This window comes from Equus quagga, chromosome 11 (assembly GCF_021613505.1).
Source record: "Equus quagga isolate Etosha38 chromosome 11, UCLA_HA_Equagga_1.0, whole genome shotgun sequence".
NCBI lineage: Eukaryota > Metazoa > Chordata > Mammalia > Perissodactyla > Equidae > Equus > Equus quagga.
This window is the reverse complement of record NC_060277.1, coordinates 83,401,290-83,461,471: the sequence shown is the minus strand read 5'-3', so window position 1 is coordinate 83,461,471 and position 60,182 is coordinate 83,401,290. Positions and strand designations below refer to the sequence as shown.

The window sequence follows — 60,182 nt, the reverse complement described above, 5'->3', positions numbered from 1 at the left end:
GTGCACACGTTCCACTCTGGTGGCCCAGGGTTTGGATCCCGGGTGTAGACATGGCACTGTTTGTCAAGCCACACTGTGGTAGGTGTCCCACATATAAAGTAGAGGAAGATGGGCATGGATGTTAGCTCAGGGCCAGTCTTCCTCAGCAAAAAAAGGAGGATTGGCAGTGGATGTTAGCTCAGGGCTAATCTTCCTCAAATAAAAAGTGCATAAAACATAAATATGTTTTTAATAATAACTTAATTAATAAATTAATTATAATAATAAATAAATTAGTAAATTAATAAATCATAAAGCAAACACTCATGTAACCACTAAGAAAGAGACATTATAACTGTCTTAGAATCCCTGCCTGTCTTCCTCCCCCATCATAATGCCTTTTCTCAAGAAGTAACTACTGATCTGCTTGTTACAATAAATATTTCTTTGCTTTTACCCTCTAAGTATGCATCCCCAAATGCAATGATTTATTTTGCTTGCTTTTGAACTCTCTATATAAACAGAATCATACATTATATATTCTTTTGTTTCTGGCTTCTTTCAATCAATACTTATTTTTAAGATTCAACCATGTTATTGTGTAGAGGTATAGATTATTTATTTTTGGTGTGTGAATATAGTTATTACTTCCTTATTGTTGATGATGTTTGTTAATGAACATTAGGATTATTTCTAGTTTTTGGCTATTATGAACCATGCATGGCATTATGAACATTCTTGAGCATGTACATATATATAAGAATTACTCTAGTGTGTATACCCAGGAGTGGAACTGCTAGGTTATAAAGTATACCTATTTTCCTTTCTTTTTTTTATTAAAGTATAATTGACATACAATATCCTATTAGTTTCAGGCGTACATCATAGTGATTCAATATTTATATACATTACAAAATGATCACCATGATAAGTCTAATTACCACCTGTCACCATACAAAGTTATTATAATATTATTGACTATATTCCCTATGCTGTACCTTACATCCCCATGACTTACTAATTTTATGACTGGGCGTTTTTACCTCTTAACGTGCCTATTTTCTAGATACTGTCAAACTTGTTTTCCAAGTAGTTGTACCAGTCCATGATTCCTTCAGCATAGTATGAGAGTTCTTGTTGCTCCTGTTTTCTTCAAAAGAGTCTTTTCTATTTGGTTTTTCCACATTTTGTTTACTTGGGAAATCTGTACAACATATGTGGTTAATATACACTATTTTTCCTGGATTTATAAGTCAAGGAATTGTTAAAATGATCTTATATCAGCAAAGTCACATACTGAACATAGCAAATAATCTACATGATGAGGATCACAATATAATTTATGTGAATAAACATGTAGAATTTCTCATTTTAGTTGGCTTTCTAAAGAAAGACGGGATCTGGACATGTAGAAGTAGAGAAGGGAACAAGTAAAGAACATATAGACAGATAAAATTTTAAAAAATACATTTAGAATCCCACACTACTCCTTTCTAAATTCTTGTTGGTAAATAAGAGTTGGTTGAGAAGAATTGATGGAAGCCCAATTTGGCTTAATATATTAAAAACACCACCACCATGACTTAGGGCCCCACCCTTCCTTTGAGGATTAAATGAGGTAGTTCTTTTTTTCCTCCCGTTTTATTGAGATGTAATTGACATATTACATTGTATTAATTTAAGTATACAACATGATTTGATATATGTATATATTGCAAAATGATTACCACCGCAATACGTTTGGTTAACATTTATCACCTCATATAGTTACAGATTTTTTTTCTTGTGATGAGAACTTTTAAGATCTACTCTTGGGCCGACCCTGTGGCCGAGTGGTTAAGTTCGTGTACTCTGCTTCGGCAGCCCAGGGTTTTGCCGGTTCAGATCCTGGTTGTGCATATGGCACCACTCATCAGGCCGTGCTGAGGTGGCATCCCACATGCCACAACTAGAGGGACCCACAACTAAAATTACACATCTATGTACGGGGGGGCTTTGGGGAGAAAAAGGAAACATAAAACTAAGAGAAAAGAAAAAGATCTACTCTCAGCAATTTTCAAGCATACAATACCATATTGTTAACTATAGTTAGACCATGCTGTACGTTACATCTCCAGAAACTTATTTATGTAGTAACTGGATCTTTGTACCTTTTGACTACATTCACCCATTTTGCCCCCCACACACACACTCCTAGCAACCATTGACATGTTCTCTATTTCTGAGAGTTAGGTTTTCTTAGATTCTCTATATAAGTGAGATCATACATAAATGAGATAATTCTCGATAAAGATTTAGCACAGAGCCACACTCAGAGTAAGCAATCTGTGCTTTATTATTTTATTGTCATTATTTGACATTCCAAGAACCTTAAACACAAATTATCTAACTCCATTTCTACTTTAAAACCAAGAGTATTTCAAAAAATAAATCTAACCATTCAAACTTCCAAGCAACTGAGTCAAATATTGAGTTAAGGCTTTCCACATTTCTTCAAGGAAGAATTTTTTTAACATTACAAATTGAAAAAAGTGTTCATTGTAAAAAGAAATTAGAAAATAGAGATATAAAAATAAAAGATGTCCACTCAAAACCCTGCACACAAATGTCTGTAGCAGCTTTATTCATAATTGCCAAAACTTAGAAGCGACAAAGATGTCCTTTAGTAGGTGAGTGGATAAATAAACTGTGATACATCCAGATAATGGAATACTATTCAGGACTTTAAAAAAATGAGCTACCAAATCATGAAAAAACACAGAGGAACCTTAAATGCATATTACTCAGTGAAAAAAGCCAATCCAAAAAGACTGTACTGTATGACTCCAACTATATGACATTCTGGAAAAGACAACACTATGGAGACAGTAAAAAGATCAGTGGTTACCAGGTGTTATGAGAAAGCGAGGGATGAATAGGCAGATCACAGAGGATTTTTAGGGCAGTGAAACTATTCTATATGATACTATAATGGTGGTATATGTCATTACACTTTTGTCCAAACCCATAGAACGTACAACACCAAGAATTAACCGAAATGTAAATTACGGATTTTTGGGCGATAATGATGTGTCAATCCAGGTTCATCAGTTGCAACAAATGTACCACTCTGGAGGAGGGTGTTGATAGCTGAGGAGGCTGTGCCTGTGGGAGGAGAGGGCATATGGGAACTGTCTGCACTTTCTGCTCGATTTTGATATGAACCTAAAACTGCTCTTAAAAAATAAAGTCTGTTTAAAAAAAACAGAAAAAAAGGAGTAAATAAAAGTAAACAAATCCCACTACACTTTAAATATTTTGATATATGCTTTGTTTAACATTTTGGTATATAATCTTCTGAGCCTGAGAAATTATTTTTTTAAAGCTTCTACTCCATAAACGTGTCAAAATCATTGTCTTCCTTTCCCTTGATGTGAGTGAATATTTCTTTATGAATAGGTTTGAAGAAGGAAATCTGTTCCTTGCTTTGCAAGACGTTTCTAAAGCGGTTTTTCTCAAACTGCAAAGCGTGTACCTATCACTAGGATTTCACTGAATGCATCTTCTGATTCGGCAGGTCTGGGTTGGGGCCTGAAATTCTGCATTTCTAACAAGTTCCCTCCTCTTCGGTCTGCATATTACGCCTTGTGCACCCAAGTTCTAGAGCTTAAATTAAACCATTTTCCTGCTTTTGGAAGAGTCACTTGACACTCTCCCTGTGCAGTGTTTTTGTATTCCCTGATATGCAACCTGCTTCCGGTGGTCGTTTCGATATCTCAAGTCTTACAGTCTCAGGCGGAGGAAAATCAAACCTGCTGCGGCGTAGGACTAGGGAGGAAAACTAGGACAGGAGGCGCAGGAGGCGCAGGAGGCGGAACCTAAAGTGAGAGGGCAACAGGAACTGAAGACGCGGGGGAGGGATTTCAAAACTGGACGAAAGCCGGTTAGGTTTACAGGGCGGACCGGAAGGACTCTAGAGAAGTCTCCGCACCATGGCGGGCCCTGTTAGCTTGCGAGAGCTTCTAATGGGAGCTTCGGCCTGGAGCGGCCCTGAAAGTCCAGAGGGGTCCTCTACAGAGGGCGGAGGGAGCGCGGCTGGCGGACCGGAGCCTCCTTGGCGAGAGGATGAGATTTGCGTGGTGGGAATCTTCGGCAAGACGGCTCTGCGACTGAATTCCGAGAAGTTCTCACTTGTGAACACCGTGTGCGACCGACAGGTCTTTCCCCTCTTTCGCCACCAAGATCCTGGGGACCCAGGACCTGGAGTCAGGAACGAGGCTGGCGCCGTTGGGGAAGCTGGTGGAGCCGGGGACCCTGGGGCTGGGGCCGAGGATCCAGTTAGGGGAGGTGTAGCCGCTGCGGAAGATAGCCGAAGTGAGCCAGGCTCCCAGGACTACAGCCTTCTGCAGGCCTATTACAGTCAGGAAAGCAAAGTTCTATATCTTCTTCTCACTTCTATCTGTGACAATTCCCAACTTCTGCGGGCTTGTCGGGCTCTTCAGAGCGGGGAAGCTGGAGGTGGCCTCTCCTTACCTCATGCAGAAGCGCACGAGTTCTGGAAGCATCAAGAGAAGCTGCAGTGCCTCAGTCTCCTTTACCTGTTCTCCGTCTGTCACATCCTGCTTCTGGTCCATCCCACTTGTTCCTTTGACATCACTTATGACCGAGTATTCAGAGCCTTGGATGGACTGAGACAGAAAGTACTGCCCCTCCTCAAAACAGCCATTAAGGATTGTCCAGTTGGCAAAGACTGGAAACTTAACTGTCGACCTTGCCCACCTAGACTCCTTTTTCTCTTCCAACTCAATGGAGCCCTCAAAGTGGAACCTCCTCGGAACCAAGACCCAGCTCATCCAGACAAGCCCAAGAAGCATTCTCCCAAAAGGAGACTGCAGCATGCCCTAGAGGACCAGATCTATAGAATCTTTCGGAAGAGTCGTGTCTTGACTAATCAGAGTATCAACTGCCTCTTTACTGTGCCTGCCAACCAGGCTTTTGTGTACATAGTTCCTGGAAGCCAGGAGGAGGACCCAGTAGGCATGTTGCTGGACCAACTTAGGAGTCATTGTACTGTGAAGGACTCGGAATCTTTGCTAGTGCCTGCTCCCCTTTCTGGGCCCAGGCGATACCAAGTGATGAGGCAGCACAGTCGACAACAGCTTTCCTTCCACAGTGACAGCAGCACTTCCAGTTCTTCAGGACAGCTAGTGGATTTCACTCTTCGGGAATTCCTATGGCAGCATGTGGAGCTAGTCCTAAGCAAGAAAGGTTTTGATGACAGTGTGGGCAGGAACCCACAGCCTTCCCATTTTGAACTTCCCACTTATCAGAAGTGGATCTCAGCAGCTTCAAAACTGTATGAAGTAGCTATTGATGGGAAAGAGGAGGACCTGAGTTCTCCCACTGGGGAGCTAACATCTAAGATTTTAAGCAGTATTAAAGTCTTGGAAGGGTTTTTGGATATTGACACCAAATTCTCAGAAAACCGATGCCAAAAAGCTTTACCCATGGCCCATAGTGCCTATCAGTCAAATTTGCCTCATAATTACACAATGACTGTACATAAGAATCAGCTTGCCCAGGCTCTTCGAGTGTACAGTCAACATGCTAGGGGTCCAGCCTTTCACAAATACGCCATGCAGTTACACGAGGACTGCTACAAGTTTTGGAGCAATGGTCATCAGCTCTGTGAGGAGAGGAGTTTAACTGATCAACACTGTGTACATAAATTTCATTCATTACCTAAATCAGGTAGCTAAGATTTTTCATCATTTTGAAATCAAAACTTTGAGCTGTTTTCACTCTTGTTTTAAGAGAGTTTGTTTACTATGTATTGGTATTTTAAAAAGAGAGCCTTACAGAAATGTACGTGCATCAGATTTAAATTTTCTCTCTTTCTACTGTAAAAAGAAAATACCAGTTATGACTACTAATTATTTTCTTTTATTTAAAGAATGAACCTTAGGCGATTAGTAAATGAGAACTATTAAATAATACAAAGTTTCAGAAATTTCACATTAAAATTTATATCTTGGAGTTTTTGTTGAACTAAAATGAATATAATGAAATGTAAGTCCACCGTGATGATGATAAAATCTACTTAGAAACCCTAAAACTTTAGATTAAAAATGTATTATTTATGTATTTCTACTCATTTTTTCTGTTATGTGTGTTTAGTCAAGGTTTTTGTGTTTCTGGTGGATTTTTTTCCTTCTTATTTCCAAAGAACTCTTTGGAGAAATTTGGGCGTTAGATGCTCTAGAATGCAGAATAAACTTGACTCTGTATTGTGTGTGTGAAATTAATAATAACTGTTATATTTTCCAGGAGAGAAGCCAGAGGCTGATAGAAATCCTCCTGTGCTATATCATAATAGCCGAGCTCGATCCACTGGGGCCTGTAACTGTGGAAGGAAACAAGCACCTCGAGATGATCCCTTTGATATCAAGGCAGCTAACTATGACTTTTATCAGGTAGACTCTGAATTTTTACTTCTTCCTCTTCTTTTTTTTTTGCTAACTACCATTTGAGTAAAAATACATATTTTCAGCAGGAAAATATCTGGAAAAGTAAAGGACTGTAGTGTGATATGTAAGCAAGGGAAAGTCCTTTATCTGTACTTACTTGCTTGGCCATTAATTGTTGATCTTGCTTTTTAGAGTGAAGAATGTGTTATTTTAAATGAAAAGCTCACAAGATTATTTACTTATTTATTTTTCTTCCTGTATAGCTTCTGGAAGAAAAATGTTGTGGAAAATTGGATCATATCAATTTCCCTGTATTTGAACCAAGTACTCCAGATCCTGCTCCTGCCAAAAATGAACCCTCTCCTGCCCCTGCAGATGCAGATGCTGATAAACTTAAAGAAAAAGAACCTCAAACCCAAGGAGAGAGCACAAGCCTCAGTTTAGCTTTGAGTTTAGGTCAGTCCACAGATAGTTTAGGTACCTATCCAGCTGACCCACAAGCAGGAGGAGATAATCCAGAAGTTCATGGTCAGGGAGAAGTAAAAACTGAGAAGAGACCAAACTTGGTTGATCGACAGGCATCTACAGTTGAGTATCTCCCAGGCATGCTCCATTCAAATTGCCCTAAAGGTCTCCTACCCAAATTCTCCAGCTGGTCTTTGGTTAAACTAGGTCCTGCTAAGTCTTATAACTTTCATACAGGTTTGGACCAACAGGGCTTCATTCCAGGAACAAACTATCTTATGCCTTGGGACATTGTCATCAGGACTAGAGCTGAGGATGAAGGAGACTTGGACACAAATTCTTGGCCTGCTCCAAATAAAGCTGTCCCTGGAAAGAGAAGTGCAGTTGTAATGGGAAGAGGAAGACGGCGAGATGACATAGCCCGAGCGTTTGTGGGCTTTGAATATGAAGACTCTCGAGGTCGGAGATTTATGTGCTCCGGACCTGACAAAGTAATGAAAGTAATGGGAAGTGGGCCAAAGGAATCAGCTTTAAAAGCCCTGAATAGTGATATGCCCTTATATATTCTGTCATCATCTCAGGGTAGAGGGCTGAAACCACATTATGCTCAACTTATGAGGCTTTTTGTTGTGGTTCCTGATGCTCCTTTGCAGATAATACTCATGCCTCAGGTAAGAAATACAACCCTTTCCATTCTCAAACAAACAAAAAATGCTGATGCTTGTTTTGATTGTTTTTTAAAAGTACAGGATAATATCAAGCTAATTATTTCATTAAACAGGTCTTAATTTTATACTTTTTATACCTAATATTCTGTTTCTTGAAAAATAAATTGTGGATGCCTTAATCAGTTCACATCATAATTGACATCATTGGTTCAGAGGCAGAACTTGAAGTCAAAAATCTGTAGAAAAGCAAGATATTTGAGACTAAAGAATGTAATATTGGATATAAGAATTAGGAGTGTACCCATTACGTACTTAATCTTTTGTGCTCTTCAAACCTACTGTTTGTTTGGGTATTTATCTTTCATGTGTTTCTTATTGAAAAATGTAAAAATAATTCTATTACCTGTGTTTTTTCAGGTTCAACCAGGCCCACCACCATGTCCAGTATTCTACCCAGAAAAACAGGAAATCACTCTCCCACCAGATGGCCTCTGGGTTTTGAGATTTCCGTATGCATATGTGACTGAAAGAGGACCTTGTTTCCCTCCGAAGGAAAACGTGCAGTTAATGAGTTACAAGGTGCTCCGTGGGGTTCTTAAAGCAGTAACACAATAAGTGTTTTCCAGCCAGTTCAGTCTTAAACTTGAGCTGGTTTTTGTTTTTGGTGTATATAGGGTATTTTTTTGGTATGTGTATACTGTGTTTTCTTGAACCCAAAATGTGTTTTGGTTACAGGAGTTCAGTATTTGGACAATAATTGTTCCACTATTTCGTGATATTGTTGATATTTACTGTAAGTGGGGCTACAACTTCCTAATAAACGTTGGTTATTCTAGAAAATGACAAAATACATGGTTATACTTCTATTTTCTTTTGTTTCTGTTTCACTGTCCATAATAAACCATGTTTCTGTCATAGCGGGAACATTGCTTAATCATGTGAACCAAAACTGTTTTTGCTAAAATGATGTTTTAGCTGGGATTTTCCTTAAGATGCTGCTCCTGAAATTATCTTCAAAATAAGATGATCCAGTAGGTTATCTGGTAATAGTATAAGGACTTAATTGCAAAAAAATCCCTGTTATTTACCTCACAATTATGGTATCTGAGTTAGATTGTTTTGTTCTTACCATTTTATTCTTGGACTGATGAGATACCATATTTTGAGTGAATGCTCTGAACTAAAACTTTTTAATCCAAAATATTAATACACACTTTATTCTTTAAAAATTCCTATACTGTGAAGCAATCTGTCAAGTAATACAAATCTTTCCAATCTATAACTTTCACCAGCATCAACCTGGTGACACTGTTATATTATCAATTAGATAAATGTGCAAAATAACATCCAAAATTCTAGTGTAATTGATTATATTTTCCTATACACGTTGATTTTGAAATGCTGGCCAAAAAGAATTGGAAAGTTTAGTTTCTGTATATATAAAAAATAGTATTTGTTTAATATGTCTTGCTATCAGCTTAAAGCAGTTATTTAGATTTAGATTTTAAAATGTATAGGAAGATGGGGCCAGCCCAGTGGCGCAGCGGTTAAGTTTGCACATTCTGCTTTGGTGGCCTGGAGTTTGCCGGTTTGGATCCCAGCTGTGGACCTATGCACTGCTTGTCAAGCCATGCTGTGGCAGGCGTCCCACATATAAAGTAGAGGAAGATGGGCATGGATGTTAGAAAACATAAAATGTATAGGGAGAAATGGCAGCCAATTTGGAATTGTAGTTTAATTAGATGTATTTTTATGCCCACTTTACTATAGTTTGATTAGGAAAAGGAGAATGTGAGCCAATATGAAAATGAGTCTACATTCTTCTTACATCTCATCCTTATTTTTCATCCTTTCTTTTATATCTTTTGTTCTTTTTATATCAGTTTTAAAAAGCACAATTGCTTTTGTACCAAACATGGTTCTTGGTTGGTTTTATTGATCAGCACACTGCTTTTGGGAAATACAGCTAGATTGCTCTGTAGGATATGTACTAATAGTTGTTTTGTTTTTTGAATAGCCTCTAAGACTTGAATAACAGGTTACGTAAACTTGTAGATCAAAGGAACTATAAGAAAGTAGTTTGTAAGAACCAATAGGTGTCAGAAGAGCAAACCTGTGTCTTTTTTCTTTGTTTCCCTTTTAATGGCATTCTATATGGAACAACTTTCATTCCTGCTTAAATTAGTAAGTAATATTACTTGATTATTTTTGGTTATAGAAGCCACCCTACTTTGAATTTCTGTAGAGTTTTGAAATAAAAAATCTTTATGCTATTTGTACTTATAGCCTGCTTAAAAGACAAGTGCAGCACTTGTTTGTTTTTATCCTTAAATAGGTTTACACAGTGTTGCGTTAGAGAAATGTGGACCATGCAATTTGTATTGCTTACTACCTTTCTCTTTAGGCATATAAACCTTCAGCAAATTTCAAAAGTGATGACTTTCTTAAAGAAATTGTATTTCGGGGCCGGCCCCATGGCACAGCGGTTAAGTGCATACATTCCTCTTTGGTGGCCCGGGGTTCGCCGGTTCGGATCCCAGGTGCAGACATGGCACCGCTTGGCACGCCATGCTGTGGTAGGCATCCCACATATAAAGCAGAGGAAGATGGGCACGGATGTTAGCTCAGGGCCAGGCTTCCTCAGCAAAAAGAGGAGGACTGGCAGCAGTTAGCTCAGGGCTAATCTTCCTCAAAAAAAAAAAAAAGAAAGAAAAGAAATTATATTTCTCCTATGGCAGCACTTGCAGTGTCCTTTGCTTAGCAGATTTTTCTTATTATTATTGAGATATAAGCAGATGTTTCAAATTGATTCTTTTTTAAGTGTCACCAGGTCAGAAGACTTCACAGGACATCTTTGGCCTACTGGTAACTCTTGATGTGTCCATGAAACGTTGTATAGAATTAAAATTTTTAGGAAGTAAATAAATCTTATTCAAGGAGTGCTTACTATTTAAAGGACTAATATGATACATCATTTTGTAAAGTAAATTACATTGTTCTAATTTTAAAATTAGCTTCACATGTTGGTTTACTTAAAATTAGGTTCCATTGTACAACTTAAACAGTGAATCAATACTAAAACAACAACAAAAAAGACTTCCAAGAAACAGAAAACAGAAGAAAATTAGAAAAATAGGAGTAGGGAAACCTGATTCATAAAAATAACAATAGCTAGGCTTTATTGAATGGCAGGCAGTATTAATAGCTATTTCATGAATATCCACTTGTTAGGTACTTTACTAAGCATTTTGCATGCATTGCCTCTAATCCTCAAAACACTGCAAGTTAGGTATTATCCCTGTTTTATAGATCAGGAAATTAAAGCGTGAAGTGGTTAAATAATCTGTCCAAGATCACATAGCTAGGGAGTAGCAAAGTCAGAGGTTAAATTGAGAACACTGATTTCAAAGCTGTGCTCTTCCTGTGTTCTGCTCTCTTAGAAAATATAAGAACAGAAACTGCATGTCAATTCCTCCAACTGAATATTTTGACTCTAGTCTGAATTGCTGAGTTTTTAATGTCAGAAAAATTAGGTAGGCTATCCCCAAAACCTCTTAGTTTCCCTTAAGACTATGAATCTTGATTCTAAAACTGTATTGAATCTTTATATTCTTATACCCCATCTTGTTCCGTATTTTCTCCTCTATAAAATAGTGCTGTAGTAGATTGAAGCTAAAGAAAATTGACTTCACCACTTAAGAAACCTGAATAATTTACTTAATCCTTCAGTATTATTTTCTCTAAAATGGTAATGAGAATTCCTGTTTATCACTAAGGGTGGTTGTAAGGATTAAAGGAGTTACATATAAAGCTAATAGAGGGGCACATAGATAAATTCTTGATAATAATTATGATTTATCTTAAATGTACTTTTTAAAGTTATCCTATAATTCTAATCATTTGGGAGATGGTGAAAAAGTCTTGGTTAGTTTTAACCCTCCTTTTATAACCAGGTAAGCAGTGCCTAGTACATGTAAAACACTGTGGTAAGCCCCATGACATACAGCAGTTTTGTAGACAGTTTGTACCTTTTTTCTTGTATCTTTCTTTAGTCTTTCAAACTGGCTTTAGCTTTTGTTAGTTTGTTTATGCTTCATATAAAGCATCTTCTCAAATCCCTTGGCCATTTAATTGCCCTTTTTCTGTTCTGTCTCCCATGACTTTGTGCCTGTCCTAAGATGTGGCAAATAAAACCGCGCTAAGTTTTTGGAAGGCTGCATAATTTTGCACAAAAGCCAACTAATAGTTTATGTTTAATTTTCAGTACTGTTAATAATGTTTATTGGCCGAAGTTGACACAGCAGCTCATTGGGTTGGTGCCTTGAGGAAATAGTCTGCTGCATCTCCTAACGCTGGATCCCCTCTAAAGCTTCAGCTTATTGATCTGTAAGATGGGGATAATAACTCCCTTATCTACCTCAAAAGATAACCATGGTGCAAACACTTAAAGATCATATTAGTTGAAGTCCTTTACAGACTCTAAACTGTTTTATAAATATAAGGGATAGTTATTTCTTGTTAGTTTGTAACTGATAGCTCAGATCTGATCATCTTCTAAATACAATTTAAATATTTTACCAAAAGCTTTCCATACTAAAAATAATCCTGCCTATAGGTATAGCTATAAAAAAATTTCTATTTAAATAGGTATAGCAAAAATTTCTATAGTATAAATTATATCCCATGGTTCCTTTTTATTCCAAACACTCTTAGAGGACTATATTACATCACTTGATTATTACTTCCTTTCTCCTACTAAATTATATGTAATTGAGTATCAATTTTTTTTTTTGAGGAAGATTAGCCCTGAGCTAACATCTACCGCTGTTCCTGCTCTTTTTGCTGAGGAAGACTGGCCCTGAGCTAACATCTGTGCCCATCTTCCTCTACTTTATATGTGGGATGCCTGCCACAGCATGGCTTGACAAGTGGTGCATATGTTTGTACCTGGGATCCAAACCGGCAAACCCCAGGCCACTGAAGGGGAATGTATGAACTTAACTGCTGTGCCACCGGGCTGGCCCCTCACATGATTTTTACCCTTTATTTTATCCTAGCTGTTTTCTCAATATAAAATACCTAGTTTAGAATCTCATTTAAAACAATTGTTTTTGGTTTTGAACATACTTTTGTTGTTTTTGTAAAACTAATATGTAGTCGTATCCATCATTAAGAATTTTTTTAAACAAAGATAAGAGTAAGTTACTTGTAATTCCACTGCTCTGCTAGTGCTCTGCTAACCACTCTCAACATTTTAGTGAATATCCTTCTAAACATCTCTATGCGTACATGCACATGTAGATAGGTATTCAATTTTACATAGTAATTGCAATCATAGAAAACATCTTTTTCTGTAATCTACTTTTTTCACTCAGCTTTTTTTCACTCAATGTCTACTATTCGTTGGACATTTTTCCTGTCAATAAATGGAAGTCTATTATTAATGGCTGCATCATTTTCCCTTATCATGATGTACATAGTCTGTCCTTTGTTGTTTGATATTTAGGTTTCTTCCAACTTAGGGCTCCTACAAACATTGATAGGACATCATGGTGCATACATCTTTTATTAATACTTGTGAAATTTTTCTTTGCAGAATAAACTCTTAGACCTGGGATTGATGGACTAAAGGATATACACATTTTACATTTTGATACATATTGCTAAATTGCCCTATAGAAAGTTGAACCGTGTTCTAACTTAGTATCAGATTCCCATTGTCATAGTTGGGAAACCTCATGGCAGTCTGCCAATCCATCAGCATACTAATAACAGCGCTTTTTTTTTTTTTTTGAGGAAGACCAGCCCTAAGCTAACATGTGCCGCCAGTCCTCCATTTTTTTGCTGAGGAAGGCGGGCCCTAAGTTAACATTCCATGCCCATCTTCTTCCACTTTATATGTGGGACGCCTGCCACAGCATGGCTTGCCAAGCGGTGCCATATCCACACCTGGGATCCCAACCGGCAAACCCCAGGCGGCCAAAGCGGAATGTGTACATTTAACTGCTGCACCACGGGCCCGGCCCCCAGCAGTTTTCTTATTTTGAATAGTATCATAATTTAATTTATGGATTGCTTCAGAACTCTTGGGTAAATGCCTTCTAGTCTCAATGACATATGTACTTAGTCAGTTACGTCTGCTATCTAGAGTACTAATGACTTGGGCAATGCAATTGTAGATGCGGTTGAAATAACAAGTTGAGGAATTATTGGACCCACCGTACTGCTTCCCAGGTCTGCCACCTCTGATATGCTTCTAAGGATAGTTTTTAAGTGGGAATTTCCTTAACGGTGTCTTCTATAAAGAGCAAGACTGTTTTTTCAAGTATTTTATTTTTCGGAAGATCAGTACTATCTTCACCCCCTTGAACTGATTTAAGATTGGTGACTTTGTTAATATAACATCAGCCACTAGCTATGTAGTCTCGGGAAAACTACTTAACTGCTCCAGACATCAGTATTCTATTTATAATGAAAAAGCCCAGTGATTTCTGATACCCATTCTTTTTCAATATTTTTTTCCCTGTGATAATTCATTGCTTGCATTAATTTCCTTTCTTGGTTTAAATAATGTCTTGTTAACTTTAGAGCCTCTTGTAAATTTCCCTCAAAATATGACCTTCTTCATCTTGGAAGACATTTTTGTTCATGTTGGTGCAATTTTTAAAAGATGCTTTTCTACTATTATAGCTTGCCTCTTCTTTCATTAGTGTTCATTTTCTTGGGCCTCCAATTATGTATATGTGCTCCTGCTTGGTTATTTATTTTGAGTAGTTCCGTATGCTTTTCCAAAATTTGTTGGTAATATTTTAGAGAAAGAAACAATTTTATCTTCTGACATAATCCTTTACTTATATAGGATACTTTTAATGCTTTCATTTTACTTAATTAGATCCTCAGAACAACCTTATGACATTAGATACAATTGTCCCCATTTTACAGATGTGGAAACTGAGGCTTAAACTAAGTGATAGGCCCAAAGTCACTCAGCTTATAAATGTATAGCTGTGTCGGTGTGTTCTAACTTCAGGGCTTTATCTGCTAAGCCACAGGTGCCTCTATATGTGAAGGTTAAGTATTCATACGTAGATTTTTTTTCTGGTAACATTTATCTATATATGTGTCTATACTCATCATAAATAGTAGTCATCAAATTTAAAGAAAAGGGGCTATCAGGTGAGATTTTGGAAAAGGGAAACAGAACCATGCACATCAACTGATTTGTAGGATATAATGTGACAGCCGTAAATAGACGCTTTCCTTAATTCCTAACAAGGCAATACTTTTTTTTTTTGAGGAAGATTAGCCCTGAGCTAACTACTGCCAATCCTCCTCTTTTTGCTGAGGAAGACTTGCCCTGAGCTAACATCCATGCCCATCTTCCTCTACTTTATATGTGGGACGCCTACCACAGCATGGCTTTTGCCATGTGGTGCTATGTCCAAACCTGGGATCTGAACCGGCGAAGCCCGGGCCCCCGAGAAGCGGAATGTACGAACTTAACCGCTTCGTCATCAGGCCAGCCCCCAAGGCAATATTTTTTAACTCATGAGTTTCTTTAAAATGTGTTGATTTTAAAAGTTTGGTTGTATTTGGAAATTTTTATACTTAGTTCTTTTTCTTCTACAAAGGCTTCACCATTTCTTTGGGTATTTTGGTATTAGATCAGGAAAAAGACTACTCCTGGTGGTAAACTGACGCAAAAGTCTTTTTCAGCTACTTTAAAAAATCTAATAAAGGCCCCTGTTTTCAAGAATCTTCTAAATCTTATTTACTCCTCTTAAAAGAAGCTAGAATCTTTGGGAACCAAGCTCATTAGTAGAATGTGAGAGTTGGAAGTTATCACTTAGCAAAAAATTCCTCATTTTACATATAAATAAACAGGATAAAGAGTAATTTGCTTAAAACCAGAGTCAAGAATCACAAGATTTTATTTTACTTTTTTGGTGAGGAAGATTGACCCTGAGCTAACATCTGATGCCAATCTTACTCTTTTTGCTTGAGGAAGATTGCTGCTAAGCTAACATCTGTGCCACTCTTCCTCTATTTTTTTTTTTTTTTTTTGTATGTGGCAGCCATAGCATGGCTAGAGGAGCGCCATGTATGTCCCTACCGGGATCGAACCTGGGCCGCAGAAGCACAGCGCATGAAAGTAACCGCTACAGCACCTGCCGGCCCAAAGAATCACAAGATTTTAAATAATCAGTATGCATTCTGCTTCTGTGGGAGACAAGCTCTTCTTGCTGAATCTTCTCCCTCAGCCCTAGGTTAATTCTTTTGCATTTAAATATGGCTCTTAGAGTTTTAGTAGTTTAGAATGTGTGAAATGAAAGGGAAACTAATTGGGCCTTCTGGAATTTAGTTTCCAGTCTTCCTAAGACTTTTAGGTGATACCCCATAACTTTGTTAACTTTTCCTTATTTTACATGGACTTGTAAGTCAACAAATATTTCTATACTGCCTATCGTGTACAAGGCATGGGGGTTGTATTTTCTCAGTGAAATGAGAGAGGAGTGCGTCCCTCAAATATTTGACTGATAAACTAGTACATCTTATAGAATGTGTGACAATAGGGAAAGTTCTCTCTTGGTTGGACAAATGGATGGGTTTATTATTTGTTTCAGCAGGCTTTAACTCCTCCATCGGCCACAGTTCTTCGCATTCCCTGGAGGAGGGGCTAAGACGCGCCCGAAAGCTTTCCTTTCTGATGTGTATTTTCCAATCACGTCAGGCCTTCCTGAAGGCTATCGTTGAACAGCCTTCCTACCTGAGTGACGGCGAAGGCCTGGCAGGTTTCCAAGTTTTCGCTTCAGTCTGAAGCTTCCTGGAAGCACCGCGGGTGCGATCACAAAGCCAGGTGACAATCGCTCCCCACGACACCTCCGCAGGTTCCCCCCCAGCCGCTGCAGCGCGCCTGCGTGCCGGAGCCCCTTTGTTGCTCGGACGCCCGGGTCCGGATGCGCCTGCGTAGTGGGCCGGCGCGGACAAGTGCGCTGTGCCGCTGGCACCGGCGGGGGGCGAGCAGACATCCAGCCGCCGCCGCAGCCGTTGGGACCGCCGCAGCGGAGTTCGGAGGGCCCGGAGGTGGGAGACTTCCCACACGGGGGCTGAGATGTCGTCCACCGCGGCCTTTTACCTTCTCTCCACCCTCGGAGGGTACTTGGTGACCTCGTTTTTGCTGCTCAAATATCCAACCTTGCTGCACCAGAGAAAGAAACAGCGATTCCTCAGTAAACACATCTCTCACCGCGGAGGTGAGAGGGGTCCCCAGAACCGGATGGCGGAGATGGGGGAGGCATTTTTCTGCGACTAGAGCTCAGGGTCATTTGGAGCTTTGCAAAAGGCAGGCGGGTGGAAATACGTGAGAGTTTGAGGAAGGATGGGGGTGTGTAAATCGTGGGCTCCCCAAGAGGGGAAGGTGATGTGAAGGGGAGGTCTCCTGAGGGAAGGAAGAGAATCTTGAGACAGAGCCAAGTTGCGGATCTCTGGAGTGCAGCGGTGTCGGGGGTTCTCTGAAGGAGGAAGGACCAGAGTGAGAAGAAAGGGTAGATGGAGCGTTTCTCGGCGGGTGGAAGGATGATCGCAAGGTCCCTTCCTAGCAGCGAGGCACAATGGGGGAGCGCCGGGCAGAGCCGGAGGTACCCCGCCGCGGGTCACCGGGGACAGACTGCTCCGAGCGAGCCGGTGGCTGCGCTTGTGAGAGCACCTGGGCGACGAGTTCCAGGGTTGAGGAACTGCGTGAACCTGGAGCGTGCTGCCCCCAGAGTGTCTGCAGTCTCTATGGGCCGCCCCCGAGCACTGATAATTGACAGGAGAGGGAAACCGAGTCCTTAAGCCGAGACACTTACCAAGGTCACAGTTAGAGCTTGGGCTGGACTGGGATAGAAACTGGAGCGTCCTGGTTCCCAAGGCTGCAAACCTTGCACCTGTTTTTTTTTGTTTTTTTTTTTTTTCGCCCCACCCTGCACCCCAGCAATGACGTGTGGATTTCCAAAAGACAAAAAGGTGATTTAGTTTACGACAGGACAGTATTGTTTAAAGAACACAAAGAAGTTTCTTTTGGAAAAGTGTCTTGGTGAAAGGAACATAGATAGTCCACCCTCTAATTTCTCAGACAGCAGGCCAAATCTTTGCCCCTTCGTTATTGTGTAATAATCTGTCTTTATTTCGTTTCAATCATAACCTATAAATGGTGTCAAATTGGATTATTTTAATCAATTTTTACTGTTCTTGCAATGAATGTTAAACTAGTTTAAAATTTCTTGGAATTTACAGTCTAATATTTGAAATGGTAAATTTCTGGGAGTTTACAGTCTAAAACTTGATTTAGTACCATAACTCCTTTTCTAACAAGCATTGGCCAGGAATAAGGTTTTAAATATCACAGAAATATGTTAGGGTTCTTCTGTATAATCTTATCGGTTAAACATAGTTCTAAAGGGTGACTTCAGTAGTTACGCTAGTCCCGCACTCATGAAAAGCATCAAAGGTTTTAAGGGGTCACCAGCTAAATGCCATGTTATTGCTTATTTGGTTTATCTGTGTTTTAAACTGTAGATAACATATGACTACTAATCTGCCTTCGACCATTAGAGCCAAAAACCAACTTTTAGTGTTTACGTTGTTGCTGTAGAAACAATTTTCAATGGGAGTAATCCTATTTTGGGGATAGGTAGTACACACTGTACTTATGTTTACTAATTTTAAAAAAAGAAAGTGTGCTTACTAAAAACCCAAAACAAAACAAAAGTAGATCCTCTAAAAAGCTATCTAAACTGTCACTATGGATAATCTAAATTTTATTTTAGAAGAAATACATGTGAATCTTTGAAATTTTGTAACGCTCTACAGGTGAAAAACCAGCAGTCCATAGAGGTTAAAACATGGGTGCTAGATCAACGCAACGAGTATCAAAGCCACGATAAGATAGATCTACAATTCTCATTTACTTTTGGAAATAACCTTAAAAATATTTTCTCCCTACGTATTAAGTCATTTCAGTTGTTTCAATTTCACCCCTGTAAAAATTTCCCTGCATTATTTGTAAATATGGCATCAGTATTTGTGTATTCAAAGATGCAACAACCTTTCATGAGAATCTAGTTAAACAGTATCTGCAGACTCAAAATCTCTTCACTCTACTTGTCTGATGGTCTTAGAGAACTGCAGTAAGTTCCTGTGTGTTAGTGCTTAATACACTTTTGTTGAGTGTGTGCACCAAATAATACAGTTGAATCCAGAGGGGAGAGGAGATATTTACTAAAAAACACTTTGTAACTCAAGATACTAAGTTTCTGGAAAATGATAGACTGGGAAGGAGTCACCTTCTTGCTTGCTTTTCAATCACTGGTCTTTCTGGGCATATCACTAACATTTGGGCTAATTCTCTGTTGCTCTAACTGCAAATACCTGATATTTCACGTAAACCAGGTGTATGACCATTCCAAGATTGAAACATTGATCATTATATGTGTATAAAGTATATACACCTGAGTTGTTATAACTTGAAACTCTTGTTAATGTTTACTGTATGTGTCTGCTCTAAAAGCATTATCGCCTGAGTCAGATTCTGGACCTACCACTAGCTAGCCTTGGGAATAAGCCTTAGTTTCCTTACCTATAAATGGGGGCTGTTTGCCTTGCTTCTGCTTTGGGTTGTTATGAGGATTAGGTATATAAAAAGCACTTTGAAAACTGTAAAATTGTGGAGAAATATAAGCATGAGTACAGGGGATGCACATTTGTATTTTGCAATTGAACTTTGAGTTGATTGAGAAGGAATGAGATCACTCTATACTTATTTTTCAGAGTTTTAATGAACACTTTCACCTTTTACTACAATTGATTGTCCTTGAGAGTAGAAAATACTCTAATGTTTCAAAAATTAGATACCATAGGCTTGCTTTGTTATCTCTTTAAAGCATATATTGTACTGCATTATGTAGTAATAGGATATGTTAATCCATCTGCTTCCCTTGCCAGACTGTAAGTTCCTCAAGGGCGGGTTTCAGATTTTATTAATGCTTGTGTCTCTAGCCTCGAGTACAGATTTTAACATATAGTTAAAGTAATAGCTTATTGTCCACTAATTCTCTGCTGCACGCTAGATACTTTCCATGTGTTTCCTAAATTTATTTGGCTCAGAAAAGACTTTTTTAACTACACTGTATTGACGAAACACCAATAGGACCAAAGATAAATCCTTTGGATTAAATGGAGAGCAAGCAATATTCTCAAAGGCCATTTTCTTAATTTCTGCATGAAATACGGAATATTACCTTATTAGCAGTGGAGTCACTTATCATTTATTTAATAGTACTTTCCTGCTTAATAAAGCCACCTAAAATGTACTTATTTTCAGCAATGGAGACATATACATATATATATATATATATATATATATACACACACACATATATGTATATACATTAAACTGTATACAAATTTAGAAAAATTAAATGCTGTTATAGAAAAATTATTGAAATGATGACAAGATACAAAACAAGAACCATTTGTCATTGAAGAGAGCATGCAGTTGGTGGTTAGTTGGTGCATTCTTCTGTGCTGTTGATGTGTTTAATTTTTTTCTTATATCTGCAAGTATAAATTTCACTAGTTTTTTTCCCCTTGAAATATAGAAACAATTCTGCAGTGTTCCTGGGAACCCATATTGAGAAATGCTCTTTTGTAGAGCTTTTTATGCTCTTACATAAATCATATATACTCTTTCGAAGGCACACAATAATTGTTGAATGAACAAATGAATTTAGAAATGAAGAAGAAACTTACCTTGTTGCTTGAGTTACTGAATAACTCCATTTTGAGTTGATAGGATCATATCTTCAAATGCATTAAGGTATGTTTTATTTGCACTAAATATATCATGTATGCAAAGATGTTAATAGCGATGGTTGAAACATAAGTCTAAAACAAGTCTACAATGTTTGTTGAATGTTTATTGGTGTATAAAACATTTGGGAGGTAAAAGGAAAACTGAAGAGATATTTCTTTCCTTCAAAGCATTTAAATCTAATTAAAAATTCAAAAGAGAATGTTTCCTTTACTTTCCTATCCTATCAGAGATTGACCAGTCACAAAGTAATTATGAAGCATTATATAAAAGAGGAAAAGTTAGTATAGAATGAAAACTTGGGGAATTTATTGAGAAGCTATAAATAAAGTGAATTGGGAATTTTCAGAGAAAGTTTTCTCAAAGAAATGAAAAATGTGAACTGATGAAAAGGGAGGCAGGATGACGTAAGCAGAGGAATTATGAGCAAATTATATTAGGACAGCATGTAAAATCCGTTATTCTCTTCCACATTTCATAATTAACTTCATAACTAATTAAAAATTAAACTTTTGTTTACAGGTAGAATGGTTATTTGCAAAGCCAGGCATTGTTTAAGTTGCTTACTGAGGGAAAAAAAGCTAATGGCAAGCATGCTTCTATGAATGATGTGATGATAGTTGGAAAGAAAAGGAGTTCAAACCATTTCATGAGAGAAGAGCCACCACCAAATAATTCCTTGGAGAAGAATGGCGTACTTCTTAATTAGTCCCTTGGTTACTCTCCAGGCTTTCTCCATATGCATCTAACAAATAATTTGTGGGTATTATCATCATGGAATTTATCTTCAAACTTTACAAACAAATGCTGTAGAAGAATATGAGAGTAAGGACCAACATGAACAATTTACCTGTAAAACTGAATTCTAAGTGTTATATAAATAGAAGCATAGAAGCTGCAGCATAGTTAGTGGTAAAAAGGATGGGACCTGAGATGATACTGCTTGTGCTTGAATCCCGGTTCCCTTTGTTGGTTATGTGACCTTACCCAGTTTTTTTTTCCTAGAGATAGTAATACCATGGTTGTGGGGATTTTAAGGAAATAATATATAAAGTGCTAAGCACAGTATCTAGCTTCTGTTTATTAATATCTTGACCACCTTTTCAATATTTTATTTAGTACTGGCTATATAATTTCATAAACTTATAAAATAGATCAAAGATCTTAAGTAATAATATTTGCATGCTTAAACTGTTAGGCTTAAATGGATTACCATTAAAATTAATATGGACACTCCCTGCCCATCTCCCAGAGGACTTGGCCTGCACCCACAAGAGGTCCTAGCACGGGCTGAGAGGGTGGATCCGAGCGCTCCCTGCCCATCTCCCAGAGGATTTGTCCTGCATGCCCAGGAGCAGTTTCAGCAGGGGCGCAGAGTGCACATCGGCATACCACCTGCCTGTCTCCCAGAGGACTTAGCCTGCATGCCCGTGAGCAGTGCTGCAGGTGGAGAGGGCAGCTTGGATTACTTCCTGACTGTCTACCAGCAGATCCAGTGTGTGTGCCCCTTCCCCCTGCTGTGGCAGTGGCCAGGTCCCTCCAACAGTGGGGATAGTATACAAAGCTCATATTTTCCCAGCCGTGATGGAACACTCTGGGACCTGAGTTTTAAAAACATACCAGCTAACACTGGAGACCATAGGCTGCACAGCAAGCAACAACCAAAACCACGATCTGCTTAGCTCCTGCTCTCCCCTAGCAGTGTCAAGTGGAACCTGTGACCAGAGGCTCCAGGAACCACAGCAGAACTGGTGACCCAGCCCCCAGTGGCAGCATCCCCAATACCAGTTCCACCAGCAGCAGGGGCTGCACACAATTCCCTGGGCCCCTGGCAGTGACAGTGACACCTGTGAAAATCCAGTACCCCCAGACAACCCAGTAACAGCAGCACAGGTGGTGCACAGGGCAGCAGCATCCCAGGCCATGGAGAGCCAGTGGAGACCCTGGAGACTCTGGAAGCAGTAAAAGTGTTCACAGCTTGGTGACCTGGTGGTGATACTTAAGACTAAAGCAAAGGCACTAGCAACCCCAGAGGCACAAGTGGCACAAGGAGGGCACTGACAATGCCCCTTGCAGAGGCAGCAGAGAGAGGAAAGTGTGGACTCTCAAATGTAACCAGAAGCAGCACAGAACCAAAGTGACCAAAGCCGTACCCAAATAAGAAAAGTGGTTACTACCACAAATGCACTGGCAGAGGACCAATTCATCAAACACCATGAAGAGCTACAGTAACATGGCAGAACAGAAGGAGAAAGCTCTCCAGGAGGAGAAAGACTTGAAGTCACAGAAGATTGCAGTCTGACTGACAGAGAATTCAAAAGAGCTGTCATAAAGAAGCCCCATGAGTTACAAGAAAACTCAGAAAGACAGTTCCATGAGCTCAGGAATAAAATTAATGAACAGAAGGAGTACTTCACCAAGGAGACTGAAACGCTAAAAAAACCAAATTCTGTAGATGAAGAACACAATAAGTGAGATGAAAAAGTAACGTAGAAAGTATTAAAAATAGAGCAGACTATATGGAGGAGAAAATTAGTGAGCTCAAGGACAGAAACCTAGAAATAAGTCAGGTGGAGGAGGACAGGGAACTCAGATTTTTTTAAAATGAAGAAATTGGCGCCAGCCCAGTGGTGTAGTGCTTAAGTTCACATGCTCTGCTTTGGCAGCCCAGGGTTTGTGAGTTCAGATCCTGGGCATGGACCTACCACTGCTTGTCAAGCCACACTGTGGCAGCAACCCACATAAAATGGAGGAAGATTGGCACAGATGTTAGCTCAGCAACAGTCTTCCTCAAGCAAAAACAATGAGGAAGGTTGGCAATAGATGTTAGCTCTGGGCCATTCTTCCTCACAAAAAAAAGAAGAAATTCTTCAATAAATATTCAACTCAATTAGAAAAATTAACATAAGGATCTTAAGTATCCCAGAAGGAGAAGAGAGGGAGAAAGGAGCAGAGAGCTTATTCAAAGAAATAATAGCTGAGAACTTCCCAAACCTGGGGAAGGAACTGGACATCCAAGTACATTAAGGTAATAGAACTCCTAATTACCTTCATGCAAAAAGACCTTCTCCAAGGCATATAATATTAAAACTGTCAAAAGTCAGTGACAAAGAAAAAATATTAAGGGCAACAAGACAGAAGAAAATAACTTAAAAAGGAACCTGATTGCACTTTCAGCAGATTTCTCAACAGAAACCCTGTAGGCTAGGAGAGAGTGGAATGATCTATTAAAAAATACTGAAAGATAAAAATTATCACCCAAGAATACTCTATCCAGTGAAGTTACCATTCAGATATGATGGAGAAATAAAAGCTTTCCCAGACAAACAAAACCTGAGGGAGTTCATCACCACTAGACCTGCCTTACAAGAAACATTGAAAGGAGCCCTCCTATCTGAAACCAAAAAGCAAAGGTTCACAAAACCTTGAGCAAAGAGGTAAATAGACAGACAGAATCAGAGAATTATAGCTCTATATCAGAATAGGTTAGTAAACATTTAATTATAACGTAAAAGATAAAGGGAAAGAAAGCATCAAAAATAATTATAACTGATACAATTAGCTCACAAACTCACAACACAAAAAAGAATTTGTGATAGCAAAAACATAGAAGGGGAAGAGGACAGGAATGGAATTTGCGTAGGCTAATAGAAATAAGAGGTTATCAGAAAAGGACTGTGTCATCTATGGGCTCTTTTTTTTTTTTGAGGAGGATTATCCCTGAGCTAACATCTGCCACCAATCCTTCTCTTTTTGCTGAGGAAGATTGCCCTGAGCTAACATCCATGCCCATCTTCCTCTACTTTATATGTGGGACGCCTGTCAGAGCATGGCTTGACAAGTGGTGCATAGGTCCGCACCTGGCATCTGAACCGGCGAGCCCCGGGCCACCAAAGCAGAACGTGTGAACTTAACTGCTGTGCCACTGGGCTGGACCCTATGAGATCTTGTAAGCAAACCTCATGGTAACCACAAAACGAAAAATCAGAGCAGAGTCACAAAGCATAAACAAAGAGAAAAATTGAGAAAAGCATTGCAGAAAACCACCAAACTGAAATGGCAGGCAGAAACACAAGGAAAAAGAAACAATGGAAATATAGAACAACCAGAAAACAAAGGATAAAATGGCAATATTAATCCCTCATATATCAATAATCACTCTAAATGTAAATGGATTGAATTCACCAATCAAAAGACACAGAGTGGCTGGATGGATTAAAAAACAAGACCCAATAATATACTGCCTCCAGGAAACATATCTCAGCTCTAAAGATAAACGTAGGCTCAGAGTGAGGGGATGGAAAATGATACTCCAAGAAAATGGCAAGCAAAAGAAGGCGGGTATAGCTCTACTTATATCAGATAAAACAGACTTCAAGATAAAACAAGAGACAAAGATGGGCATTATATAATGATAAAAGGGACATTCCAACAAGAAGACATAACACTTATTAACACATATGTCCCTAACACAGGAGCACCAAAGTATATAAAGCAACTACTAACAGAGCTAAAGGGAGAAATTGACCACAACAGAATAATAGTAGGGAATCTTAACATCCCACTCAAGTCAATGGATAGATATCCAGACAGAAAGTCAACAAGGAAAAAGTGGATGTAAATGAAACACTAGACCAGATGGACTTAATAGATATATATAGGGCATTCTATCCAAAAACAGCAGAGTATATACTCTTCTCAAGTGCACGTGGAACATTCTCAAAGATAGATCATATGTTGGAAACAAAGCAAACCTCAGTAAATTTAAGAAGACTGAAATCATATCAAGCATCTTTTCTGGTCACAGTGGTATGAAACTAGACATTAACTACAAGAAAAAGCTGGAAAGTCACAAATATGTGGAGACTAAACAACATTCTACTGAACAACCATCAGATCAATGAAGAAATCAAAGGAGAAATCAAAAAATACCTGGAGACAAATGAAAATGAAGACACATACATACCGACTCTTATGGGATGCAGCAAAAAAGGTACTTAAAGGGAAATTTATAGCATTACAGGCCCACCTCAACAAACAAGAAAAATCTCGAATAAGTAATCTTAAACTACACCTAAAAGAACTATAAAAAGAAGAACAAACAAAGCCAGAAGTCATCAGGAGGAGGGAAATAATAAAAATCAGAGCAGAAATAAATGAAATAGAGACTAAACACCAATGGAAGGGATTATTGAAACTAAGAGCTGGTTCTTTGAGAAGATAAACAAAATTAACAAATCCTTAGCCAGACTCACTAAGAAAAAAAGAGAGAAGACTCAAATAAATAAAGTCAAAAATGAAAGAGGAAAATTTACAATGGATACCACAGAAATACAAAGGATTATAAGAGAATACTATGAGAAGCTATATGCCAACAAATTGGATAACCTAGAAGAAACAGATAAATTCTTAGAATCATACAACCTCCTAAAACTGAATCAAGAAAAAATAAAGAATTTGAATAGACCAATCACAAGAGATTGAAACAGTAATCAAAAACCTCCCAAAAAACAAAAGTCCAGGCCCAGATGACTTCTCTGGTGAATTCTACCAAACATTCAAAGAAGATTTAATACCTATCCTTCTCAAACTATTCCAAAATATTGAGGATGAGACACTTCCTAACTCATTGTGTGAGGCCAGTGTTACCCTGATACCAAAACCAGATAAGGACAATACAAAAAAGGAAAACTGCAAGCCAATATTGCTGGTGAGCATAGATAAAAAATCCTCAAAAAAAATTGGCAAATCGAATACAACAATACATTTAAAATATCATACACCATGATCAAGTGGGATTTATTCCAGGGATGCAGGGATGGTTGAATATCCACAAATCAGTCAATGTGATACACCACATTAACAAAATAAGGAATAAATAATCACAGGATCATCTCAATTGATACAGAGAAAGCATTTGACAAAATCCAACATCCATTTATGATGAAAACTCTGAATGAAATGAGTATAGAAGGGAAGTACCTCAATATTATAAAGGCCATATGTGACAAACCCACAGCCAACATCATACCAATTGGTGAAGAACTGAAAGCCATTCCTCTGAGAACAAGAACAAGATAAGGGTGCTCACTGTCATCACTTTTATTCAACATAGTACTGGAAGTTTTGACCAGAGCATTTAGGCAAGAAAAAGAAATAAAAGGGATGCAAATTGGAAAGGAAGAGGTACAACTCTCCCTGTTTGTGGATGACATGATTCTATGTATAGAAAACCCTAAAGAATCCACTAGAAAACTATTAGAAATAATCAACAACTCCAGCAAAGTTGCATGGTACAAAATTGACTTACAAAAGTCAGTACGCTAATAATGAACAAGCAGAAAGAGAAATAAAGAATACATTCCCATTTACAGTTGCAACAAAAAGAATAAAATATCTAGGAATAAATTTAACCAAGGAGGTAAAAGACCTATGCACTGAAAACTATGACATTATTGAAAGAAATCAAAGAAGACATAAAGAAATGGAAAGATATTCCATGCACATGGATTGGAAGAATAAACATAGTTAAAATGTCCATATTACCTAAAGCAATCTACAGATTCAGTGCAATGCTAATCAGAATCCCAATGACAATCTTCACAGGAATAGAAAAGGAATCCTAAAATTTATATGGAACAACAAAAGATCCCAAATAACTAAAGCAATCCTGAGAAAAAAGAACAAAGCTGGAGGCATCACAATCCCTGACTTCAAAATATACTACAAAGCTATAATAATCAAAATAGCGTGGTACTAGCACAAAAACAGACCCACAGATCAATGGAACAGAATTGAAAGCCCAGAAATAAAACCACGCATCCATGGAGAGCTAATCTTTGACAAAAGAGCCAAAAACATACGATGGAGAAAGGAAAGTCTCTTCAATAAATGGTGTTAGGAAAACTGGACAGCCACATGCAAAAGAATGAAAATAGACCATTATCATACACCATACACAAAAATTAACTCAAAATGGATTAAAGACTTGAATGTAAGACCTAAAACCATAAAATTCCGAGAAGAAAATATAGGCAGTATACTCTTTGACATCAATCTTAGCAGTATCTTTTTGAATACCATGTCTGCTCAAGCAAGGGAAAGAAAAGAGGAGATAAATGAGACTACATCAGACTAAAAAGCTTCTGCAAGGCAAAGGAAACCATCAACAAAACAAAAAGAGAACCCACTAACTGAGAGAAAATATTTGCAGACCATGTATCCAACAGGGGATTAATTTCCAAAATATATGAAGAACTCATACAACTCAACAACAAAAAAAACAAACAACCCGATTGAAAAATTGGCAAAGGATATAAATAGACATTTTTCCAAAGAAGATACATGATGGCCAACAGGCACATGAAAAGATATTCAACATTACTAATTATCAGGGAAATACAAATCAAAACTAGACTGAGATTTCACCTTATACCCATCAGAATGGCTATAATTAACAAGACAAGAAATAACAAATGTTGGAAAAGATGAGGAGAAAAGGGAACCCTCAGACACTGCTGCTGGGAATGCAAACTGCTGCAGCCACTATGGAAAACAGTATGGAGATTTCTCAAAAAATTAAAAATAGAAATACCATATGATCCTGCTATCCCACTACTGGGTATTTGAAGAATATGAAAACACTAATTTGAAAAGATGTATGCACCCCTGTGTTCATTGAAGCATTATTTACAATAGCCAAGATATGAAAACAACCTAATGCCCATCAACGAATGAATGGATAAAGAAGATGTGGTATATGTATACAATAGAATACTACTCAGCCATAAAAAAAGACAAAATCAAGCCATTTGCGACAACATGGGTGGACCTTGAGGGTATTATGCTAAGTGAAGTAAGCCAGAAAAAGACAAGCACTGTATGATTTCACTCATATGTGGAAGATAAACAAACACATGGATAAGCAGAACAGATTAGTGGTTACCAGAGGGGAAGAGGGCAAGGGGAGAATGAAAGGGGTAAAGGGGCACATGTATGATGATGGATGAAAACTAGATTATTGGTGGTGAACACAATGCAGTCTATATAGAAACTGATATTTGATAATGTACATCTGAAATGTACATAATGTTATAAGCCAATATGACTTCAATAAAATAATTTTAAAAATTAATATGGAAAGCAGATATAAAAAACAAACAGACTTTAAATGTAAATATTAGTAGTAAAAATTATATTAACTGTGGGGAAATTTATATCGGAGTACTGAATCCTTATCCTGTTTTTTTCATGATTTTTTTTCCTTAAAACCAAAAGATCAAACAATAAGTATCTTTTGAACTTTTTATTATGGCACATTTCAAACATATACAAAAGTAGTAACACTCCATGAATCCATCAGCTAGATACGAACAATTATCAACTCATGCCCGGTCTTGTTTCACCTGTATCCCTGTCCATTCTTCTCACCCAGATTATTTAGGAACAAATTTCAGACATCATTTCAAACATAATAAATGTTTATTGAATACTGTTTTGTTAAATATTCTAAAAGATGTATATTACAAAGCCCTTGTTATTGGAATTTGAGAAGGCTTATAGATTAACACTGTTTCCTTTCCCAAATTTGGAGCCAATTTAGAAACAAAATGCAGGCATCAGAAAGATGGAAGTAAATATATTAACTTTGTTACTAATAGAGCTGAATTTGGACCCTATAATGCCCTCTAAATTGAACTTAACACTAAAATTGGAGGCTTTTTCCTTGTATGGGCAGGGCCCGTCCTGGCAGGCACTTTGTTCCTTCTGAGACTGGACCACTCCAAATTAAGACAACAGTGAAGAGTTGAGTCACAGTGGACAGACAGCTATGTCTCCTAACTCACTTCTACTCCCATGAGGAGGAGTGTATGTGAGGGGTAAGAAGATTAGAAGTGTTCCTAGGACCAGCCTGGTGGCATAGTGGTTAAGTTTGCGTGCTCTGCTTTGGTTTCTGGGGTTCATGGGTTCGGATCCCAGGCACAGACGTATGCACTGCTTGGCAAGCCATGCTGTGGTGGTGTCCTACATATATAGTAAAGGAAGACTGGCAGAGATGTTAGCTCAGGAACAATCTTCTTCAAGCAAAAAGAGGAAGATTGGCAACAGCTGTTAGCTCAGGGCCAATCTTCCTCACCAAAAAAAAAAAAAAAAAGGTGTTCCTCCCATTCTTTTCCCTTCTTGGGAACTAGAGTGGAAGTTTCCTTCACTAGGTGGAAACAGGGAGTGGAGGATAGATGTTTCCCTCAATATTTGCCTTCAAAAAGCCTTCTTAGGGTTTAGTTGAATATACCAGAATATGAAAATCATAAGACTTAGAACTAAAGGCTTCTTTTTAAATTTAAGGATGACTTACATGTAGTAGCAGTAACCTTAAATATACAGCTTAATTTTTTAAATATATATATGTATAAACCCTGGTAACGACCACTCAGGTTAAGATATGGAATACTGCTAGAATCCCACAAGATCCTCTTGGTTCCCTTCCCAGTCTATCCTCCTTCATCCACACAGGTAACCACTCCTCTGACTTATCATCATTGATTGTTTAAGGCAGTGGTTTTCAAAGTGTGATCTGTGGACTCTGGGCATCCCTAGGACCTTTCATGGGTCTACAAAGTCAAAACTGTTTTCATAAGGCATTATTTACCTTTTTCACTTTGTTGACATTTGTACTGATCGTGCAAAAGCAGTGCTGGGCAAAACTGCTGTTGCTTTAGCACGAATGAAAGCAGTAAATGTACTAGTGTATTACTAAGTGTACTAGTAGCCACTGTATTCTTCACTGTCATGCTCTCAGTTTTTGTAAAAAAAGCTGTTTTACTTAAGAATATCTTTGATGGGGGCCGGCCCTGTGGCGTAGTGGGTAGGTTCGGCGTACTCTGCTTTGGCAGTCTGGGTTTGCGGGTTTGGATCCAGGCGTCCACCTACACCACTTGTTGGCCATGCTGTAGTGGTGACCAAATATAACATGGAGGAAGATTGACACAGTTGTTAGCTCAGGGCTAATCTTCCTCAAGCAAAGAAAAAAAGGTTGGCAACAGATGTTAGCTCAGGGCTAATCATCCTCAGCAAAAAAAAAAAATCTTTGAATTAGTAAAAATTATAAATTTAATTAAATTTCACCCCTTGAGGGGCCAGCTCCATGGCTGAGCATTTAAGTTCGGGCGCTCTGCTTCCACGGCCCAGAGTTTCACTGGTTTGGACCCTGGGCCTGGACCTAGCACCACTCATCAAGCCATGCTGAGGCAGGGTCCCACATAGCACAACTATAAGGACCTGTGACTAGAATATACAACTGTGTTTTGGGAGGCTTTGGGGAGAAGAAGGGGGAAAAAAAAAAAAGATTGGCAACGTATGTTAGCTCAGCTGCCAATCTTTAAGAAACAAAAAATTTCACCCCTTAAGTACACTTAACTTTTAATATTCTGTGTGACGGAATTGGAAGCACACACAAAACACTTGGCTGCATACCAAAGTGTGGTGATAGTTGTCTTGAGGAAAAGTGCTTGTGCAAACATTTGAGTTATGAGCTGAATTAGTCTTTATTTTTTTCCACAGAACACCATTTTTACTTAAAAAACTGACTGACAAACTGGTTGTTCAGATGAGTATTTGGCAGATGTGTTCTTGAAAATTAATAAAGTGAGTCTGTCATTAGAAGAAAAATAATCTAGCCACTTTCTATTAAGGCAGGGCCAATGATTAAATCTGAACTTTCAAGCAAAAATTAGAAGTTTGGAAAACTAGTATCCTCCACTGTGAGCTTGGTAGCTTTCCAATTCTTAAAGATTTTCCTGATGAGATCAGATATTAACAAATGTGATTTTTAAAAAATGCTGTATAGTGAAATGTGTCAACATTTAGAAGATCAGCATAATTCAGTGAATCCGTATTTTCCAAAAGACCAATGCATGATATTATAAAACCATGCATGGGTGAAAGATCCACTCAAAGTTCGTGATGGACCAATGGATTTTCATGTAATAGAGTATGAAAAGGTCATTGATATGGTTCAGACTTAACATTACAGCTAATTTTTAAGAAACTACCACTTGTTGAATTTTGGTGCAGTATCAAAGAATCTTTCTTTTCCAACCGTGTATCTGTGTGAAGGTTGATATATGTGTATGAAGCAGAGATGAGAATCTGGCTGCCTTCCATTAAGCCAGACATTAAAGAGATTTGCAAAAATGTAAAACAATGCCACTCTTCTTATTACATTTCTTTTTGGAAGATAGTTATTTTTCATAAAATGTTATGTTAACATGTAATGGGTTTATTGTTATTTTCAAATAAGTAAACTACAATTTTTAGAAGTCAATTTCTAATATGTAATTTTAATGAGTGTAACCCACATAATCAAAAAGCTCTTTGAAGTACTCAGTGAAAGAGTCCTGAGACCAAAGAGGTTGGGAATTGCCAGTTTAAGGCATTAACTCTTGTCTGTAAGAAGAATCGTTGTAATCTGAAGTGGTAAGAAAGTGTTTTATGGAGAAGTTGAGAAGTGAATTCATTCTAGAATTAAGTTAAGGTGAAGAAAGATTGGGAGGCTATGGTGAAGAGAATGTTCCAGACATTATGGCATGTGCTTAAGACTTTGATTCTCTCCCCTATTTTAAAACTAATACGTATTCATTGTAGAGAATTTGTAAGGTCTAGAAGAATGCATATTAGAAAAGAAGTCATTTGTATTTCGACCATCTGGAGATAATTGCTATTAATTTGATTTGTTAAAGTTAAACTAATGACTGTTTATTGTGCCAAAAAACAAGGATATTAAAAGGACACAGGAGTCAACTTGAAGGAGCTAATGATGTTGACTTTGATCACTTGGTGAAGGTGGTGTCTGCCAAATTTTTCCAGTGTGAAATTACATTTTTTTTTCTTTGTAATAAATAACTATTTTTGTAGGGAGGTATTTTATTTATTTATTTTTTTGAGTTAGATTAGCCTTGAGCTAACATCTACCACCAATCCTCCTATTTTTGCTGAGGAAGATTGGCCCTGAGCCAACGTGTGTGCCCATCTTCTTCTACTTTATATGTGGGACACCTGCCACAGTGTGGCTTGATAAGCAGTGCGGAGGTTGGCGCCCCAGGATCCAAACTGGCGAACCCCGGTCTGCTGAAGCAAAGCGTAGGAACTTAACTGTTAGACCACCTGGCCGGCCCAGCAGTTATTTTAAAACTACATAAATACTCCATTCCTTATCAAACTTTCAGTCCATTTATTAAAATGGACTCAGAATTTCCTATTTTATTCAGTGGTTTGAAATCTGTTACTGTCTTTATTTTGAAGCTGATTTTGTCGCAGGTTTAGCCAGTGAGAGCTCCTTCAAACTGGCTTCTGGATCCTTTTAACTTCCTTGCTTTTTGGCATAACAAGCAGTCAGTAGTTTAACTTAACGTACTAAGAACCATTTTAGCACTCTTGTCTTTTTGGTAATATTCTACAGTGCTTTGTTCTTGAATATAGATCAAATGAATATAATATATTTTCATAGTTTTTGACTACAACAAACACAAACTAGATTTTTAAAAGTCATTTAATCTCAAAAGGGCATTTACTTTTGAAAAATATACAATCTCCATTTTTACTTCATCCATTTTCTATTGTGCGTCAACTGTGGTAACAAAAGTGAACCTAAAATCAGCGTAGCTTTTTTTCACATAGATAACCCTTTCTCTCTGCTAAACTAATGGAACTTTAGAACATTAGGTTAGTATATTTGTTTCTTTATACCTTGTGTTTCCATTGATTATTTATTAGGTTGCCATAGAAATACAGTCTAACAATATAAAAGAAGAAAATTTTAATACTCTCCTAAGTATGTTCAGATTGTATCGTACAGTGTATAAACCATTTTAATGCCCATCTTTAAACAGTGCCCTACACTTGAAGTGCCTCTTTGTTAAGAAGAAATTGGCTGTTTTTCCAAAATATTTGGAGAAGTATTTCCAAAGTATTCTTCTGTGCATTCTATTAATTATTTAGCAACACTGAAATCTTTTAGTTTAAAATATTTAAAAACTTATGGCTAGCATGTGTTACGCTAATTGATTCTATCTAGTATATAATATTAGATAATTAGATACTTTTTATCTGTGTGTTCTTTTGGTCATCACAATATTATTTGTTACTTCAGTCCATGGATGTTCACCAAGCACCAGTTACTATAACAATGGCAATAATAATAATTAAATAGTGATAATCCTTTACTTTCACAGAATATTCACTGCTTCATTGAATCTAATGCCATTGGTTGTAAGATGCACAATTTTTTATGTACTGCTATGAAAGAGAAAATCTTGCCAGTTAATCTATTACACACCATCCATTGTAGAAAGCACCCTAACTTCAGAGATGTTAAAAAGTGAAAAGCTATCGTTTTTCAAATTGATGACATATGGCACTTGACATGTTAATTCATTTGATTATACCAATCTTATGAGTGAGGTGTCATCATTGTTCTTATACATAAGGAAGCTCAGCCACAGAGAGGTTAGGCAACTTTCCCAGGGTCACACAAGTATCAAACAGATTTGAGAGCAGAGATACTAACTCCAGAGTCCCACCCCTAACTGCTACGTTATGCTGCCTTCAGCCAAGGTAATTAAAACACAGTCACTTCTTTTAAGTAATTCATGGAAAAGGGAGGAGAGAGACAGCTAAATAACTTACACTATAACATGGTAAATGCCACAGTGGAGAGACGCGTAAGAGACTGTGGGGATACAGAGGAGAGACAGTTTAACTCTGTCTGAGGAGGGCTATATGTACCAAGTTCTCTTCTGTATTTCCTATGACAACAGATATAGCTTAAAAATCATGTTTAGACTCTTCTAACCCTCCTGAGTTACTGTGGCTACGTGTTTTGGTCTTTGATCGTTCCTGGTACAGCTAAAAATCAATTTAAAATACCATTACACTTTTTTTCCATTACACTTTTTAAAACAGTTGTAACGTCTGCATAATATATAAACATCAAATTCACTCGATATATCTTACTAAAATGAATTTCTGGAAAAATAAAATATTCAAATTAGGTAAGTGAAGTTTAAATTTCATGTTTTCACAGGTGCTGGAGAAAATTTGGAGAATACAATGGCAGCCTTTCAGCAGTAAGTATACAAAAAGGTATTCTTTTCTTTTACAGTTTATCTTTAAAGTGATGATGATTCACAAAGGGAAGACAGTAGACGTGTAGCACGCACTGGTGGTAGTTGTTTCTATTTTATTAAAATCGCTTTTTTTATTTAGTTAGTCTGAAGTGTTACCAAGGAGTGTTTGGCTTCTGTATAACCAAAAATCTAGATCAGAGTTTTGAGTAATCAAAAGATACTATAGTTCCAAAGCTGAAAGAAGACATTTGTAACAAGGAACATACTGTGTGTAATGCTAATTAGTCTTGGAGAGAAAGAGAAAAGGAGAAAAATGAAACAACTGTTATATTGGCTGCTGTTTATGAATAGAGTTGTGTGTTTACGCAGTGATTCTTCTGTAACTGTGAACCTGTAATCTGATCTTTCTTCTTTAAAGCCTTATGGGTGTTGATCTTATTTTTTTAAATAAGGTAAATTAAATTTTTTTCAATTTTTAAATTGTTCACATCTCATATAGATGTTTTTTAGAGCACCTCATAGAGAAGCATCAGGAGAGACAGGAATGAAAGCTGATTGATACCTTGTTCTTATCTTAGAATAAATGATTATCATCAGTCTGTGGTAATGATGAGAACACTGTTTTCTTTTCCCTGAAAAATAAGACAGGGAATGTGAAAAGTTAAATCCCATGAAAGACATTGCCTATCCATATCTATTAAGAAAAATATTTTCTTATATAATTTTTGAGCCATTTTTATGCATATAATTGGGGCTAAGAAATCAGGAGAATTTGGCTTAAGTTTTTGTTCTGCTTCTCATCATTCAAAGACACCTTAGAGATTATTTTCCCTGTTACCAGGTCCATATGTACCGCATCTTCATATTCCAGTTTCATCCAAATCCTATCACCTTGTGTTTGTCATTGCTTACTCTTCCTGTTCTATGATATGATGCCTTTTGACTATAATCTCAAAAGTCTCTTAGAGCTCTAAAATGCGAAATTTTTCCTCCTGTTACAGACTGTGAAACAGAATACTTTAAATTACTTTGTCATCTTCTCTACTAGCTAGCTATAGTTAAATATATATGTATAATATTGTGTGTGTAATTTCTACTGACACACAGTATCATTTGTGAAATATTTGTTGCCTGAGATATAGTGATATGTATTAATGGGGGAAAAAACTGCTCACAACTATGAGTGATTTTAGCATTCTTTATGTTTAAAGTATATTATTTTGTAAGATTTTCTCCATATTTTTTGTTAGTTTTTTACCAACCACCCTTGTTTATGAAATTAAAAAAGTGAGCTGTATAATAAATTCTTTCTAAGGATGGTACATTTCTATGATAAATTATTTCTTAGGATGGTACATAAATGTTTTTTGTCTTTGAAGATTTTGATCCTCTGAAATTTTTTTTGATATTCAAAGAATATCTAATAGATGGTTTTTACTTGCTAGCTACGACATTACGTTTCTTTTTTTTTTTTTTAAGATTTTACTTTTTTTTTTCTTTTTCTCCCCAGAGTCACCCGGTACATTGTTGTGTATTTTACTTGTGGGTCCTTCTAGTTGTGGCATGTGGGACGCCACCTCAGCATGGCTTGATGAGTGGTGCCATGTCTGCACCTAGGATTCAAACTGGCGAAACCCTGGGCCACAAAGCAGAGCATGCGAACTTAACCACTCGGCCCCGGGGCCGGTGCCAACATTACATTTCTCATCTTCAGCAGTTTTTGTATTGTTTATTTAAGCAGTAACTATTGAAAAGTGTCACAGCCGTCTCTAATTATCATGTGGGAGCTTTCTATAAATTTAGTTTTTTGGAAGTTTTTCTGGTACTTTAGAAGAAGAAAGCAGCTCTTCCATATGTTATTGTTAGTGTTTGTTGGATTTATTTGTAAGGCTGCTTGTTAATTGACTTTGAAACTTATGTAAAACCGAAATCAAATGGGCTTTAATTTTAACCTCTTTTAAAATTTGTTGGGCCAGCCCTGGTGACCTAGTGGTTAAGTTTGGCGCATTCTGCTTCGGCACCCTGGGTTCAGTTCCCAGGTGTGGACCTACACCACTCTGTCAGCGGCCATGCTGTGTTGGCAGCTCACGTTAAAAAAGAGGAAGATTGGCAACATATATTAGCTTAGGTGAATCTTCCTCAGCAAAAAAAAAATTGGTGGTTGTGGTGGTGGTAGTGGTTTTTGGTTTTTGTTTTATCTTATGCATCAGTGCCCGTGCTATCAATAAGCACTTTTTTATTGTAGTTTTTTTTAAAAATTACAAATATTCTACTATTTAACTGCTAGGACACTTAGAAAGTTTTTTTTTTTTTTAAACATACCTACTTTGTGAACAACAAGAAAAAATTGTTTAAACATACTATTTCCAAGTTACTATAGTTAAAAAGGTAAAGAGTTGTAGTACATAATTGGCAAAAGACAGATACTGTTCTTAAGTATGGTATGTCCTTGATAAGATAAATAAATGATGGAGAAATAGTAAAAATATAATGAGCAGCTAAAAGATGTTATTTATGTACATGTTTAGACATACACTTCACAAAGCATATTATGACATGGAGGTGAAGACAAGAAGATATTAGAGAAAGTGTAAGTGGTTCATGTGGGAAGCCTGGTTAAGATTAACCAGAAAATTAAAAATTTATCAGGACTAGAAGAGCTGTCATTTAGTAGAGAGGAAGAAGCTATTTTTAAAATGTGAAATGTTTGAGATTAAGATGTGAGGGTATGTGGACAAGGTATGTTTAGGAAATTGAAAGGACCTTAAGAATGTATGGAAAATTAATTCATTCTATTATAGTGGAGCTAAATAGGTAATTAGAACTGACAAAGAGAAATAATTGCACTTCACAGTTTATAACAAGTCCTTTAATGTGGTTTATAAAATGCTTTCATAAACACCTTAGGTTATGAATATGGCTCTCCTGTGATTCCTTGGGAGCAAGAATCTTTCCTTATTGATCTCTCAATCCCTAACATCTAGCTCTAGTGCTAATAGATTCTCACTAGTTGCTTACTGAATGAGATGTGGCATGGGGTACTCAAGAACAAAGCAGAATATTAGCAGGAGACAGAACCCTACTCATAATAAACATAGAACCCAAAACTAAGGAATTGAACTAAACACACACACACACACACACAGAGTCACTAAGCCCTTGAGTATGTAAAATCTGGTTCTCAAGAGCTAATAAAACTAGGTTATTAAACCAGGCCGCCTTTCTAAATACCCACAGGACAATTTGATCCCTGTGGGATTAACATGAGTGGTTAAGAGAGAGAAACAAATTATTTTAGCAAGAGCTGGAAGTATAGGTTGGCAGACAGGCAAACTAATTAATCAGTGGCCTGGTTCTCATGATAAATTTTTTAGAATATCTAATTAATACAATACTAATTATTTCATCTATGAAATGGGAATAATAATACAACCTCAATGTTGTGAGGAGTAAATAAGATTCAAATAAATGCCTTAACATATGGTCTGTTGTAAGTCGTTATGCATTATTTCTGTGGAATTTCAAGTAACTTCACATCTTCTTTTAGAACTAGAGTTTTTATTTCTTTTTCTGGAAATGTTGAAGCCTTGGTTTCTATAACTTTTTTCTGTGTTTGTTATCAGCTTGTCAGAAATTCAGCTGTAAAATATCTGGTGCTTCAATTGAAGTAGATGCATATTGTTATTTATGGAAAATTTTGAAGGCCAAAGTGATAAAAAAATGTTCTTTTCTCACTATGTTTTAGCTACTTGTATATCAAATTTGGAATAATTTTATTAGGATAATTTACAAATTATTGCTCTTTTTTTTTTGAGGAAGATTAGCCCTGAGCTAACTGCTGCCAATCCTCCTCTTTTTGCTGAGGAAGACTGGCCCTGAGCTAACATCCGTACCCATCTTCCTCTACTTTATATATGGGACGCCTGCCACAGCATGGCGTGCCAAGCAGTGCCATGTCCGCACCCGGGATCCAAACCGGCAAACCCCGGGCCGCCGAGAAGCGAAACGTGCGCACTTAACCTCTGCACCAACGGGCCAGCCCTCTATTGCTCTTAATTTGTATTTATTAGCTTGTTAATAAGATAAGCATACAATAAATAGAAAATATTTTTCATATAATTCCTAAACATTTCTAAAAATAGGCAACATTTCAGCTAAAAGCAAATTTCATACTCAGAAAGATTCTTGTCATGTGCATAATTTTTTTAATACAAGAAAATTATAGATAACTCCTACTCTTACTCTCCCCTCACACACTCATACAAAACAAAAACAAAAGAAGAAAAAAGATATGGATGTGCCCAAAAATCAGTAGTACCTTTTTTTCTATATAAAAGATCTTAGAATTTTATTTCGAAACTGTTTGCTGGCTATATATATTGCTTGCAGTTTCTACATTTTGTTCTTTTTTAAATGAAACAGAATGTAACAACAGTATTTAAGGAAATTTAAAAATACAGAAAAGTAACTCTACCCACCTAAAAACTGTTTTTGTTTGCTTATTTTAGATTTTATTTTACACATTGTGGTTCTAGCAAACACACAGTTGGCAAGCAGGTATTCTCTTTTAAAGGTGGCTGTCCTTTAGAAGAGGGTACATAAGATTAACAATTTATTTACATCTTAGCAAGAATCACCTTAAGGAGCCAGGTTTGTTTGTTTTCCTCTGGCAACTGGTAGTAATCAGGACACTAAAAGGGGAGGGTTACTTAAGGAGGAGTAGGGGAGCAGAATGAGTCTTTGGCACAAGGCAGCAAGTGGCCCTTGGGTCTTTTGGAATGGGACACTGATTGGGGTGGATCATCAGAAGTGGGCGAAGTAAGAGAAAATGGGGAAGTGGTTGGCTTCAAAGGCAAATTTGGCAAGTTTCATAATTTTAGAATCATTGGATCTAGGATGGCAAGGATCTTAAAAATCACCTAATCCAACTCCTATCATTGGATGCATGCATTTCCCACAACCTCATTCTTTCTTTTCTAACCAAATGAATTAGCACACATTTTTGAGAAACATTAAGAAACTTTTACTTGATTGTTAAATTTTATTCTTTAATTGATATGTCGTATTTTTGTATTAGGTGTTTTGAGTTTATAAAACAGAAGGTACGTTCATCCCACTGAGGAGATTCACGTGCCAAATAAGAATCATGGGTGCTTATGTATTTAAAAGGATGCTGGCACATCTTGTTTGGATAAATATCTTTTGAAGTCCTTTGCTCATTTTTGAATTGGGTTGTTTGTTTTGTTGTTGTTGAGTTTTAGGAGTTCTTTATAGATATTGTGGATATTAATTCTTTATCAGATAGATGATTTGCAAATATTTTATCCAATTCTGTGGTTGCCGTTTTTACTCTGTTGAGTGTCCTTTGATGCACAAAAGTATTTTAATTTCAATGAAGTACAATTTGTCTGTTTTTCCTTTTGTTGCCTGTGTTTTTGATATCATTTCCAAGAAATCATTACCAAATCTAATGTCATGAAACTTTTCTTGTATGTTTTCTTCTAAGAGTTTTTTCATTTTAATTCTTATAGTTAGGTCTTTGGTCAATTTTGAGTTTATTTTTGGATATGGTCTTAGGTAGGAATCCAACCCCTCCACTCCCTTTTTTTTTTTTGGTGAGGAAGATTTGCCCTGAGCTAAGATCCCTTGCCAGTCTTCCTCTTCTTGCCTGCAGAAGACTGTCACCAAGCCAACATCTGTGCCAATCTTCCTCTACTTTTTGATGTGGGACGCCACCACAAAATGGCCCAATGAGCAGTGTGCAGGTCTGCATCTGGGATCCTAACCTGCAAACCCTGGCCACCAAAGTGGAGCACACAAACCCAACCACTACACCAGCAGGCTGGCCCGCCAACTTCATTCTTTACATTCCAGTTTTCCCCACACCGTTTGTTGAAAACTGTCCTTTCCCCTTAGGATGCTCTTTGCACCCTTGTCAAAAATCATTTGACAATATATGTGAAGGTTTATTTCTGGACTCTCTAGTCTATTTCATTGGTCTATATGTCTGTCTTTATGCCTGTACCATATTGTTTTGATTACTGTAGCTTTATAGTAAGTTTTGAAATCAGGAAGTGTGATTCTTCCAACTTTGTTCTCTTTTTCAAGATTGTTTTGACTATTTGGAGTTCCTTGAGATTCCATATAAATTTTAGGATGAATTTTTCTATTTTTGCAAAAAGCATCATTGGGATTTTGGTAGGAATTGCACTGAATCAGTAGATGTATATGGTATTTACATCTTAACAATATAAGGTGTTCTAACCCATGAACGTGGGATGTTTTTCATTTATGTATATCTTCTTTAATTTCTTTTTCCTTTCTTCTTCTTCTCCTTCTCTTTTTTTTTTTTTTTTTTTTGCTGAGGAAGATTAGCCCTGAGCTAACATCTGCTGCCAATCCTCCTCTTTTTCTGAGGAAGATTGCACTGAGCTAACATCCATGCCTAGCCTCCTCTACTTTATATGTGGGATGCCTGCCACAGCATGGCTTGATCAGTGATGCGTAGGTCCATGCCTGGGATCCAAACCGGCAAACCCTGGGCTGCTGAAGCAGAGCGTGCAAACGTAACTGCTATACCACCAGGCCGGACCCAATCCTTTTTTTGTTTGAGGAGGATTATCACTGAGCTAACAACTGTGCCAGTCTTCCTCCACTTTATATGTGGGTTGCCACCACAACATGGCTGACGAGTGGTGTAGGTCTGCACCTAGGGTCTGAACCCGTGAACCTGGGCTGCTGAAGTGGAGTGCACGGAACTTAAACACTGCACCACGGAGCCAGCCCTGTCTTTAATTTCTTTTAGCAATGTCTTGTAGTTTTCATTGTATAAGTCTTTCACTTCCTTGGTTAAGTTAATTCATAAGTTTTTTATTCTTTTTGATGCTATCACAAATGGAATTGTTTTATGATTTCCTTTTCAGATTTTTTGTTGTTAGTATATAGAAACACAAATGATTTTTGTGTGTTGATTTTATATTCTGCAACTTTACTGAGTTTGTTACTTCTAACAGGTCTTTATGTGTGTGGAATCTTTAAGATTTCTACATATAAGATCATGTCATCTGTGAACAGCAATAATTTTACTTCTTCCTTTCCAATTTGAATGCCCCCCCCTTTTTTTTCTTGCTTAATTGCTGTGGCTAGAATTTCTAATCCTCTGTTGAATTACAGTGGTAAAAGCTGGCATTCATTTCTTATTCTTTACTCCTTTCATTTTATAGATGTGCAAATGTAGGCCCAGAGAAGGACATTTACTTGCCCAAAGTTATGCAGCAAGTTTTTAGCACAGCAGAAACTGGCACTCAGATCTCTCAACCTCTGGTCCAGTGTTCTTTCCATTGTATTGGGTTGACAGAAATAAGGATAGCTGGTTATGGAAATGACGCACCATGATTCTCTTGTTCTAAATTCACTGGGAATATTTTCACATCAGTGAAATATAATAGATGACAGTACTGAGAAATTTAAAATTGTGGAATTTAATTTGCTATTTGATTTGTAACTCTGAAGTTTTACATCTGATCCATGTAACCTAAATGTTTACTGAAATTCCAGGGTGTCATTATTTTTCTTTGTATTTCTTCAGTGCAGTTACAATTGGAACTGATATGCTGGAATTGGACTGCCATATCACAAAGGATGAACAAGTTGTAGTGTCACATGATGAGAATCTGAAGAGATCAACTGGGGTCAATGTAAACATCTCTGATCTGAAGTACTGTGTAAGGAAAAATGCATGATAAAACTAATATCTGATAGATACTAAGGCCTATAAAGTTTTTAAAAACAGTGAATGCCAGATAGTTCTTCGATAAATAATAAAAAAATAAATTCTAGTGGTTAAATAATGAATGTCAAAGGAAATTTTAAAAACTATTCTGACTTCCAGCAAGGATTTGTACTCACTAGATATGTCTATGAAGACTTACTTTATAGGTATTTTAACAAAATTACCAAAGCCTTCAAATGTAAAACTACTAAAGTTCAACTTTCTTGAAGTCTGCAACTTATTTGATTCAGATTAAATATATGAATTAGTTTTAGTCTTCAAGTATAGGAAAGGACCCTTTAAAAATCTGTCAGTAGTTTACATGATCATTATAGTAAATATGATAAATGGAAGGAAAAGTAATGTCTAATTTTACCACCTAAGGAAGACTTAACAGGATTCTGTCTCTATGTCTACTCTGTATCCTTTTTACATAGTTGTGATCCCACTGAATCTTGTGTTTATTGTGTTTTTAAACACTCTAACATTATACCATGGTACACATTTTTCTGTGCTTTTTTTCTTTTTGTTAATAGACTAGTTTTTAGAGCAGTTACAGGTTCACAACAAAATTGAGCAGAAAGTACAGAGTTCCCTCATACCCTCTGACCCTACACAAGCACAGCCTGCCCCCACTGTCGGCATCCTGCACCAGAGTGGTACATTTGTTACAACTGGTGAACCTACACTGAGGTATCATCTCACCCGAAGTCCATAGTTTACATTAGGGTTCATTCTTGATGTTGTACATTCTATAGGTTTTAACATAGTATAATGACATGTATCCACTATTATAGTGTTATACAGAATAGTTTCACTGCCCTAAAAATCCTCTGTGCTCTGCCTATCCTTCCTACCCACCTAATCCCTGACAACCTCTGATCTTTTTACTATCTCCTTAGATATGCTTTTTCTAGAATATCCTATCATTGGAATTGTATAGTATTTAGCCTATTTATATTCCACGCTTATTTTTCATAAACATTTTAAATAACTGCTGTTATTCCATTTAGTGGATATATATTATTTTTAACCATTCCTCTATTGTTGGACATTTGAATTTGTTCTAAGTTTCCACTATTATAGATAACACTGTACTGAACATCGTTATGTGTAAAGATAGAGCTTTCTCTATATTTAGATGGTTATATAAAGTTATTTAAAAGATATAAATATATATTTATAAAGACATATATAATGATATTTATATTTATTAAAAGAATTTACATAAAGATAAAGTTATCTCTCTATATAAAATTATTTCCCTAAATAAACTCCCAGCAGAGAAATTATTGGGTAAAAGGTTAGGAATTTTATAGTGTCTTAATATATATTGAAAGTTGCTATTGCCAGCTTGCTTTTTAAAAGTGTTTAGAAGAGTTCTGAAATCTAATATTAGAAGAATTCCCGTTTTGCTGTACCTTTACCATTATTGGGCCTTATAATTATACCAAAAATTTCCTAATTTGCTAGATTAAATTTTAATTAGCATTTATTTGATTATTTGTGAGTTTAAAGATTTTTCTCTATGATTGTTAGTTATTTTTTTTTCCTGTGAATTGCTTTTCTTTCTATTTATTTATTTTTTGGTGAGGAGGATTGGCCCTAAGCTGACATCTGTACCTATTTTCCTCTATTTTGTATGTGAGACACCACCACAGCACAGCTTGATGAGCGGTATGTTGGTCCACACCTGGGCTTCAAACCCACAAACCCTGTGCCGCTGAAGTGTAGTGCACGAACTTAACCACTACACCACTGGGCCAGCCCCTAAATTGTCTATTCTTGACATTTGTCTGCTGAGATCTTTGTATATTTATTACTGAGAAAAGATCCATGTTAAATAGTACAGATTTTTTTTGTAGTTTATGAAAGTAAGTAATTATGATTAATTTGCTCTTGGGGATGTTCTGCTAAAGGGTGCTCTCTGTAAATATATGTAATGTTTTTTTCTATTTTTTGAAGAAGCAAATCTTTATGTCTTATTGGAAGACACTAAAATACTTTATTTTTTGAGAACTAACTTTTTTCAATCATATCTTTTAAAGGAACTCCCACCTTACCTTGGCAAACTGGATGTCGCGTTTCAAAAAGGTAATATTTCCCATTTGCAGCTTAAACATTTACATTGAAGTGTTAATTTATGCTGAGAATTAGATATACATTGCATGTTCTCTTGTCATAGTAAGTTCCAGCTAAAAGTACTGCCCTCAAAACTTATTCTCTCAGGCCTACAAATCTGAAATCTTGACCCGGGGATTATGAAGCCCAGAGATTTAACTGGCTCATTCTACTTAAGTTTATATACAGTTAATTTAAGCCTAAATACTAACTATAAGAAATCCAGATGCGGGGCCGGCCCCGTGGCTGAGTGGTTAAGTTTTCGCACTCTGCTACGACGGCCCAGGCTTTCGCCGGTTCAGATCCTGGGTGCGGACATGGCACCGCTCATCAAGCCATGCTGAGGTTCATCCCACATAGCACAACCAGAGGCACTCACAAGTAGAAAATACAACTATGTACTGGGGGGCTTTGGGGAGGAGAAGAAGGAGGAAAAAGAAGATTGGCAACAGAAGTTAGCTCAGGTGCCAATCTTGAAAAAAAAACAGAGAGAGAGAGAGAATTCAATTACTCAGATAAACCATCCATTTCCTAATCGTTTTTACTTTTTAATCACCAGCATAGCAGTTGTCTTTCTTTTGAGGGAACATTTCTCACAAAGAAAGATGTCCCTTGGCCCCGTTTGTTATGTTAGAATGGAAGATGTTAGAAGGGAAGATACACCTCCTTGAGGCACAGTTTGCTGAGCAAGCATAGGCTCCCTCACTGTTACAGTTGAGCCTCATGTTTTGAATGATTCAGATGTAACTCAGTAAAACTACCAGATGCTGCACATGATGGTCCTTGATATGGCTTGCATATACTTAACACCTTGGTTAAATGTCAAGGATCTATTGATATTAATTTTCAGAAAGAACTGTAATTGCTCTAGGAACTAGATTTAAAATGAGCCAGTGTAATTTCTCCTTGATTGGGAAATTTTAGAAAGCCAAATAAAAATCAGAAAATTGTTTAAATTAGCTATCTCTAAGGGATGTTTAGATCTGATGTTTGTTTGATCTTGCCTTCCAGGTAGGTATCATTAAGCTGTGTTGGTTTGAGGAAACACTTTTTTCATTCTTGTAATTAGTAGGATTATACTTGCCAGGCTATTGTAATATTTGTGTCACTTGTGGACTTGTGAAGGTTAAGAAGATTTCATATGTGAAGTTTTTCCTATTTTTCTCTTTGTAGAGCAAAGCCAAAGCCTCACAGAGATTAAAAGATCCTTTGAGAAAAAATGTTTTAATTTTCTTCTGGTTTTATGCCTCCCTCATAAAGTCATAAGACTTCTGAATATGAAGAGACCTTTGAGACCAATTAATCCTGTCTCTTGAAATTGCAGCCTAAAGATGTCGATTAACTTGGTTAAGGTCCTACAAAAAGTAAATGACAGCTAGGAGTTGAAACTAGGTTTCCTTCTTACCAGGCCAGTGTTTAGCTGCCACATACTGCCTCTCTATCTGAAGAGTCTCTTCAATTGCCTTATTAGTAGCAATGCCATGTACTTTCAAGTTTCAGATAACCGTAAAGAATAATTAACTTTTGCTCATATTGCATTCAACTCATATCATAATTAACTTACGACTATGCCTTAAATGTAAGTTTAGTGCATTTGACACAGACTAATATATAGTACTATAAAAACTTGACTCAGATTAGGCAGAAGGTTGTTCAGTTTTTTCCTATCCTATTCTGCTCAGAACTCTTGTTTACTTTTCTTTAAATACTGAAGAAAGAGAGACTATCAACTCTCAGAGAAATACACATTTCAGGCCACTTGCTTTCTTTGTAGTTCACAACTTTACTGGAGAAGAATTAAGTGTTTTCTTTTAAAAGGTGCTTTGAGGGGCCTGACCCCGTGGCTGAGTGGTTAAGTTTGCGCACTCCGCTTTGGCGGCCCGGGGTTTCACCAGTTCAGATCCTGGGTGTGGACGTGGCACCGCTCATGAAGCCATGCTGAGGCGGCATCCCACATGCCACAACTAGAAGGACCCACAACTAAAAATATGCAACTATGTACCAGGGGGCTTTGGGGAGAAAAAGGAAAAATAAAATCTTTAAAAAAAAAAAAAAGGTGCTTTGAGGTGCCACAGGCTACATTAAAAAGTAAATGTAAACAAGGAACATAGGGGCCGGCCTGGTGACATAGTGGTTAAGTTCACATGGTCTGCTTCAGTGGCCTGGGTTCATCAGTTCGGATCCTGCGCATGGACCTACACACCACTCATCAAGCCATGCTGTGGCGGCATCTCACATACAAAATAGAGGAAGATAGGTACAGAGGTTAACTCAGTGACAATCTTCCTCAAGCAAAAAGAGGAAGATTGGCAACAGATGTCAGCTCAGGGCCAATCTTCCTCACCAAAATAAACAGATAAATAGATATAAAAAAAAAGGAACATAAAAATGCATTAACCAAAGGATTTATCTTGCTTACTTGAAAGTAGCCTTTTTTAATGGAAAATAAATTTGGATGATCTAGAGTTGACTGTAATGATCAGTTTTAAAGTTCTAGCATGCAACAGAGGCTACTTCACTCATCCCTCCACCTAGCACATCCTAGGGCATACTCTTTGCCTAGCATTCTTGTTTTCCTGATATTTTCCTCTTTCTCTTTTTGTAGTTATTTCCCAGCTGGTTATCCTTTGCCCAGAACAATACTGGGGACAAACTTCTTTCTCCAGCTCTTTTTCTACATTCTATGCTGGCCAAGGCGTCCAATTTAAATATCTTCGCATCACTTTAGCACACATTTTTTTTTCTTACCACACTTTAATTTCCTTGTTTTCTCCACTATTAGATGCAATATTACTCTTCTTGTGTTGTGTTTCATTTTGTGTTTCAAAGTTAGTTTGGTCTCTTTGACCTTTTTCTAAGTTGATCCTTGCATACATCTTACTTGGGTATGAATAGCTATTGCCCATGGCAATTCTTTTGACTGCCAAATTAACTTTTCCACACTTAACAAGCGAACAAAACTTTTACATAACTAAGATAGCACTGTCTAAATATCAATTTCTGTAGCAATAGAAATGGTCTATATTTGCACCGTCCAGTACCATAGTCAATAGCCACACGTGACTGTTGAGCCCTTGAAATGTGGCCAGTGCACCTGAGGAAATGAATTTTTAGTTTTATTTAATTTTAATTTAAATAACCCTTTACAGCTAATGCCAGCCCTGGTGATCTAGTGGTTAAGATATGGTGCTCTCACTGCTGAGGCCCAGGTTTGTTTCCCAGTCAGGAACCATACCACTTGTCCGTCATCATTATACTGTGATGGCTGCATCTTCCTGTGATGCTGAAAGTTATGCCACTGGTATTTCAAATACCAGCAGGGTCACCTATGGTGGACAGGTTTTAGTGGAGTTCCAGACTAAGACAGACTAGGAAGAAGGACCTGGCCACCCATTTCCGAAAATATTGGCCGTGAAAACCCTGTGAATAGCAGTGGAGTGCTGTCTGATATAGCGCTGGAAGCTGAGAGGATGGTGCAAAAAGACTGGGCAGGGTTCCGCTTTTCTGTATACAGGGTCAGTAGGAGTTGGAATCAACTCAATGGCACTCAGAACAACTCATGGGAGAAACTCAGGGATGAGTAACTCAAAGGGGTAGCTAGAACTTGAGTTTATACAATGTCTTAACAAAAAACAACAATAAATATTCAGAGAAGTGACAAGACAAAGGAAAAGGACTTTAAGTTTCTAAGATGGTAAATTGTAGGAAGGTAAATATATGGGGGAATATGGAAGATAAAGGCTAGTCAGTAGTTTGTTATGTAGAGTCCCCTGGTGCTGGGTTAGGGTTGTTGGTGATTAATTTTTGTACAAATTTAAGTCTTATTTTTAGGCAAATAGGGGGAGGGCAGAGAACTTTTCTTGTATCTGCCTGTCAGTTGCCTTCAGTTCAAAATGATCCTTACGCCAAAGAGGTGTGTTCTGGAATGGCACACTCTGCTACCCTTCCAGGGGGATGGTTAAATTAAAATCATTAAATTGTTATATAGCTACTCAATGGAGTATTTTTAAACCTTTTAAAATAATTGTAGAATAAGATCATTGGCTTATCTCAATGTCAGTATCATGGTTATGATATGGTTATGATGTACTAATGTTTTACAAGTTTTACATTGGGGGATCTGGGTAAAGGGTGCACAGATCTCTATTTTTCTTACAACTACATGTGAATCTACAGTTGTCTCAAAAAGTTTAATGAAAAAAATTTAAATCATAATTATAAATACAGTGTATTACATGCAATATCTTTTTTACTTATGTAAAAAGATCAGGTTAAAATCTGTAGGTACACTATATTGTAACTCTATTTAATTATGCATAGGAGAAAAAGAAGCAAGAAAGTACACCAAATGGTCACAATGGTCATATCTAAGTTGTTGGATTTTAGATGATTTTTCTTTTCTCCTTTATACTTTTCATCATTTTGTAAATGTCCTACTATGAATACATACTATAACTTTTCTAATCATCAAAAAAGTTATTTTTTTTAAATACCTTTAAAAATCTTGCTTTCTCAGCATGCCAATCTGAAGGAAAAGATAACCGAATTCCATTACTGAAGGAGGTTTTTGAGGCCTTTCCTAACACTCCCATTAACATCGACATCAAAGTCAACAACAATGTGCTGATTAAGAAGGTACTTAAGGCATTGCCTCCTCTGGGTGTGTTGCGTCCTATTTCACAAACTAAATAAGGCTAGATTAGGTGACTGCATAGATTGATAATGTTCAAGGAAATGTGATACTCTAGGGATCAGTGGTGTTTTAAATAATGCCCTGGGAGAGGAGATCGCTTTACTGTGGGAAGGCCTGTTTTCAGAGTGAGTTGTGATGTTCAGTCATGGATAAAAGTGAGCTCCTATCAATCAATTGTTCTGGCATTTATATAATTAACTTTACTTCTAGTTTAACTTGTTTCATTTGTAGTTAATGTCAAATTTATAAATAGTTGTATCCTCTCAGATCAATCATATAATGGTAAAATGTAAGTAATTTCTTATATTTTATAAAATAATCTGAATTTGGGGCCGGCCCGGTTGCGCAGCAGTTAAGTGCGCACGTTCCTCTTCTCGGCGGCCCGGGGTTCGCCGGTTCGGATCCCGGGTGCAGACATGGCACCGCTTGGCATGCCATGCTGTGGTAGGCGTCCCAAATAGAAAGTAGAGGAAGATGGGCACGGATGTTAGCTCAGGGCCAGGCTTCCTCAGCAAAAAGAGGAGGACTGGCAGTAGTTAGCGCAGGGCTAATCTTCCTCAAAAAAAAAAAAATGTGAATTTATATATTGGTTTTTCCAAAATTTTATACTATTCACTGGCAGATAGTCGGTTGTAATCCATTTTTTAAGTGAAATAACATAAGTGGATTTACAAATAGGCACATGCATAAACTTTTGAATTTTTACATGTAGGTCTCAGAGTTGGTGAAGCTGTATAGACGAGAACAGATAACAGTGTGGGGTAATGCCAGTTATGAAATTGTAGAAAAGTGCTACAAAGAGGTAAGCTTTAAAGATGATACAGAATGATCTATATTTGTTGTTGTATATCTATAAAAGTTATTTCAGTAATAATTTTTAAAAATTATCGTATTTAATAGCCTTGATACAGACAGATGGTACTGGGCAGAAGCAACTAACCATAAATTTACTAATAGAGATAAAGGATTTATAGATAATAGATCTAATGGAGATAATAGACCTTACAATTTAGTTTAATGTAATTGGACTGGCTCACAGAATTATTATTTTCACATACTAATATTAGTTATTTACCATTTTATTATGTACATTATAAAACCAAATATGATTCCTATCTTTTAATATCTGGTTTTTGTTAGATAATTGAAATTTTTCGTGTAACTGTGAATTAAGGAAAGTATTTAGTCCTTCACCTCTGTAGCTCAAGCTTCTCTTTACCTTGCTTCCCAAATAGAAATTAAGCCAGGGTCCTGATTGTCAGGTAGTATGTGAAAGTAGAGCCATCCATCCACTTCAGTTTTTCTGTTTGAAGAAAATACATCTATAAACAATTAATTTGATATATTTTGAAATGGCAAGCTAAGCCTCTGTAAGCAAGTTTAGCTATATAGTCAGCTAAGAGAATTTGAAATTCAAAATGTTAAAAAATCTTAAGCATTGAAGCATCTTTTTCAGAACACGAGTGACAGTGTGGAAGAAATACCATGACACAAGTAGCAATTCTAAAATACAAAGAATTCTTTTGGGAAGGCCTTCCTTCCTAGCAAAGAAGGCAAAAACATAGATCCAAGATCGGCACCATTAAAAGTACAGTTGAGGCCCTCGTTAAGGCAAGTAAGTTTTATTTATGTGCAGCAGGCTCTGTGAGATCTCAAGGTAGCTTGTGTACAAAAGGAGAGAACAGAGTAATCACTGGGCTGAATGGCTTCAGATTCCTAAGAATTTAGGACTAAGACTTTTCCTTAACTAATCATTGTCTGGTGGTATTTTCACATGTCATTAAAAGGGAGATAATATATTAGAGGCCTCATGACCTGCTGATCTTTTTACATCATTCAGATTTTTTTCAAATAAAAAATAGTGATAGTAGCAAATGCTGAAGATGAGAAACTGGATCTCTCATACATTGCTGGTGGGAATGTAAAATATTGCAGCCACTCTCTTAATTAGTTGGGTAGTTTCTTACAAAACTAAACATACACTTACTGTATTAACCAGCACTCTCACTCTTAAGCACTTATCTCAGAAAAATGAAAACTATACACACAAAAACCTGTACATGAATGTTTATAGCAGCTTTATTCATAATAGTGAAATACTGGAAATGACCCAAATGCCCTTGAGTGGACAAATGGCTGAACAAGCTGACATATCCGTACAGTGTAATACTGTTCAGCAGTAAAAGGGAATCAACTATTGATGCATGCAACATCTGGATGGTCCTGTAAGACATTTTGCTTAGGGAAAAAAGGCAACCTCAAAAGGTTACATACTGTATGATTCCACTTATATAATGTTCTCAAAACTGTGGACACGAAGAGCGGATTAGTGGCTGCCAGGGGACAGAGACTGAGAGTGGGATAGAGAGTGGGTGCAGATACAGAGAGGCAGCACGAGGGAGTTCTTGTATGGTGATGGAACTGTTCTGTGTCTTGACTAGGGTGGTGGTTACACGAATCTCAACATGGGCTAACATTGCATTGAACATGCACAAATGAATGCAGGTTAAAAAAATGGTGAAAACGGAATAGGGTCTATTAAAAAAGGTCTAATTAAAAGTAGTGTTACCAATATCACTTCCTGGTTTTGTTAAGTCTGGTTATATCAGATGTCACCATTTAGGGCAGTTGGGTTAAAGGTATACAGAACTCTACCGTGTTTTTACAACTTCCTGTGAATCTATAATTATTTCAAAATAAAAAGTTCGCCTTTGGTCCAGAATCACAGAACTTTTCCCTTGATTCACATATCTTTCTAGAAGCCTCTGGCTTTCCGTCATAGTAGAATTTTAAAACTCCAGAACTTTCAGCAGTAATTTTCAAACATCATGGCGAGAATGTCTCAATAATATTTGTCATTCATATTATGAACACGCTGTCTAATTAAGTTGTGATCTTTTACAGTTCTTAAAGGATGATTTATAAGAATTTTGCATTATCCCTTTAATTCTCAGATGCTAGAAACTAAAAACAAAAAAATAAAAGAAAGTGGGGTACACAGTAGTGGTGGGAAAACATGTGGTACTTATTCTCACTTAATGACGTTTTATTCATTCATACTTAATGCAGCGGCTCTTAACCTTAGCTATATATTGGAATTACCTGACACTTTCAAAAAAATGCTAATGTCTGGGTCCCATCCCAAATACTCTCATTTAAAAGATACAGAGTGCAGCCAATTGTGTCAGTGGTATGCCAGCACACCACTCCCTGCCCTTGGATGGCTCTCCAGAAGTAACAATTATTTTTAGTTCTCTGGTTCTAAAGTTGCATAAGTTTTGAGGATTGGCTCCTAACCCTGTTTTCCCCATAAGTCCTGTTATTCTTACTGTATGAATTTGCAGAAATCAAGGTTTTTCAGGGACTTGTATATTGTGTAGCAGCTGAAACACCTGTATACAAATAAGCTGAAAATATTACAAAGCAGCATGTAAACATAGGGGCAAAAGAAATCCTCAAATTATTTACTCAATTTTTTTTTAAATAAAGAAGTGAGTAATTTAAAGCTAATATGTAAAATAAATTACTTTTTTGCATGATGTTTTCAATGTATTACTTTTGTACAGAAAAATTCAAATTTATCATAATTTTTGTTTGTTTTAAAGACAAATATAGGAGGGTAGTAGGGAGAAAGGGAACTTGCTTAATGGGTACAGTATAGAGTTTCAATTTTGCAAGACGAAAAGAGTTCATATATACATATGAAGCTTGCATTCTAGAGGTTTGGGGATCTTGAACACATTTTCCAATACAAACTTAAAATGATGGTTAGATTCTTGGACCAGCTTACAAAGTCTTGTTTATATTTGACCTATAACATAGCTAAATGATGTCATATTTGCAACAGATATATTAATACTATATATATTAATACTATATTAATATTATATTATCTATAGATATTCATATCTATACCATATCCTGTTTAAAAAAAATGACTATATATCTTATATATAAACAAGAGTAGGTTTACTGAATATTTCATGTCTTCATTTCTTTATCTTGTTCCATCAGATTCAGTATGTTTCATCTCTAGTGTGAAGCTCTGTCACCAACAGACAGAAGTGATGTTGCAAAAGCAGAGAGCAGGGAATAGAGAAAGTTTAGTATTATTAACACTATAGGGGCTCCAAGATAGATCTTGACACCATTTGTAAGTGTCATGAGTTTGAAAGTGGATACTGATCATTCAGGGAGTACTTTTAATATATGTCAAGATAACAGTCTTGGGAAATATTGAGGGTGTGAAATAATCCTCTTTATTTGATAGGAGTAAAGTAACATATAATATTGTTTATGTCTTTTAGAATTCAGACATTCCTATACTCTTCAGTCTACAACGTGTTCTGCTCATTCTTGGCCTGTTCTTCACTGGCCTCTTGCCCTTTGTGCCCATTCGAGAACAGTTTTTTGAGATCCCAATGCCTTCTATCATATTGAAGTAAGTGGTTACCCTGTTTCCTCAATTATCAGTTACAGGAGGACTAAGATAAAGGCTCGTTAATATCAATATCAATGATACAGAATAGATTGCTGTAGTTATTTCCATGTTTGATTAGCTGACGTATATTAGCAATGCTTTTTGATATAATTAAGACACATTCTCTAAAATGGATAAGAAAGGATTATAAGTGTTCGATCTCAACCTATTTCAGGTAACAATGACTTTCTGTGCCTGTGTACTCAGAAGTCAGGTGAAAAGAATTGAGCTTAACTGTTGAAGCTTAATAATTCTTTTATTCTAACACCTAATGGCAATTGCCCTTTGACTTCCTTTACTTCTTTCTATTTCATTGACAACTATACACAGCTGAAGTTCCCTTAAACTCCAGATTCACCTCTAGTATTAATACATTTAGAAAGAAAAACTACCACCACCACCACAACCCAAGAAAACCTCTGGAGATGGGAGAAAGAAAAGGGTAGTTAGTTTCTAGGAGATACTTCATTTACATAATTTCTCTACTGGGTACAAAGCCTTGCTTTTCACACACTGATTTACTGCAAAAATAAAAATATATAAAACCCTTGACAAATAATAAGCATTCAATAAATGATAACTTTTATTGTTAAATTATCTTTATTATCATTATTATTAAAGAAAGATAGCTTCATCTCACAATCCTGCACACTTAGAATGTGATTTCTAGCTGTAAATTTATAATAACAACTGAGTCATGACAATGACTCAGGAATTCATAGCTCCTGGGGAGATCATTTAAATATGATTTCACTTGCATGAAATTTTTTTCATCCTCAAACAGAACTTTAAGAAATCAAGTCATTAGAAAATAGTAAGAAAAACAATTTGGTCAGTACCCTTATACTCAGCATCTGTGTTTCATAATTGTTTTCCAGTTTGAGTTTCTTAGTGACAAGCATATTCATTTTACCAATTTCCAATTATATTTATTAGCAGTCTTTGTAGCTGTTTCTCAGATAAAACAATGTAAATCACTTCATGTCTACAAACAAACCATTTTCATTTGCTAGATTGAAATAATTCCTAGCCATTTATTCCTAAACTACTTAGCTTTCCTCTGGCCTGGAATGGACTATTGTGCTCTCTGGATTATCTCCACGTGTTCCTTTTAGAAGCAGATATTATTGAAATACAGACATTGGAACAAACTTCGTAGAATTAATCTTTTCTCTAAAAAATTATTATGGATTAAGACACAGGTAGAATATTATATGTCTGTATTTTTTTTGTTTTTTATGGAAGATAATTCCTAAGATGACATCATAATTGGTATTTAATAAGGTAAGTAATATTTGAGATATTAAATACCTGAGATTCCTGAAGTTGCACCCAGGACTTTCCACTTGGGCTGGAGTTAGGAAAGAAGGGATTTTATTTAGAGAGCTTCTAATAAAAACTAATTCAGAGAGGAAAGAAATGAATTTAAATGCAGAGACTCAGAACTATCCTAAGAATATAGACAGGAGGAGTTCTAAAGGAAATAAGAAATGAAGATCTGGGGAGAATGAAAATCACTGCCTGCTATTTAAATTTAGAAAGAAGCTGCTTAATATCTATAGTAGAGCGACTCGTCAGAGAATTCCTGTGGGCACAACCCAAGGATCACGGCACGGGTGGTTGTGCTGCTCTAGGCATCGGAGATTGAAGAAGGAACTCAGCATCAGTCTAAAAGTCAAGTATGCTCTTTTAGTAGGAAAGGTGATTAAAAAGGACAGGGCCTAAGTCTTCAGATATTGAAAGGGAAAGAGAAAACAAGCTTTTTTTTTTTTTTAGTCTCATTTTTACCCCAAATATCTTTTAATCTATAGTAAAGTTTGGTTGTATGTTTGAATCTACTGTATACTAAATTATAGCAGACAAAGCAAAAGAGGCTTCACCAAAAAAAGAGAAGAGACATAAGCCCCAGGTACCCAGCATTCTGGAAAGATAACTTTTATTTTTCTCTACCTTTGAATAGTGGTGGCAAAAAGTTAACTTGAAATCAATGGAAACAGAGAACCCAAATAGGCTTTATTTTAATTTATTTTTGTCCTTTTACAAATATTTTTTGGGCACATGCTAAGTGCAAGGCGCTCTTTTCGTTCTTGAACTTGTTTTGTTTTATCACACTGATATATTGTTGTGTTCCTAATTTTATGATTCAAATTTTATTTTGCCTCAGACTAAGAGAACCACACACCATGTCCAGAAGTCAAAAGTTTCTCATCTGGCTTTCTGATATGTAAGAATTTTAGATTCTTGATATACAAGTTATTGTTTTAGCTATATCTGTTAAATACTACACTTATAATTTAAAGCAAGCTTTGTACATGTAATTTGTAACAAGGGTGTGTTAAGCACCTACTACGCCAATGGATATGTATGAATCATTTAGAACTAGCTTAATTGCTAGTCATAAAACCTTAGGAGGAGTCTTGAGAGACAATCTCATCCAACTGCTGGAGAGAACTGAGCACTCACCCGCCCAAAGTTAAATGATTTGCTTGGAGTTATCTAGCTAATTAGGAGCAAAGCTGGGCTATATAATCATTCCCTTCTTATTTGCTGTTTCCACTAGCCTGCAGTCAAAACCTTGGTGAAAAGAAGTGTGTATAGCAATACAGTAAATGTAAAAATGTATGTTGACTAATGGCACATTTCTCAGAAAAATCTCCACCAAGACTTCACAGCAGAAAGGAAGCCCCCATCTGTAGGGTGGGCATCTATTTTAAAGAAAGTGCCTTACTTTCTAAGACATGTTGAGTTTAACTTTAGGTAAAAAGCACAAAGTTATCGTGCTATGTTTTGCTTTAAAATGGAACCTTGAGGGGCTGGCCCCATGGCCGAGTGGTTGAGTTTGTATGTTCCGCTTCGGCGGCCCACGGTTGCACCGGTTCGGATCCTGGGCGCAGACATGGCACCGCTCATCAAGCCATGCTGAGGCAGCATCCCACATGCTACACCTAGAAGGACCCACAACTAAAAATACACAACTATGTACTGGGGGACTTTGGGGAGAAAAAGGAAAAATAAAATCTTTAAAAAAAAAATTTAATTAAAAAAAATGGAACCTTGAATGCTTAAATAATAGTACTAAATCACAACCTTTTGTTACTTAGCTCCTCTTTCAAAGAGTTGAAAAACTAGTATCTGTGCCACAGGGTTTATTCTTTTATGCTTTATTCTTGATTTAATCTCTAGTTTTCAAGGATTTTTTTTTTTTTTTTTGGTGAGGAAGACTAGCCCTGAGCTAACATCTGTTGCCAATCTTCCTCTTTTTGCTTGAGGAAGATTGGCCCTGACCTAACATCCATGCCAGTCTTCCTCTACTTTGTATGTGGGATGCCACCACAGCATGGCTTGATGAGCAGTGTGTAGATCTGCGCCCAGGATCCAAACCCACGAACCCCAGGTGGCCAAAACAGAGCGTGTGAACTTAACCACTGTGCCACTGGGCTGGCCTCAAGGATGCATGTTTAATTGGTGTTAAATGCATATAATTTTTAGTTTCTGTTATTTTATCGTTCTAACAGACATAGACAGAATAGAAATAATATGTATAACTTTCCAGTACAGTTAGTTCCCATCTTGCTCAAGTGATTTGTAGTCTAAAAGTTCACTTTTAATTCAGTTATTTGGAACTAAAAAATAAAATGCTTTTTCCCTCTATATAGGATAGTGTAATTAATGGACATTAGATTTCTAAGATAGCTCACAAAAGACTAACCATTATGTAAATGAACTATGATGTTATAGAACTTGACCCAAGTTTGCTGTCTTATGTTAACTTAGAAAGTTATGGACACAGATTTCCCTGCTTTTTCTCACTCTCATTATGGTGCCAGCAGGGAAAATGAGGAAGCCTCTTCTTCACTGAGCTGCTTCAATAAGAATGGGTCTCCTGAGGATCTATTTAGTGTCAGCAAGGAGTAGAAAGGAAGTTCTGATTGTTTACCAGTAAGCAGCCCTGCAGTGGAGGGAGACCCATCAGTTAAGATGTAAATGCATCCACAGCAGCTATTATTACTTGAGGCCATTGCTTGTAATTGCTGAAGCGTTGAAATTAAATTCATCTAGGAATTATAAACTCTAAATTGACTAAATTAGGTCTAAGAACTAACTTTAGTCCTTTATTAGGGCTAAGAAGTACGTAAATCTGTTCTGCTTTTCTTTTCTAGTTTACTAATGAGAAAGGCTTTGTTTGACCACCTCACTGCCCGAGGCATTCAGGTGAGTTCTGGAATGATGTGTTTTGGAAACGGTGTAGTTCTTATCAATTTAACACAAGTGTAAGGGGCAGGAAATTTTAACTGACTTAATTTGGTCCCGACTGTGATGCTGCTGCTTTACTGGCTCACATGTGAAGACATTAAACTCTGCCTTATAGTTCACAAGAAAGCATTGGCATTTCAGTAGCTAGACTCCACTGTGTAGGTGAGAATAGCTAAAGCCAGAGGGGTGGGACAGTGCATACTTAATGAGCAAAGCAGAATTTTTTTAAAGGGTTCAATGATTTCTTAAAATTGCACTTTTTAAAGGTTATTTCTAAGTGTGCTGAGATTGTCATAGATAAATGTTATTATAAAAATAATTTTCTGTTTTATCTTTTTCTCTCATATTTCTTATGCTTCTCATTTTCAGGTGTATGTTTGGGTATTAAATGAAGAACAAGAATACAAAAGAGCTTTTGATTTGGGAGCAACTGGAGTGATGACAGACTATCCAACAAAGCTTAAGGACTTTTTACATAATATTTCATCATAGAAAAGGAGGTACTCAGAAACATTCAAAGAAAACGTGAAAAGACCTACGAAAAAAAATTTCACCATCATTTCCCTAAGCCATTTCCAGAATGGTAAAAGGTTTAATCAGTTAAGTTTTTATTACCTCATTTTTAAACCTGTCTGAGAATGTAGAAATTATATATTGTATATTTATTTTAAGCAATATTGTGTATTTTACATTTGTAAATAGTTTGTTTAGGAAGATAATTGGTTATGAGATGTAAGTAGAAGATTATTGACCAAGATTTCTATATATGATGCAGTATTCCACTATTGTAAGTAATTCTGAAATCAAACTGTTAGATAAATTTGACATTAGCCCTCATGAAATATGATCAACTAATTAGTAAAACAAAATTATTGAAGGCCAGTACAGCTATTCTGAGTTGTCTTATTATTTCTAGGTACATCTTAGTTAAAGGGGACAAATACAGTAGAAGGAGAGCTTGGAAATCAGTGATGTAGTTATCTGACAAGTTGTACATTGTTAGCGGAAGGCAGACTCAAAGAAATAACTAAAAGTTTATTACTTGCTCAGAAATACAATCTGTAGACTGAATTAGATTTCTTGGTTGCTGTTGTTAATGGAAACATTCTATTTGGAATCCTTTCCAGGTGTGTAACAGTGCTACCATGTCTTTTTTTTTCTGTAAACGTTAAATTGGACTTAATCAATTGTAAATTTAGACAAGATCCAAATAGTCATATTTTTATCTTTCCTCTAAAGAAATGTAAATTTTCCATTTGGGGCAATAACTAACTGTTTGGGCTTACATCTAGGATTTTAAATAACATCTTGAATCCTAATAGTCATATGAAACTGACAAAAATGTGTATCATTCTTTCTAATATTTATAGTATAAACCACCTCTTCTTGATCTTTTAGAATTTATTCTTCTGAATATTAAGTGGAGACAGAATTTCCCAAAGCATTAGACATCACTCTCTCAGTTTTTCTGATGTGACTTCATTCAAATCTCTTTCTAATCTTTTTGACCGGTTTTCCTTATCTCTTTGGGAGGTAAATATAATCTGAAATGATAAGTGTCTTTTACCTAGATTGCGTCTCTCATTTGAAGTTTGCCGGCTAACAGCTATGAAGGAAGATCACACTCTTGCAACTGTCACTGGATGACGTGAATAACATTTGCTTTTTTGTTTAAACTGAAATAAAGTTTTCCAAGAACAAAATAAGGTTCTTCATTGTCTTTTTGTAGTTGTAATTCCAAATATGCTTTATAGATTTTTTTTTTGCAGAATTTAATGAGGTGACGAATTGATAGTATGAGTAAACATGCCTGAGATTTCTCTCTAGAGTAAGGAGAATAAAAGAAGATACAGAAACACTTTTATGGTAAAGAAGTTGCTTCTTGGCATTTGAACAAATAACTTGGGCAAGCAATCCATTAAATCATTCATTTTCATTTTCACTTATAAGTTATGATTACAGTTGCTAGGGATCATTTTGATCATCTTTGATATAATTCTTTCTGTTATTTCCTTTCAAATTTTGCTCGGTTGTGATTCAGAGCAGCTCATATTACAGGGCCAGCACGTGTGTTGTGTCAACCAGTATAAGACAAAGTACTCGGTATGGTAAAGATGTTTAGAAAGTCATGAGCTGTTAAACCTCTCATTTCCTGCCAGGCTGGTTCTAGAAACTGGGGTGGGGCTCTGACTACATGTGGGCATTTAGTAGCCGCAACTGTGAAGAAAAAATGGCTGCAGTAGGTTGGGAAAAGAGAACATAAAATGTAAATCATAATATGTTCGAATAGAATACATATAAAATACATATATGAATGTATATACATAGAATA

The 60,182-nt window shown here is 36.8% G+C and overlaps 2 protein-coding genes across 3 annotated transcripts; both read left to right on the top strand.

Moving 5' to 3' along the window:
* The first annotated feature begins 3,948 nt into the window (after window positions 1-3,948).
* Window positions 3,949-8,601, top strand: SMG8 (SMG8 nonsense mediated mRNA decay factor). The gene is made up of 4 exons (XM_046677678.1): window positions 3,949-5,709; window positions 6,286-6,431; window positions 6,689-7,561; window positions 7,976-8,601. The coding sequence occupies exons 1-4, from the start codon at window positions 3,951-3,953 to the stop codon at window positions 8,171-8,173; spliced, it is 2,976 nt and encodes a 991-aa protein (XP_046533634.1). The 5' UTR covers window positions 3,949-3,950; the 3' UTR covers window positions 8,174-8,601.
* A 7,912-nt stretch (window positions 8,602-16,513) lies between these two features.
* On the top strand, window positions 16,514-59,543 carry GDPD1 (glycerophosphodiester phosphodiesterase domain containing 1). 2 transcript variants are annotated; one of them, XM_046676168.1, is made up of 10 exons: window positions 16,525-16,812; window positions 34,489-34,531; window positions 42,120-42,255; window positions 44,351-44,396; window positions 48,940-49,058; window positions 49,829-49,918; window positions 53,424-53,557; window positions 55,761-55,820; window positions 57,757-57,808; window positions 58,220-59,543. In XM_046676168.1, exons 1-10 carry the CDS (start codon window positions 16,671-16,673, stop codon window positions 58,340-58,342), a joined length of 945 nt encoding a protein of 314 aa, XP_046532124.1. In that variant the 5' UTR covers window positions 16,525-16,670; the 3' UTR covers window positions 58,343-59,543. The 2 variants fall into 2 exon arrangements, with proteins under 2 accessions (XP_046532125.1, XP_046532124.1); XM_046676169.1 differs by lacking the exon at window positions 55,761-55,820 and having other exon boundaries at window positions 16,514-16,812.
* The last annotated feature ends 639 nt before the right edge of the window (window positions 59,544-60,182 follow it).

Coding starts and splice junctions, on each gene's coding strand:
- GDPD1 (XM_046676168.1), top strand. CDS start 16,671: ATGTCGTCCACCGCGGCCTTTTACCTTCTCTCCACCCTCGGAGGGTAC. Junction 49,919..53,423: donor TAGAAAAGTGCTACAAAGAG/GTAAGCTTTAAA, acceptor TATGTCTTTTAG/AATTCAGACATTCCTATACT. Junction 55,821..57,756: donor CTCATCTGGCTTTCTGATAT/GTAAGAATTTTA, acceptor TTTCTTTTCTAG/TTTACTAATGAGAAAGGCTT.
- SMG8 (XM_046677678.1), top strand. CDS start 3,951: ATGGCGGGCCCTGTTAGCTTGCGAGAGCTTCTAATGGGAGCTTCGGCC. Junction 5,710..6,285: donor TCATTCATTACCTAAATCAG/GTAGCTAAGATT, acceptor TATATTTTCCAG/GAGAGAAGCCAGAGGCTGAT. Junction 6,432..6,688: donor CTAACTATGACTTTTATCAG/GTAGACTCTGAA, acceptor CTTCCTGTATAG/CTTCTGGAAGAAAAATGTTG.